Source organism: Heteronotia binoei, chromosome 12 (genome assembly GCF_032191835.1).
Source record: "Heteronotia binoei isolate CCM8104 ecotype False Entrance Well chromosome 12, APGP_CSIRO_Hbin_v1, whole genome shotgun sequence".
NCBI classification, from domain to species: domain Eukaryota; kingdom Metazoa; phylum Chordata; class Lepidosauria; order Squamata; family Gekkonidae; genus Heteronotia; species Heteronotia binoei.
In genome coordinates, this window is record NC_083234.1 from 75,280,445 (window position 1) to 75,334,077 (window position 53,633).

Sequence of the window (53,633 nt, forward strand, 5' to 3'; positions counted from 1 at the left end):
CAAGGGATGAAGGTGGCAGAGATTGCAAGGGCTGTACTGTATGAGACAGCAGCAGACCATCATCTGCATATAGAACAGGAGGGGGATTTTCTAGAACACACACTCTGGTAAGTGGAGGTGAATCTTCCCCACACCTGCCACTTCCCCTGAGCACTTCCTGTATTGTAGCTTGGCTTAGAAGAAAGGCACTAAGAGATGGGAAAAGAGCCGTCCACTACAGAGAGGTAAGTTACGGGATGAGGAGGGGGGACAGATGAAAGGACTGTGGGGTGGGTGAGGCAGAATAAGCAGGAGGAACTGACTGCTTTATATCTAAAAAAAATCCAGGGTGGATCTCTAGTCTGGCAACTCTACCTAATAATGAAATTCTAAAATGGTGGTATGTTCAGGAGCCACAGAAATCTTATGGGGCTTTGGAAAAGGAACTGTGCAGAATTGCTCAATTATCCTTTCTCAGAATCCTAATTGCACCAATTATAAAATGGAATACCATTTAGTACGACCATTATGTTCAAATCAACAGGAGATATGAATAGCAGCACTGACAAAGTGTATAGTATATGAAAGCGCACAATTTATTCTTAGAAAAAGTGACAGATCTGTTGTGTTTTCCAGACTTTCTAAGTGTTCATTTGTTTGTTCTTTACTAGAGTCATTTGACCAATCAAATAATACATTTAGACTTTCTAGGCTGATGTGTTTAAATAGTTGAGATGTACTGCATACACAACACCAAGATGTGTTGTGTAGATGTGCACAACAAAGCTGCTTGTTTGAGAGGATAGAGTCACAAAACTGCATTCTATGGGTGAAGGTCGGCTTCTCTGTATTACAATCTCTGTATTATATTATTACCGGGAACTCAACCTTGGGAAGAGTTTAGTTGAATGTGTGAATATTTTGGATTTGTTTTTAAAATTGTTTGAGAACTACAGCAGCAGTAGGCAATCTATATCTGGTTACAGTTGAAATATTATCATTGGCATTTTTCTTTAATAGACTTCATGGGTTTTTTGCAAAGGTTATATCTCTGAACGTTTCACTTTTGTATTTAAAAATGTTTATGAAAAATACACACAAAGATTGGTTATTATGAATGTGGCAAAAGCAGTTTTGAAATACAGTTACCTTGTTGGTTCACGGTGAATGAGAGGGATAAAGTATGTAAGTTGGTAACTTTTCATTGGACTTAGTTTTGTGGCTGGAATAATGCGTAAGCTTTTTTAGCTTAACACAGCTCTAGAGAATAAAGAACTAGGCTTGGTTTATATGTGCAACAAATTGAGAGAGGGAGGTGTCCATCCTTCTCTCATAACGAAGATGAAAATTATGCTTTTATCATCAGACTTCTAGAGCTTGAGGTGATAGAATCTACTGTACTGTTTTAGGCTGCAGACTTCCTTATCATGCAACTCTGCCTTGCAAACAGCATCTTGCCACATCAGCATCAGAGGTCTTCGCCTTAATAGCTCCTTGCTGTGTTGGCTTTCTACAGGGAAACTTTTATGCAAGGTAGCATTTTTTAAAAAATGCACTCCCTCACCTAGGGATCGAAGTGGTACAGTCTATTCTACCACCTATATACTCCTATCACTTTGTTTCCTCTTTATTTGGCTACATGTATTAGACCTTCTCCAATACTGGGGAAAGCGTTATGCTCGCCTTTACAGAAGCAAGGCCAATAAATACATTTTTTTTTATTTGCCTGTTTCTGTGTGCGTGTCTCTTTTGCCTATTGTCTCCACTTTGTTTTTAATGACTCTGGAGTTTTAAATCTGGCACTCTGCAATGATTTTATAGGCATCTGTTTTCTCCAGAGGAAAATTTGAACAAATAGTTAAATTCAAACTTTAAATTGGCAAAAACCCCCACTAACTTTAAATTTGCAGGACTGAAGACTATATGTGAATGGTAAATTTCTTATGTAGATGTAGGGAAACTAGACTGAAAAAAGCCCACTAGCTGTGAAATCAGAACTGCTCTGAAAATTATGTCTACTTTCTGTGGGTTCAAATAGACATCCTCTTGTAAGAGGACGTTCCTGTGGAATCTTAAGCTAATGAATGAAACTTTGTGCCTCATCTAATTTTCCTTATCATTGTTCATTTATTGCACTACCCTTTTTCATCTAAAATGTTTGTATCCTCCTAGAATGTTGGCATTTGGTTACAATCAAATAAATATTTCCTTCATTATCTCAGTGGTCTTGGATGTGTTTTTCCACTCCCCATATTAAGGATCTGCTGGTAGGTTTTTGAGATGCACAGCCTTGATTTAGCGCATCTAGTTGTTCAGTGTCTCATGTGCATATTTTAACCTTTACGATAGCTCTGTAGAGCAGATCAGTGTTATTATTTACCTATTTACAAAAGTGATAGCAACCAAGGTAGCTAACTAGCAAAAGCAGAACATTATAAAAACAGCAATTAAAATGTGGGACAGGAAGGAGGAATTATGGAGGGAACACTAAACAAACAAGCAAACAAAAGTCTTCACCTGCCTGCAGAAGACAATGCTGGAAGAGGACAGACAAGTATCCTGGTGATGGGAATTCCAGTTTTGGTGCCATGACTGAGAAGGCCCTTTCTCAGGATGCCATCTGCCTAAATTCAGAAGGTGGGAGCACCCAAAGCAAGGCCTCAGAAGTCAAATCAAGTAGTTATTTATTAGCTCAAGGCCATTATAGACTCAGGGAGTGCGTTCACACGTGCCTTAGCTCCGTCTTACCCAAGATTCCTGTTCAGATTTTATTAGGACCTCCAGACAACCACATCTGTCCCTCGAATACAACTTGTCAGCATCCCGACTTGCCCCGGTTTGATGTCGGTGTTATTAGACACCGGAGAAAGTCCGGTCCTTTTCTGCAGAAGCGGCACACATTCGGGTTATTCCTGTTTGGACAGCTCATGCGAGATACTGCCCCTTGGGATGTTTGGCATCTGCCCTCCCACTTTTTTTAAAAAAAAAAGCCCCAGGAGACATGCACACAGCTAATCATCGGGAATCTGAAGTGAGACTTCTGCTTCTCCAATCAACACAGAATCCACGTGAGTGGAGGAACAGAAAAAAAAATATTTCTTCAATGTGGAGGATTTCCAGATATCACTGTCACAGCTCATTTTCAGAAAAGTAGTTCCTGGCAGTCCCCTAGTTTGAATCGGCAACGTTAATTCCCGGAACTCCCCCCCCCCCCCTTTGAAGCAACGTTTGATTCCCCACCTCCCAACGTTTGGGTGCATGTTTAATGAAAACACCATAGCGGGATCACTGTATGAATGCTCAGGAACTGAATGAGAGATGACTTTGAATCTGCTTGATTGGTAGTGCACATGCTCCAAGAAAAGAGTGTGATAGCATCCAATACGTCTGATCGTTCAACAACAGGATGATATTGGGACGAGTCATATTCTTAGATGCTCATCTGATCGGCCCTGCGTCGAATCAATATTCAGCAGTTCAAATTGGAGCGCTGCACGCCCGCTTTTAATGTGACGTGTGACCGCACCCAGGGTGCATTCACACTACACTACATTAAATGTGTTTTGAAACTGGATTTTTGGCATTCTTACAAAGTAAAAATCCAGTTGCAAAACACATTATTTAGAATAGTGCGAGCACACCGTCAATATACATCCAGAACTTAAAGAGGTCAAATAACAACCAACATCAAGAAGATAAAAAAATAGCATTGAACTAAATAGGTTTGCAGGGCCTCAGAAGGTGATTGTAGTGGTTGGGTTGGGAGGCTGGAGCTCACAGAGAAAAAGAGAGAGGGGCTTAATAAGATCTAGTAAAGTTCATGCCAGAAGTAAACTTAGAGACTTCATTCATAGCTCATTCCCTTAGCCATTACAGGATACCAGCCCAGTGACATCTGGTCTAAATGAGGAGCCAACTGCTGCAAGAAACAAGGCTGCCACTGTTTGTTTGCTGGGGCATGGGTTGAGTTGTACTGGCCTGGATATTACCCAGCACACAGGAAAGGATTTGGTTCTTGGCCCCGTGTTCCTTTTGCAGCATTTATTGCCTACAAAAGCCCTGTAAAGTCTAACTGTCTGGGAGTAGCTCTCTCAGGGTCTCAGGCAGTAGTCTGCCAGCCGAAATCTTTCATAGTGGAGATGCTGGGAGAAATAAACCTGGGATATTTTGCATGCACCCTCCTGCTGAGTGGTGGCCTCTCCTGTGTTCTGAGTATGGTAATGGGATATTGCTGCCTGAGTATTGTGAAGGGGATCTTATCACTAGAGGCAGAGTTTGTGACAACAAAATAATGTCAAATGTTCCTTTGCTGTTTATTCATGTATTTCATTTCTCCCTGCCTGCCTTCCAAATGCTCTACTCCTCCAGGTTAGTCTCACAACCACTCATCAACACTTCTCCCCCACAGCAAGCTGGATACTCCTTTGACCAACCTCAGAAGGATGGAAGGCTGAGTCAACCTTGAGCTGGCTACCTGAACCCAGCTTCCGCTGGGATCGAACTCAAGCCATGAGCAGAGAGTTCGGACTGCAGTACTGCAGCTTTACCACTCTGTGCCACAGGGCTCATTTGAAACCACCTAGAAAACATCTATAGCAGGAGTGGCCAACAGTAGCTCTCCATTGGCCATGCTGGCTGGGGCTGATGGGAGTTGTAGGCAAAAAACATCTGGAGAGCTACCGTTGGCCACCCCTGATCTATAGAATGGTGATTAGAACCCAAGTTTCCTGGATCCTAGTCTGATATTCTGACCATTATACCACCCTAGGTTTAAGGCCTGGAATGAATAACTGATCTGATAAGAGGCCATATGAAGAAGCTTCTGCTAAGAGCAGCACCATGCTTTCAGGGTACTATTTCAGCGAAAACTTTAGCTGGGGCCATGCCTTTGCTGCAATACCACTAGGTTCTGACGGACATGAAGCAGGGTGGATGCGTCAGACCTCGGGCACATGCATGGCCCCAGCTACCCCATGGGGATGAGTCTCTGATTCGTGCAAAAGTTTCAAGGCTCAGTCCCTGACGTTCCCACTCTTCAGTGGCAGGCATTAAAAACACAGTAGCCAAACTTGCTTAACATAAGAGCCACCTGAAATAAATGTCAGATGTTTGAGAGCTGCAAGACATGAATGTCAGGGAGGGAAGGATGGAAGATGTGGAAGGGGGAGAGGTGGAAAGAAAGCAACTTTAACTTTAAATGCATTCTCCAAGCCACTGGCTTGTTTGGCTTGGAGAAGTGATTTAAAGAGACAAATGCCTTCTCCAAGCTGTTCCAACGGGGTGATGGGGGCTTCGAGAGCCACAGTATGTGTGAAAGAAGCCACATGTAGCTCCCAAGCTGCAGTTTGGCCATTATGAAAGCAGTAGTCTTTGCCTGAGACTGTACTGCATTGCTGCCAGCGATGGTAAACAATACTCAGTTATTCAGATCAGTGGTCTGACTCATTAGAAGGGATTTCATATTATGTGTGCATTCTGCAGTTTTGAGTTAGGAACAAAGAGCAGCAAATCGAGAACTGCAAGTTAGCTGAAAATGAAGTCTCTTGGGGTAAAAGATCTCTTTAGAGATCTGATGTGAAGCAGTGCATCTGCTGTCCCACAGGAACTCCCTACTTTGTTCTATGCTCTCCACTTGTATATTTGTAAATAAAGCAATAATATGAAGATGCCTCAGGTTTCTAATGTTCTCTTTCATCCAAGGAAAACCAAACCCAGTAGTGCTGACCCTGGAACTATTTGCTTTTTTTAGGAGGGGGGAAGTGTGATGCTGTAATGATTACAGAGGAAATAAATTGCTTTCCCCCCCTCTTGAATTAGTTTTTCTGAAAAGCACGAAGACAGGCCAGTTTGGGAAATGAAACACAAATTACCTTTTTAATTGCCACACCTGTCTTGTTCTTCCAACTGTGTGTCTTCTGAGACTAAAACAATGTACCTGCTCTTCTTTTTGGTCTCTTCTTGCCATCTTGTTTTCTTCTGATCTCTCTGGCTGTGCCTGTAGTAGTACTGGTGTCTCATGGGAACAGACCTCATGTGTGTATGATGCTGTGCTGGAAGCAGATACTCATGGGAATCAACCTAGAGCGGGAAAGAGAAGAAAATTAACACTCTCTCCATCACGAGAATACTATATGATTACATATCTCTGCCTGGTGATTAACTGCAGGGCACAGATTTGCCAAGGGAAAACTCCACTATTTAGCAAGCTTATTGCATTTGTTCTCATTCCTATCAACTGCCTTCAGAGGGAGGTCAGAAAGCCAGATACCCCTCCACTGCATCTGGATCTAGTTCCAGCCGCCAGTACCTCTTCCCTTCAGCTTCCAGCTGCTACTGCTGAGCCCCCAAAGGGAGGGCAAGAAGCAGATTGGCAGGAGGGCTTGCTGTCAGCTTCCAATCACAGAAGGAAAGTAGGAAGAAGGATTTCTAAAAAACTAAACATTGCTATTTCAATTCCTGTGAGTTTCTTTGGCAGCCAATTTTTGGCTCAAAGGTATCAATGAAAAACAAACAATTTTAACGGACTCTAATGAAGAAAACAAAATCCGTGACCCAGCCTTTAGGGTGCTTTCTACCACTGTCCCTCAGAGGGCAGGTTTCTCAAGAATCCTGTGCCTAAAGGATGGATTAGGAAATAGCCTCATGCTTTTCCCCAGGCCTGATTTTCCTTTCGGCCTTCGAGCAACAAAGATCTGCAGGCCAAATAGATAGCTTGAAGTAATTCTCTCATGATGTCCACGACATTGTTTCCCTGTGCAGTATGTAAACAGCCATGAGGGGGGCATATTTAGTACTCCTGTGGCACCACCCGGTGTGGAAGTGAGATAAATACATATATGCTCTTCCAGCAGCAGTATTATCACATATACAACAGTGTAGAATAATGTCACAGGGAAATGGACAAGCATGTAGGGAGACCTGAACTAAAATTATGTGTTAGGTACTACCAGAAATGACATCTCTTGTCAGCTTTCCAGTATCATCTAGGACAAGGGTCCCCAACCCCCGGGGTCGTGGTCCGGTATCAGTCCATGACCTGTTAGCGACTGGGCTGTGGAGTGGGGCAGAGGCACCACACTGCCCCTTTCGCTTGCCTCACTCCGAAGCACTGCCTCTTTCATTCTCCTGGGGTTCCCAGGCAGGTGGCAGGGGCAGCATGGCAGTGACCTTTGCCTACCCCTCATTTAAAGACCCCCACAGGGGCAGGGATGGGGTGTGGGCATGGGGGCAGCCTGAGGCAGCAAAAACCCCAGCACCTCCACCGGTCCATGGAAAAATTTTCCTCCACGAAACCGGTCCCTAGTGCCAAAAAGGTTGGGGGCCACTGATCTAGGATTGCTTATTCCATGCTGGCCTTTTGGTAACGTGCTCCGGATGTGCATCCCACTCACAACATAGGCTTCTGGCAAATTCTTTAGAGCATCCTGCATAAGGATGTGTATCATCTGGCATGAACAGCCATATATGCTGCTGGCCATCAGTACAGCCTATGTACAAAGTTGCCTCAAATTGAGTTAAGCTATTGCTTCAGCTAATCTAGAAAACAGTTGGATAAGCTTCAGTTTCTTTTTCTCTCAAACAGGCCTGCCATCGCTTTTGTAATCCCCCCCCATCTCTGAACCAACCCGCATTTCCCCCCTGCTCACTCCCTTGCTCTGAGGGAAAACGGGTCAGCAACGATTTTTGGGCTCACAATACCCACAATGCCCCTCTCTCAATCAAGCGGCTCTTTAGCCCGCCACCCACTCTTTAACACCTGATTGGTCCAAGGCGGAGGGGGAGATCAATGCAACTTCATGATTGGCTTCCTCTGCCCACCAATTACAAGGTTCGGCACGCCCCTCGCCTTTAGTGCTATTGGCTCCGTCATCTACCTGGACCCTGGCATGGATCGGACTTGTGGAAGTGTTTCTAATTGGCTCTTCGACTTTGAAGGGGCTGGGTCTTGGCCTACTTGCTGATTGGTCTGCGCCTCACCTGCCGAGCTTCCTGACTGGCTCAGTCGATCCCGTCGCCCACGCCCATTGGCCGCCCCGCCCCGTGTGTGTAATCCGATTGGCTGCGGCGGCCCGGCCCGGTATCCGGGTAAGATGGCCGCAGTCGAAGAGTGCTCGCCCTCCGTTCCTTGGAAGTCGGTGTCTCTTACTCACGTCGAGTATCCCGCAGGTAAAGCGTCCGCATCTTGGCGTTGCTCGGGCTGGTCGCCACCTGTCCGTTTTAAGCAGGCTTCCGAGCCGAGATGGACTTCAGGGCGGTCCTGAGGGCTCGGGTGGGAGCTGCCAGAAAGTGAGCCATTGATGAGTGATGGGTTAGGCTGAGTGGTGCGCATGCGTACTTTGAACGGCGGCGCACCTGCCAGATAGTGAGCTACTCGTGGCCGTAGCGCGCATGCGTGGCACCCCTGGGCTTTGCCTAGGCAGGCTGCAGGCTGCTGTAGTGGGGAGTTTTGATGATGGGGGGCGGGGGGAGTGCATGAGGGAGGCAACTTTTGCTCTGGATATGCTTGTAGCCGTTGCATGCGATTGCTCCTTAGCATTGTCCTTTTGGCTTGCATTTTCTCCCATTTGTTGGGGTTGCCTTGTCTCATGACACACCCCTGTCACCATATCACAAAAACAATAGAACCGGCTGGCTCAGACTGAACCTGCACTTTTCTAGCATCCTGTTTCCAGGATGGTCAGATGCCTTTGCAAGGAGGGCGGGCTTGAAGGCAGTACCCCTATTTGGCTGGTTGCTTCCCCCATGTCCATCAGCTGGCATGCTTCCTCTCTGGACGGTGGTGATCTCACCATTGGCACTGGGGAGCAGAGGTAATAATTCTTGATAGGCCTCTTCTATTATCCCCCCCCCCCCAATCTGCTAAGCCACTGGATCCTTCCACATCTTGATGTGGAAAAGGGAGGAGCCGTGGCTTGGTAGAAGGGTGTCAGCCTTGTATACTGACGATCTCCAGTTAAAGGATCTCAGGTAACAGGGAAAGACACTTTTCTGCTTGAGACCCTGGGAGATCTGCTGATGGTTGAAGGAGAAAATACGAAGCTAGATGGACTGATGTTTCGACAGGGCATCTCCCGATGTTCATGTCCCATTGTCCAGCTGTGTGAAGAAATGTTTTGTCTCTCCTGAATCTGTTGAGCCATTCGGCAATGGTTTTTCTACTTTAATAATATTCATACTGTTCTCTGAAACTTTATAACCTTTACAGGTATGAGTAGATCAGGGACGATCATCCTCCAACCCTAGGATTCTATCCAGGCTTTGGGGGACTCCCTGTATGTCCTTGTAGTACTTCTTACATCTTTTACCAGGGATTGTTGTGTACAAAAATAGGCGGCAGAGCTCATTAGCTTAACTCATCATATGCTGCCCCCCCAGCCAAAAGCAACTGAATGCAAGAAAGGAGAGCCCCGGGCGAGCAAGGCCTGCTTCGGCCGGCTAGAGATCCAGCCAGTCCAAGTAGGCTTCGCTTGCCTGGGGCTCTCCTGGGCCACCCTGCCCCCAGTCAAAAGGCCAGCAAGCCACCCTCCGCCCAAAATCACATAAGTTGTGGAGAAAGGGTGGCATGGGCTTCTCCAGGGGTTAATGAGGGCTGCTGGGGGCATGGCAAAGCCCCTGGTGGCTGACTGGCTGCCCGCTCTCCTAATCCAGGGATTGTTATGCAGCTGTACCTACTATTCGATGGACAAGGTAGGTGGGGAGAAAGGGGGGGCATCAGAAAGTTTCAGGAGTTGTGCTCCTGTGAGCTGCTGCTGAATTGAGGCCTGTTTTTACACAATGAAATAGCTTTTTGAGCTTAGAAGCTGCATAGATCATAGAGAAAAACAGTTTGAACTTCCGATGAAAACCAAAAGGTGCGATTCTCCACTGGAGGGGATTGATACAGTTGCACTGAACAGCAGAAGGACATATTTGGGAAACTGATGTTGATCAAACTCAAGTAAATTCCCCTCTCCCAAATCAGTTGTTTTGCAATTTGACATATGGGAGCTTCCCAGACTCATAACACTCACAGACATTTGTTTCATTTGTTGCACATGAGGACTAATGGAACTGACAAGGCTTTCCCAAGAAAATGGATTGGGAGGAGAGATCTGAAAGGTAGAGAAGGTGCCTACCCAAAAAGGCAGATAACCCCAAGCAGCTAAGATAGTAGAACAGAGATGTTAAACTCATTTGTTATGATGGCTGGATCTGACATAAATGTCACTTTGTTGGGCTGGGCGATGTGTGCCATAAAATGTAACACAAGGTACCGGAGATATAAACTTCATAAAGATGATTTCGGCAATAGGCTTGATTGGATTAAGTGTGACATGCAGAGAGGTAGTAGGCATGGAGATATCAGCATTGCTAATGAGACAGGAAACCTAGGGCTCAGTTTAGTCCAGGAGGATTCAGTCTAGGAGGATGCAAAGAATAAATGGAAATAAGCATTGTGCAGGGGGTTGGACTAGATGACCCTGGAGGTCCCTTCTAACTCCATGATTCTATACGTCTGAAGAAGTGAGCAGTGACTAATAAAAGTTCATAAAGGAAAAGGTAGTCCCTTGTGCAAGCACCAGTCGTTTCCGACTCTGGGGTGATGTTGCTTTGACAACGTTTTCACGGCAGACTTTTTACAGGGTGGTTTGCCATTGCCTTCCCCAGTCCTCTACACTTTCCCCCAGCAAGCTGGGGACTCAATACTACTCATTTTACCGACCTCGGAAGGATGCAAGGCTGAGTCAACCTCGAGCTGGCTACCTGAACCCTGCTTTCACCGGGATCGAACTCAGGTCATGAGCAGAGCTTAGGACTGTAGTATTGCAGCTTTACCACTCTGCACCATGGGGCTCTTAACAAAAGTTCATACTCTACTGAACTCTTACACCTTCTACTGCTATTAGAAACAACAGCGTTCAAAAAACAGTGTGGGAACATTTTAACCTTCCAGGACATTCAGTTGCTGACCTAAGAGTAGCAGTTCTCTTACAAAGGCATTTCAAAAGAGATTAGAAAGAAAGACTGTTGAATTGCAACTGATAATGAAGCTCAAGACAATGCATCCTCCTGGACTGAATTAAGACCTAGGTTTCTTCTCTTGTTACCAGCCTGCTGTTGTCATTTGGTGTCTGAAATCACTTCTCTCTGCAAGATATAAGGACAGATGGACCCACATTCTAGCTGTATCTGAAGAAGTGATCAGTGACTCATGAAAGCTCATGCCCTACCACAAATTTTGTTAGTTGTTAAAGTGCTACTGGACTCTTGCTCTCTTCCACTAATAAAGATTGCAAGCTGTGCTGTTAGGTTTCTCTCCCACCCCCCCTACTCCCAGTCTGTTAGAACAGAAAAGGGGATTCCTTTTCTGGCTGTTTCACTCCCCTCCCCCTCTCTCTGAAGAACTGTGTCCACATATAAAAGCTTGTACCTGGAATAAAACTTTGTCTTAAAGGTGCCACGGTACCCTGCTTCCCTACTGGGCTCTTGCTCCCTTCCACTAATACAGTTTGTATGCTGTGCTGTTAGAACTGGAAAAGGGGATCTCTCTCTCTCATGCTTTCACTGGCTCTTTCACTCCCCTTCATTCTGTCCCATGCAAAGCTGGAAGTAGGAGAGGAGAGAGCTGGGCAAAAGTGAGCTGTGATGCCGGAAGCAGACAAAAGCCAGTTGCTTGTGGAATGGATAGGAACCCTGCAGGGGCCAGTTCTGTCCCACTGGCCGTATGTTTGACAACTCTGCTGAGTAGAATACTTTGGGTTAGGTGGAAGCGTTTGGGTTACGACCCAGCTGTTTCTTTTAAACTCGCCGTCATACTCTTGTTAGCACAAGATGGGTAGCTGCATTAGACTATCTGCAGCAGCAGAAAAGAGCAAATGTCCAGGGACTCCTTGAAGACTAACAAAATTGGTGACAGGGCAGGAGTTTTCATTTGTCATTGCTCACTTCTTCAGATGCAGCAAGAATGTGAGACCATCTGTCCTTATGAGCAAATTTGGCCACCCCTGGTATAAACCAACATGTAAGCTGCATATTTGGAGACAGCTTCAAGAGGGGGTTGGATAAGCATATGGAGTAGAGGTCCATCAGTGGCTATTAGCCACAGCTTATTGTTGAAACTCTCTGTCTGGGGCAAGTAATGCTCTGTATTCTTGGTGCTTGGGGGGGCAACAGTGGGAGGGCTTCTAGTGTCCTGGCCCTGCCTATGGACCTCCTGATGGCACCTGGATTTTTTGGCCACTGTGTGACACAGTGTTGGACTGGATGGGCCATTGGCCTGATCCAGCATGGCTTCTCTTATGTTCTTATGAGAACTCATGAAGAGTAGAGTGATTTCAGATGCTAAATGACAATAGCAGTTGTGATTGCATCAGGTGTGATATGTGGAGGGTGTGGAGAAATCAGCATTGGTCATGAGGCAGGAAACCTAGGTCTCGATTCAGTCCAGATGGGCACGTTGCCTTGTTCATAGATCCAGAGGAGTTGCAGTTCAGCCGTCTTCAGCTTGCTGGCACTGTCTGATGCTTTGATCAGAATGTATTACTGTTTGGAGAATTTTAAGGCTGAATTTATGCTGGGGCTGAACCCTGCAATCTTTTTGCAGTGCCCACGTTCAGCCCTGGGACAACAGAAAGTAGCCCCAGAGCAAGTGCAAAGGTTCAGCCTCCATGCATTAGGTCTTAAAGAAGACGGCTTCTAGAGCAGGGTGTGGTAATGCCTAGCATTCTCTCTCTCTCCTTCTCCCCCCCCCCCCCCACTTTCGAAGCACTTTGAGATTAGACGCATTGTGGCAGTAAAGGAAAATCACATTTATTATTTATCTTGCTTTGATATTTAGCTCCCTCGTCTCACATTTCCTGCACGAAGCTGGGATTTCTTTATGCTAACAGGCTGGGCTGCTAAGGCTTGTAGCTGTGTGCACATGCGGAAAGGGTGTGCCTATTGCTGAATAACCCAGCTAGTTTTTCTGCTTTTTCACATTTGAATTTCTGCACATTAACCGATAAGACGCTTTAGAGTCCCTGGGTTAACTTTTTAAAAAGCTGCACGCGAGTAAACAGCATAAGGTTGCTGGACTCAGGTTGGGAAAGTTGTGAAGATTTGGGGATAGAACCTGGGGAGGACTGGGACCTCATTGGGTACAGTGTCATAGAACCCTCCCTCCAGAGAATCCGTTTTCTCCAGGGGAGCTGACCTCTGTAGTCTGGAGATGAGCTGGAATTCCGGGGTTCCACCTAAAACAGCAGATGAAAGTTTGCAAAGGCACACATCACATGGCCTGAAAAGCAAGCAGGATGCTAGGTCAGCAGCTCTGGTGTACAAAAGGTTGTATGGGGCAGCAAATAACCATATCTAGCATCCAACCAAAAAGAGCACCGTGGCACAGAGTGGTAAAGCTGCAGTCTGAACTCTCTGCTCACAACCTGAGTTTGATCCTCGGTGGAAGCTGGGGTTTCAGGTAGCCGGCTCGAGGTTCAGCCTTCCATCCTTCCGAGGTCGGTCAAAGGAGTCCCCAGCTTGCTGGGGGGAAAGTGTAGAGGACTGGGGAAGGCAATGGCAAACCACCCCGTAAAAGTCTGCCGTGAAAACGTTGTGATGCGATGTCACCCCAGAGTCAGAAAGGGCTGGTGCTTGCACAGGGGACTACCTTGACGTTTAGCATCCATCCAATTATTTCTTCCTCTTCTCTGCTGAACATATTGAGGCTGTTAAGCTTGAATTTATTTGTTTATTATTATTTATTAGCTTTATGAATCGCCTCACCCCACCTTTCTCCTCCCTGGGGACCCAGACAGGCATACTTCTTCTCCTCTCTTCCGTTTTACCCTCACAACAATCCTGTGAGGTAGCTTAGTCTGAGAGTGCGTGACTGCCCCAAAGTCACCTGGTGAGCTTCCGTGGCAGAGCAAGGATATGAGCCTGGGTCTCCCAAATCCTAGTCCGACATCCCAGGCACTGTAGCACACTGGCTCTCGATTGGCCATAGTGAGCCGCCAGAGTTTTACACCTCAGTCTAGGTAAGGAGTTCCTCTCTTTTTGGGCCCTGGATCACAGACCACAGGCTTTTGAGCTGTGTGCATAAAGCAGGTAAGCATCCAAATATGCAGCTTACAGGTTGGTTTATACCAGGGGTGGCCAAACTTGCTCTACGCAAGAGCAACACAGAATAAAGATCAGATGCCTGAGAGCCACAAGACATGAACATCAGGAGTTTGAGAGCAGAAGAAAGGGAGGGAGGAAAGAAGGAAGGAAGACAGGCCAAATAGGTGGGGGTAGGCAAGAGGGAGGGAGAGGCTGAAAGAAAACAACTTTATGTGCATTTTGCCAGCTGATTTGGCTTGGCAAAGTGATTTAAAGAGAGAAATGCCTTCTCCGTGCCGGCCGACACAGCGGTGGGGGCTTTGAGAGTCACACAATATGTGTGAAAGAGCCACATGGGGCTCCCGAGCCACAGTTTGGCCAACCCTGGTTTATACCATGTTGCTTTTAGTGGGATGCATGTTTGCAATGCATTCCTTTCACGTTCTGGGCTGGGGGTGGGACACACTCCGCTGAAGATATGTTGGGTCAGCAGCACCTGCTCTTGGATGCGCATTTGCTGTATTCTAAAAATCACTGGTATTTCCGTTTTTTTCAGACACAACACTTTGTTCCTCTGTAGAGTTAGAACAACAACAGCAACGTGCAGATTCCCAAATTTGGTGTACACTGTAGTGGTTAAGTGCGCGGACTCTTATCTGGGAGAACCGGGTTTGATTCCCCACTCCTCCACTTGCACCTGCTGGAATGGCCTTAGGGCAGCCAGAGCTCTCTTATCTGGGAGAACCGGGTTTGATTCCCCACTCCTCCACTTGCACCTGCTGGAATGGCCTTAGGGCAGCCAGAGCTCTCTTATCTGGGAGAACCGGGTTTGATTCCCCACTCCTCCACTTGCACCTGCTGGAATGGCCTTAGGGCAGCCAGAGCTCTCTTATCTGGGAGAACCGGGTTTGATTCCCCACTCCTCCACTTGCAGCTGCTGGAATGGCCTTAGGGCAGCCATAGCTCTCTTATCTGGGAGAACCAGGTTTGATTCCCCACTCCTCCACTTGCAGCTGCTGGAATGGCCTTGGGTCAGCCATAGCTCTCTTATCTGGGAGAACCGGGTTTGATTCCCCACTCCTCCACTTGCACCTGCTGGAATGGCCTTGGGTCAGCCATAGCTCTGGCAGAGGTTGTCCTTGAAAGGGCAGCTGCTGTGAGAGTCCTCTCAGCCCCACCCACCTCACAGGGTGTCTGTTGTGGAGGAGGAAGATAAAGGAGATTGTGAGCCACTCTGAGATGCTGAGATTCAGAGTGGAGGGCAGGATATAAATCCAATATCTTCTGAAGGAGAGTTAGCTAAAGTAGGACATCTAAGTTATAGTGCCAGCGTCCTAATAATCAAGGCAGTTGTTTTAATGTCCCCATAGTAGTCATTCTGATGCGTATTTCTGCAAAACAATTCCCAGGACGCAGTTTGAACTGATTCGTATGTTTTGTAATCTGCCTTGAGTCTCGACAAGAAAGGCAGATTATAAATGAAGCACACAGAAAATAAAAACCAAAATATAATCGGAAGGCACCTTTCTGAAACAGCACAGTGGTCAGTACCAAGGTGGGAGACCCACTTCAGGTTCCCCGATGGAAGGCGGGGGGGGGGGTGTTGGTGGTGGTTGTGTAAGTGCAGAAGGTTCAAGACTGTGCTGTGTTCTGCCTTAGCGAAACCGTCTTGCAGAAAGCACCCTCATTATTGATGGACATTGACAAAGCTAACCTAGGCAGCCCTTAGCAGAAAAAATTGCAGAAGTCTATGGAAATCCTTGGAGTGTGCTGATCCGGATCTTGCGTTGAGGTTATTATCCATCGGTTGGGGTGGATCCTACCGTCGAATTCCTAATTCCCTTCCTCCCTATGGCCCTGGCTCCAGGTGGTTTTTGTTCACAGAGGTCGCACAATTGATTCCCAAGCGCAGCTCATCCAGCAGTCTAAAGGAGAGCCTCTTTCACCAGCTGATAAGCTGTTGGAGTCCAAACTAGCTGTGGAGGTCTCCTCTATCCGGTTCAGCATAGTGGCTAAAAGGGGTCCAGATTAAAGGATTAGCCACCGTGAGAGTTAGGAAGAAACCTCTCCATTCCCACTACCAAAATGAAACTCGAGGGGGATGCTAGCTCAGGAGGCAGATTCTCTTCCATCGTTGAGAGCTTGGCGGTAGTAACTTCAAGAAATGTACTATTTTATTTAGAATTGTCATCTATGCAGGTACCCTGGTCAGTGTTCTCTCTAAGCTGCAGAGTCTTGTGAGCAAAAATTCTACTTCATGAGCTGGCATTAAAGCTGTGAGCTGCAGCATCCATGAGTGTGCTCTGGGGTCCTCCTTCCTGAGCTAAGACAAAAATGTGTGAGCTAGCTCACGCTAACTCAGCTTAGAGGGAACACTGACCCTGGTATGGTGTGCAAAGGGACATAGTGTGGTCTGAATTCTGCAGAGAGGGCTGGTGGTGTCTAAGGGTGTGTTTTAGCTCCAGGTTTGACAAGCCAGATGCCTGCAGGGAATCATAGAAGGAGAGGATGGTTAGGAAGACTTACCAGTCTCCTCAAATCATCTCTTCCAGGATTCTGTGATTCTTCAGAAGGCTCATTTCCCCCTCTTCCCTATGGGTACTTCTAATGGCTCTCGGCGTTTTGTGCTTCCTAAAGAGTATTCAGTCCTCCTTCAGGCTGTGTTTTTTGTTTTTTCATTTTGGTTAATTTACAAAGTCATATTTTTTTTCTGTGCATCCTGGGGAATTCCTCAAGCAGGAATGGCCAAACTTCCTTAATGTAAGGGAAAGGAAAGGTCCCCTGTGCAAGCACCAGTCGTTTCCAACTCTGGGGTGACGTTGCTTTCACAACGTTTTCACGGCAGACTTTTTATGGGGTGGTTTGCCATTGCCTTCCCCAGTCCTCTACGCTTCCCCCCCAGCAAGCTGGGGACTCCTTTGACCGACCTCAGAAGGATGGAAGGCTGAGTCAACCTCAAGCCAACTTCCTGAAAACCCAGCTTCCGCTGGGGATCGAACTCAGGTTGTGAGCAGAACTTAGGACTGCAGGACTGCAGCTTTAACAGTCTGCGCCACAATGCTCTTCTTAATGTAAGAGCCACACAGAATAAATAGGAGATGTTTGAGAGCCACAAGACATGAACGTCAGATGTTTGAGGAAGGGAGGGAGGGAGGAAAATATGGGTGAGGAAGAGTTGAAAAGAAAGCAACTTTAACTTTAAATGCATTCTCCAAGCTGCCAGCTGGATTGTCTTGGAGAAGTGATTTAAAGAGGCAAATGTCTTCTCCAAGCCAGCCAATTGAGTGATGGAGGCGTCAAGAGCCACACAATACATGTGCAAGAACCACATGTGGCTCCTGAGTCTCAGTTTGGCCACCCGTGTCCTCAAGTATACCAAGACCCCTGATTTGTCTGTGCGTTGTGCTGCTTTATGAATTACTTCTTGCAGTTGTCCTCCTGGTCCGATTCCATCAGAACCTGGGGTTCTTTAGAATCAAGGTTATAAAACACAAAACAGCTGGAAGCTCAACAGCAGAGAATACGGAAAGATACCAGGGTTGCAGACCCTGTGAAAATTTCCCTGAAACAATTGGAGGAGCATTAGAAGCCTCTGTACATGAATCTTTCCACATAAATACAAGCTGTGGCATCAGGCCCCGGGTTTGGAAGCGCAAGACCTCTGCTTTCCGCTTGCCTCCAAAGTTTCTAGCTCTCATGATCGCAAAGACAGGCTTCCAAACATGGACTCCAGTTCAGTTGGCTTCCCAGTAGTTGGGAGAGGGATACGCTGCCCCACCTAGTTGGCATGTAAGCTGCCCTGAGTCTGCTTTGGTGGGGAGGGCGAGATATAAGTCAGACAAATAAATAGTTTCTTGGCTTGCCCCATGACAAATGGGCTCAGAATCAGCAAATATATTGTGCGTATAATGCCCGATCTTTCGCTAAGGGGGAAAAAAACAACTGGATTATGGAAGGTTTATTTCTCCCGCAAAACGCATACGGCTGTGGCATTAACTGCAGAATTGGCTGAAGTCGGAAATTGCATATAATTCAAAGGCTGCCAGATGCCTCCTTCCATCAGAACAAAGCTGCAGCTGTGACCTGGAGAGATCAGAGCTAATTGGGAATACAGGCATCCAGGAAAGGATCATTACTAAGAAATGAGGGAGCCAGGAGCGGCGGTGAGGGGGGCAGGAAGGGATCTTTCGCCATGGGGAACCAGCTATTCAGAGATTATGTGTTGCAAGGGGTTGCAGAGTGTCCCTCTTGAAGTTCGATGGGTTTTAGAAAAAGAATACTGTAAGGTGTGTGTGTGTGTGTTTTGCTAGCTGAAAATTATCGAGTGTCTTTTCTGTGCTCTTAGCTTCCCAAAGTACAAGCTATCTTTTCCCTCCTTGAATGCCGTGAAAATGTGAGATGTTCATTGGTCAAGAATGCAGAAAGAGTCTAGTGCAGAGGTCCCCAACCCCATGTCCGTGGACTGGTTCCGGTCCGTGGCCTGTTAGCAACTGGGCTGTGAGTTGTATAATTATTTCATTATATATTACAATGTTGTAGTAGTAGTAGTAAGAAGAAGAAGATGACAACATTGGATATATATCCTGTCCTCCACTCTGAATTTCAGAGTCTCAGAGTGGCTCACAATCTCCTTTACCTTCCCCCCACCCCCACAACAGACACCCTGTGAGGTAGGTGGGGCTGAGAGGGCTCTCATGGAAGCTGCCCTTTCAAGGACAACTCCTGCAGGAGCTCTAGCTGACCCAAGGCCATTCCAGCAGCTGCAAGTGGAGGAGTGGGGAATCAAACCTGGTTCTCCCAGATAAGAATCCGCACACTTAACCACCACACCAAACTAATAGAAATAAAGTGCGCAATTGTATCATCCTGAAACCATCGCCCTTCCCCCCTGTCATGATCCTGGGCCTAAGCAGGGAAGCCTGCTTAAGAGTACTGGGAAGAGCCTGCATTTCCCAGGATCCCCTCTATCCCTCTGATTGGGTGGCAAGAGTTTTTGGAGGGAAACTGGCCCAGAGAGGGGTGGGGCCTGGGAGAACATAAGAACATAAGAGAAGCCATGTTGGATCAGGACAATGGCCCATCCAGTCCATCACTCTGTGTCACACAGGGGCCTACACACACACACACACTGTGGCTAATAGCCACTGATGGACCTCTGCTCCATATTTTTATCTAACCCCCTCTTGAAGCTGGATAAGGAGGCGATAAAAGGGCCAAGCCCAGGAAGGTGTTCTTTTCCTAGGAGGCAGAGCTGTGGAAGGGCTGCTGCCAGGAAGAGACCCTCGCCCTGTGAGCTAGGGTGAGTAGGCCCAGATCTGACGGCTTAGGGACAGAAAGGGCATTTGGTTATTTTTCCCTTCACCCCTTTTACTGTTTTATGCACCTAGTTTGTTATATTGCACTGACCTTTTAAATAAACCTTCTCCCCCCGCCCCCGTTGTTAACTCTGCCTGGTCCTCACGCCCATTATTTGGCCTAAGCTAAGGGAGGCCTAGAAGGGCTTGGGAGGGGACTCTGGGCCTTCTCAAGGAACACCCTTAACCCAGAGTGGTGGCAGCAATTGGTAAGACCCCGCTGAGTCGTGACACCCCCACACCAGTCCCTTGAAAAATTGTCTTCTGCAAAACCGGTCCCTGGTGCCAAAAAGGTTGGGGACCGCTGGACTCTAGTGACAAGGGTGTCTCAGCTTCTGTGATCTCAGGGACACCCCCAACCCTGAGTCCAGGTAAAGATCTGAAGCTGGGAATAGTAAGTTCCGTAATAAAGTTGGCACCAAGCACCAGTTTCCGTGTGTCCCTCTGTGCTTGAGCGGCCACTCATTAATACAGGAAGCTCCGCTCAGCAGCAGTGTGGAGTTGAGAAGGGTCTTGCACTGTCCCTTGCCCATTTTAAGACTGCAGCAGTGCCATTCTGCACAGGATGTGAACTGGTCTGCTCAGTGCAGGGGAAACAGAAGGAATATTGGCCAACATCAGGGGGTTTTTTTGGAGCAAGAACTCCTTTGCATATTAGGCCACGCACCCCTGATGTAGCCAATCCCCCTGGAGTTTACACTAGGCCCTGTGCTAAGTGCCCTGTAAGCTGATGGAGGACAGGCTACATCAGGGGGTGTGGCTAATATGCAAAGGAGTTCCTGCTACCAAAATAAGTCCTGGCCAACATTATTGCAGAACTGACTCTTCCCAAACTCCATATTTTCACCTGGACTCATAGGATATGGGTCTCTGAGATCATAGATTCTGAGACAATTTTGGCACATGTGCTTGGGCACTGACATGCACGCCACATCCAAAAGAGTGAGGTAGTGCTAAAGTGCAGAACATCTGTCTCTTGCCATTTAGAAATGTCCTTTGCTAGGTCTGCCTTGGGGCTTCCATCCATGCTATGTCAGCCCTTCCATCCATGCTATGTCAGGGGGGCACAGTGGAAGGGCTTTTAGCCTCACTGGTGGACCTCTTGATGACACTTGGGTTTTTTGGCCACAGAGTGTTGGACTGGATGGGCCATTGGCCTGATCCAACATGGCTGCTCTTATGTTCTCAGCCTTTTAACATCATACCCTTCAGGATCTCTTCCCCACCAAACAGCCTGAGAAATGTAAGCATATCGGCTATAGCGGGGTCCCCAACCCCCGGGTCACGGACTGGTCCCAGTCCACAGCCTGTTACCAACCAGGCCATGCAGCCTTGCTGCCCTGCCCCCCCCCCCCGTGGCGTCTCCTCCCCCCTCCGTTTTCACAACTGTAAGGCCCCGGAAGGGGCAGTGAAGCGCCTTCTGGGCTCTTTAAAGGCAGACCTCCCCACCCCCAGTCGATCAGCTGATTGTCGGCAGAGGGGAGGAGGTCGGCCTTTAAAGATCCCGGAAGGTGCTTCACCGCCCCTTCCGGGGCCTTACAGTTGTGAAAACTGTAAGAGGAGGGGCGGCGCTGCAGGGGGGCAGGAGGCCGAATTTGGTGCCCCCACCCTGTTGGCCTTGGAGCCATGGTAGGCGGGCTAGCCCTGGGGCCAGTCCCTGGTGCCAAAAAAGTTGGGGGCCACTGGGCTCTAGAACGTTTAGGGAGGGACGGTGGCTCAGTGGTAGAGCATCTGCTTGGGAAGCAGAAGGTCCCAGGTTCAATCCCTGGCATCTCCCAAAAAAAAAAGGGTCCAGGCAAATAGGTGTGAAAAACCTCAACTTGGGACCCTGGAGAGCCTCTGCCAGTCTGAGAAGACAATACTGACTTTGATGGACCAAAGGTCTGATTCAGTGTAAGGCAGCTTCATATGTTCATATATGTTTGCATTTCACGTCAAGGGCTCTGTGGAATGCCCTGGGAGTGTGGACTCCAGGGCTCTTCTTGTAGAGAAATCCCAGCAGGAACTCATTTGCATATCAGGCCACACCCACTGACATCACCATTGTTTCACACCAGGCTTTTTTGTAGAAAAAGCCCTCCAGGAACTCATGTGCATATTAGTTGCCGCCAAGCCAGCTGGAACTGCATTCCTGCTCAAACAATGATGTTACCAGCCGTGAAAACCTGAAATCTTTGATAAAGCTATGGTAGACTCCATATATGTGGCTTTCAGGGCATGCTTGTATCCCTGAGCAAGTGGAGTGTCCACTCAACGTTTTCCTGGCACTGCATGTTACGAAATAAATGGATGACTTTGGAGCTGCTGGCCCCCCATTACTGATCTTCTCCAGTGGCACAGATAGATTTTTGAGGAATCCTAGAAACACAATTTGGAAGCCTCGGGTCTAGTAGCTGTAAAACAGCCTTCCTTTCAATTCAGTGCTAAAGGCTATGTTTAAGGCAGTGTAGGCCCCACTTCCCCTAACCAAATTAGCAGTGCCGGATTAAACTCTGCGGAGGCCCCTAGGCGGTATAAAATCCCCGGGGCTACTTGCAAATTATCTCTGAGTCGGAGCACCCACCCTACCGCCCACGGCCCCCACTGCGGCCTGCAGGCCCCTTCTCGAAAGCTGTGGGGGAGAGGTGAAGAGAGGCAAACTTGGCAACGATGCCAGCAGCAGCCACACCAGGCAAGTCGGGCAAAGAGCGGCTCAGTTGCTGGCTGCGTGTGGAGGCTGGGAGGGAAAGCTGGCCCAGGGCCCCTAAAGGTTTGGAGGCCCAAAGGCCAGTGCCTCGTTGGCCTAATTGTTAATCTGGCCTGCAAATTAGGCTTAGAAATGTGGTGTTCCCCCCTCCATACCTTATTTATAAAGTCTCCAGGTGCCCAGTTCTGCGTGTTTCAGAATTCAGATGCATGCACGCCGTAATACATTTTGCCAAACAAAGTTCTTGACCCACTGACATTTGGTAAGCATCAGTGGGCTATTCAGCAGGTACAGGTGTTAGGAGAGGTTCCCAGGGCCTGTTTTTTGACTGCAAGGCTACCTGCTGTGTCTTGCAGCAGCGGTCTGAATCTCTGTTCTGTCTGGCTGTCGTACTTGGTCCCTCCTGCGGGGCCATTGGCACCAGCTTCCATTTCTCGCTGTGGCTCTTTGCGCCGAGACTCTGTCCTGTCTGTGCTGTTTTACGAACGAGTGGGAATTCTCCGAGTCTCACGCATGTCAGTCCTAGAGCTGCTAATGTTCTTAGGGGGGTCCATCCAGCACCTCGCTCCCCGTGTTGCTTCATTCAGGCTCTTTTGAGAGCATGCATGGGAGCTGGGCACACAAAATGAAAGACGGCAGCCCTGTGGGTAAGCTTTGAGGCTGAGACAGGATGGGCAAAGCTGCTTAGCACCGTCCTTCAAGTGTTGCCTTTCTTCTCTATCTGTTCTGCCCAGCTGGGTACGGGGGGCGGGGGGAAATGGGGGAGAGGGGCTCAATTCAGACCACGCTTTGCAAAAGACTCTCAGGCAAGCGAGTGCTGGGAAAGACCCTCTCCCAGAGAGCCCCTGGTGGTCAGAGCAGACAGTGGCAAGCTTCAGGGTCTGACTCCGTCTCAAAGGCAGCTACGCCGTTCCCCCTCTGAGTCCCCTAGGGACATCCCCCTGTGGACTTGTGCACACAGTCCAGGACTAAGGACCGTTTCGAGCCTGCTTTTAGCATTCCATCGAGAACAGGAGCAGACAATAGGGTAGCCGAAGCGGCGGATATCCTGCACGAGTGGTCTTGCAAGGAAACAGGGCTGCCCTGAGCAGACGCTCAGAAGGAAATGGCGGTGGCGGAGGTGGCTGAGGAGGATGTGGTCTGGGTTCCCATTCATGCTTTGGCTGTCGTTTCTGTTCAGGCTCCGCTGCTGCGGTAAACCTCACGTTTTCTTTTGGTGCTGAGAGGATGCTGTGAGGCATGCTCTCTTTCTTGCTCTCCTTCAGCCCCCCAGCTCACAAAGGAAGTACGGCTCGAGAGCCTCGGATCTCTGTGTCAACTTGCTTCTTTGCACCACCCCTAAGACCTGGAAGAGCTCTTAGTAATCTCCCTTCCGCTCCTCTTTTTGAACCCCTCCTTGACACCTGGTTCTTCAAGTTGGTCAAGGCCAGAATGATCCAATATGGCCGATGCAGGTTGATTATTTAATTATATTTATTCATTTATGTATCACCCAATCCCTGCTATTGCAGGACTCGGGCGATATACAACATGATAAAAACATCAAAAAGCTAAAAACAAGTATATAAATGGCATTGAGGGCTGTCTTCCTTTGCCCCGTGACATTCCTTACCCTGGGTTGGAACCAGTGTTCCCTCTAAGCTGAGTAAGCATGAGCTAGCTCACAGTTTTTTAGCCTCCAGCTCACACGTTTTTGTCTCGGCTCAGGAAAAATGGCCCCAGAGCAAACCAATTCATGCAGGAGTGCCCAACTTTAATGCCAGTAGCTCACAAAGTAGAATTCTTGCTCACAAGATTCCGCAGCTTAGAGGGAACATTGGTTGGAACATCGCCTTATTGTGAGTTCCTTCCCTTTCAATTACAATTCCTGACATACCTATGGCTACTGGGAGACTACTTCCTACTTGTGAGGGGATGCCGTTTTCACTGGCAGCCTCACGTCTCACGTATCTCCTGCCTGAGAGATGTAGGCGCTCGGTTCCTCTTGATTCTTTGCCATGTCTGATTCCCTGTGGGGCCCAGGAGCGGCCAAAGGTCCATCATGTGATGGCCGGAGGAGGGCACTTCCTCTGTTTTGCATATAGAGAAGCCCGGTCCTCCTGGGAGCTCTGATGAAGCCCAAAAATAAGAATTTCCTAGCTGGAGCAGACCGTGGGTCTGTCTAGTCCAGTGCTTTGTTTCAAACATCAGTAAGAGCCCATTTGGTGTAGTGGTTAAGTGTGCAGACTCTTATCTGGGAGAACCGGGTTTGATTCCCCACTTCTCCGGGTTTGATTCCCCATTCCCCACTCCTCCACTTACACCTGCTGGAATGTTAGCCATAGGTATGTCGGGAGTTGTCATTGAAAGGGCAGCTGCTGTGAGAGCCCTCTCAGCCCCACCCACCTCATAGGGTGTCTGTTGTGGGGGGAGAAGATACAGGAGACTGTAAGCCTCTCTGAGTCTCTGATCCAGGGAGAAGGGCGGGGTATAAATCTGCAGTCTTCTTCTTCCTCCTCTTTGCAAGCTGAGCATAAGGGGAGGTAGAAATCCCCTGTGGTTTGTGCTGAGCATCTGGTGATCCGAGGTGTGTTACTGTTGAATTTAGAAGTTCTGTTTCTGGGGAGGAGAGGGTGAAAGAGCCCATTGCAGGCCAGGCACCTGGAGTGTCCGTGGGCTGAGACAATGCGGGTGGCTCTTCAGCCATTGCTTAATCCAACGCACTAATTGCCAGCTGTGCGTCTGGTGGTGGAAAGTGCCCTCAAGTCACAGCTGACTCACGCTGACCCCTTCTACTCGGATCTGAAAGGCAAGGGGTGAGCAGAGGTGGTTTTTGCCATTGTCTTCCTTTGGTGTCCCATCCAAGTATTGACTGGGGAAGACTGTTTAGCTTCCAAGACAATGACATTGAGGTAGTCCAGGTCAGAGGACCCAGGCATCTAATTCTTCTCTTTTTCTAGCCAACTCAGCTTCATGGCCTTGGTACATCTTATGAGTACTGTAAGTAAAGGATGCATGCTCAATAGTTCGATCTTTTTGTCTCCCACTCCAGGTGACCTCACCGGCCATCTTCTTGCCTACGTGAGCCTTGGGCCCATTTTCGTCATTGTTGGCTTCGTCACACTCATCATTTTCAAGAGGGAGCTTCACACGGTGAGTCCCCCCACCCCAGCACTGTGAGAATTTTGGCATTTGGAGAGCCAGTTTGGTGTAGTGGTGTAGTGCGTGGACTCTTATCTGGAAGAACTGGGTTTGATTCCCCACTCCTCCACTTGCAACAGCTGGAATGGCCTTGGGTTAGCCGTTAGCTCTGGCAGAGGTTGTCCTTGAAAGGGCAGATTCTGGGAGAGCCCGCTCAGCCTTACCCACCTCACAGGGTGTCTGTTGTGGGGGAGGAAGATATAGGAGATTGTAAGCCGCTCTGAGTCTCTGATTCAGAGAGAAGGGCAGGGTATAAATCTGCAATTCTTCTTCATCTGTTTCTTCCGCTGGTAGTCCTTATCCTACAGGCGAGAGCCAGTTTGGTGTAGTGGTTAAGTGTGCGGAGACTTATCTGGGAGAACTGGGTTTGATTCCCCACTCCTCCACTTGCACTTGCTGGTGTGGCCTTGGGTCAGCCACAAGTTCTCTCAGGGCTGTTCTGCTCAAGAGCAGTTCTGGAGAACTCTTTCAGCCCCACCTGCCCCACATGGTGTCTGTTGTGGGGAAGGGAGGGAGATTTGTAAGCTGCTCTGGGACTCCTTTGGGTAGTGAAGGGCAGGGTATAAATTCTATCTCCTTCTCTTCTCCTCCTCCTCTTCCTTCTCCTCCACTTCCCCGTTGCCACTGAATTAAAAAATGTTTTAAATGTTTTAATTGTTTAAATGGTTCTATGTTTTAAATGGTTTAATGTTTAAATTTAAATGCTCTATGTTTAACGTCTATTTATGTTCGATTTCTGTGATTGTAAGCCGCCCTGAGCCACTTGTTGGGAAGGGCGGGATAGAAGTCATAAAATAAATAAATAAATAAATAAACATAGCAATATTGCAATAAAAATGGCAAAGCTTCCCATGGCACTCTTATTTTAACTTAAGCTTTTGTGGAATTAGAGATTATTCAAAATAAGATCGTAAGAAGACAGCTACTGGCTCTGGCCAGTGGTCCTTCTAGTCCCCTGCAATGACCAGACACCTGATTTGAAAGCCCCACAAGCAGAGGCAAGCCCCATGTTCTTGCTGCCCAGCAAGTGGTTCTCAAAAGTATATTGCCTTTGAACGTGGAACACGTAGCCTTTATGGCCGCTGATGGTCCTTTCCCCCAGGAATTGGTCTCATTACCTTTTAAACGCTTCTCAGCAAGTAGCCAGCATTTCGGCAATCTCTGCTCTTCCCTTTGATTGATAGCATTTAAAAATTTATAGGCATCCCATTAGCTCAAGGTAGGTAAATGAAAAAAAAATAATCTCCCCCCGAAAAAACCGAACAAATCGATTTTTGTGCTAATGTAACCTTGCCCATCCAAGGCCGGCCCAAACCGGCAGATTTTCTTCAGCGCTCCGCGAAGGATGCTTGGGTTTGGGCTTGGAGATGTTTGCAGGAGTTCCGCCTTGACTCATCTGTCGTTTGTATGCAAGGTTGGAAGTAACTATCTTACGTCTTTTCAAAGGAAAGTCAGTTCTGATTCCTAGGTGTATGTGATTTCCCCTGCCCTGGGATCATTTCCGCTTTTGCTTCAAGCAGATTGCAAGTGATAGGCAGCTGTGCTTGAGCATCCATAGCCAGACTGGAGAGAGTTTCTGAGACTCTGTCAAAAGCAGAATCCTTTATGTGGAGCTGTTAGGAACTGAACCTGAGCCTTCATAAGGCACGCGCTCTGCTGCTTAATTGTTCTTTCCTGTGCACTCTTTCCCCCCTCACTGTCTAACCCAGGTCCAGCTTTGGCCCATTTTGGAGGTGCTTTCATCCCTGTCTGTTTTTCTTGGGAGGGGAGGGGGAGTTCTAGCACTTGGGGAAAGAATGGGACCTTTCTGTGAATTTAATTTAGTATTGGTGTTTTCTTTTGTGCAGTGCTGGTTGTTGATTTGGAGCAGTCTATGAACATTAAATAGAAGCAGCCTCGTGGCGCAGAGTGGTAAAGCTGCAGTACTGCAGTCCGAACTCTCTGCTCACGACCTGAGTTCGATCCCAGCGGAAGCTGGGTTCAGGTCGCCGGCTCGAGGTTGACTCAGCCTTCCATCCTTCCGAGGTCATTAAAATGAGTCCCCAGCTTGCTGGGGGGGAAGTGCAGATGGCTGGGGAAGGCAAGGGCAAACCATCCCGCGAAAAAGTCTGCTGTAAAAACGTCACGATGCGACGTCACCCCAGAGTTGAAAGTGACTGGTGCTTGCACAAGGGGACTACCTTTTTAAAGAAATGAACATTAAATGCATTTCTTCTGCATGACGCTTCTCTGTCTGTCTGCAATTAATTGTCCTCATCCCTTTTGCCTCTTTGCAGATCTCATTCTTAGGGGGGCTGTTTGTCAACGAAGGCGTGAACTGGCTAATAAAGAATATCATTCGGGAGCCGCGGCCTTGTGCAGGTAGAGTATTGCTGGCACGGAAAGGTGTGGCCGGAAGTGAAGGGTGGCACCCTTGCTGACCTGGATTGATTTTAACAGGAGAACGATCTTAGGTTTGCAGGACCTCCTAGAGGCCTGTAGTGTCATTGATCAGATAGCGCCAGCGCTTAAGAGGGTTGTGACTGATTTGGCGGGGTGGGGGGGGGGCACAATGTTCCCTCTAAGCTGTGAGCAAAAATTCTGTTTTGTGAGTGACTGGCATTCAAGTTTTGAGCGAGCAGTTTGCTGCATACATTAGCTTGCTCTGGGACCCTCCTTCCTGAGCTTGGACAAAAATGTGCGCACCAGAGGCTAAGAAACTGTGTTCTAGCTCGCACTAACTCAGCACAGAAAGAACACTGGTGTGGGGACCAGGCCTCAGATTCAGCAGGAGTTTGCAGGAGCACAGCTCCCCCTCTTCTTCCCCACCTACCTTGTTCATTAAATAGCAGGTGCAGCTAAATAACAATTCCTGGATTAGGAGAGCGGGCAGCCAGCCAGCCACCAGGGGCTTTGCCACGCCCCCAGCAGTCCTCATTAACCCCTGGAGAAGCCCATGCCACCCTTTCTTCACTTCTTATATGATTTTGGGTGGTGAGTGGCTTGCTGGAGAGCCCCAGGTGAGCGAGGCCTGCTTGGGCTGACTGCATCCCTAGCCAGCCCAAGCAAGCCTCGCTCGCCCGGGGCTCTACTTTCTTGCATCGGGTTGCTTTTGGGTGGTGGTGGGGGGAATAAGCTAGTGAGTTATGCTTATGAGCTCCGCCACCTTTTTTTCTACAAAATGACCCCTGGTGGGGATCACTTGCCTTCAGGTGATAGAGTTTAGCTGGAAAGTCGGCATCTTCTCTACCTTTTAAGCCAAAATCTCATGGCAAAGGAACCCACAGGAGGTGGCTCAGTTGGACAGTGTAATTCTTCTGGCCACCTTTGTGTCTGCTGGAGTCCCCTGCCTGTGGAGCCTTATTTATGAGGCTGCCTCTCACATTCACTCGGAAGCTGCAGCTGATTCGTAATGCTGCAGGGTGTGCCAGAATCACACCAGACTGATTTTGCAGGAACTTCAATGGCTTCGGGTCGGTTCCCGGTGACTGTTCCCAGTGTGGATTGGAGTCTTGAGCTTGCCTCCCGCATGAATCTGTCCCTTGAATCAGATCCCCATCAAAAGCCCTCCTCCCTGCCCTGCCTTTGAAAGGCACAGGGCCTCTGGGCAATGCCTCCCTCCAGCAACCCATCTGGCCCCTTGCTTGTTGCCGTTCAGATGCCATCCAAGAACTTTTTAGTCGCCTCTGCTTTTGGGTCAGCATTTAATTCAGAGGCTCCCCCAACCTTTTTTGAGCCCGAGGGCACCCTTTGAATTCTGACACAGCATGCTGGGGGCACAGTGCAGCTCATTTACATAACTCATTTGCATATGCCACGCACCCCTGACATCAGTGGAAGGTGTGCTCAATCACATCAGCTCAGCATCTACCTGAAAAGGCTTCTTCAGTTATAACTGTCATAACAAAACCTTACTCTCCCATCCAGTGTTCGCTCTAAAGCTGCAGAATCTGGTGAGCAAAAACTCTACTTTGTGAGCTCCTGCATAAATGATCGTGCTCCGGGATCGTCCGTCCTGAGCTGAGACAAAAATGTGTGAGCTGAAGGCTAAAAATCTGTGAGCTAGCTCACGCTAACGCAGCTTAGAGGGAATACTGTTCCCATCATACTTTTAAAATTCCTTCCTCCTATGCGGCCACAGTGGCATGAGGAAGATTTCCATCTATCTGCTTTATATGTTTAGGTTATTTCCCCATTTTTTTTGTGGGGAAGAATATTAGAAAGGTTGTCAAATCTTAAGAGTTCAGCAAAATTCTCACAGTGGGGTTGAACAATGGAGCCCAGAAGCAAGTATTTGGGGCAGGATTGGGGGGATTAAGAAAGAAAGAGCACAATAAAATTTGGAGGTTCTGGAGCTCGGCTCCTGGGAGCTCCTGACCAAAATAAGGCCTGGTGAAGGTTCTTATGCTGTGGAGGCAGCTGCTGCCAGAGCAGTTTTTTTTTAAAAAAAACCTGCAGAGCCAATCAGAGGCTTTGCCGGGCAAAAGCACCAACTAGCCCCGCCCACTTTCTAAAAATGGTGGCAGAAAAGGTGACAGTTGGCACCCAAGTGCCATTGGGGACCCCTGGTTTAATTTATTACTAGCACAGCTTCAATTGGTTTGCAGTTTCTGCCCTGTTTTGCTGGTTTCTTGCTTCAGTGTATTCGTGTTAGCTTGATTGCCTCATTGGTTCTTCATCTCTGAAGCTGGCTTTGAACGTTTCTGGAAACCTGGGGTATGAATATTTTAATCGGTAACAGATGCATTCCTTCTCCTCCTCCTCAGAAATCCATCCGTCAGTGCATTCGATGTACGCCATGCCTTCCAGCCACTCCCAGTTCATGTGGTTTTTCTCCATGTATTCTTTTCTCTTCCTCTATTTAAGGTAAATCTTTTTTTATCCCTTACAGTATCCACCGGGGCTGCACTCTGGGTTTTTACCATGAAAGGGAGTGTGGTTTTGAAAACTATAGCTCCTCTTCCTGCATTCATCTTACTTCTGCATTTAGCCATGCTCTTGAAGGGAAGACCTGGGAAGGGTGTGTTTTTCTCTCCTTGGGTGTGGCAGGACAGATCTTTTTGTGGTGTGGGCTAGCCTAGGACTTTCTCCTTCCTCTCTGGACCAGGTGTGTTGTTGCAAAGGGAGCCTGGCTTTTGAAGGGTTCTGGTGCCGACTAGGAGAGACTCAGACCAGGGGCCATTTAGTCCAATTATTTCTTGCACTGTCTAGCCAGATACCCTGACCCGGCTAGCCCAGGCTAGCCTGATCTTGCTTGACGTCAGAAGTTAACAGAAAACAAAAAAAGCATCTCATGGGAGCAAAGAGAGTATAGACATAATGGTATGCTTAAAGGTACATGAAGCAGCCCTGCAGCGCAGAGTGGTAAAGCTGCAGTCCTGCAGTCCAAGCTCTGCTCATGACCTGAGTTCAATCCTGGCAGAAGCTGGGTTCGGGTAGTCGGCTCGAGGTTGACTCAGCCTTCCATCCTTCCGAGGTCGGTCAAATGAGTCCCCAGCTTGCTGGGGGGAAAGTGTAGTTGATTGGGGAAGGCAATGGCAAACCACCCCATAAAAAGTCTTCTGTGAAAACATCGTGATGCGATGTCACCCCCAGAGTAGGAAACGACTGGTGCTTGCACAGGGGACTACCTTTAGCTTTTACTGTTAAAAGTACATGATATACATTATACTTTGGTTTCTCTTCAGATCACGCAAATCTTTTGCCTTTTACTAAAAATGTCCATGGAGAGGAACATTTATGGGCAGAGGAGACCTTGGAAAATTTACTCAAGCGCTTTTGGGCAGTGGAGACTTTGGAGAATATCGTACAAGCACTTTTCAGTCTGTCGGGGTCTGGTGAAATGGATGGGTTTTTAAACCTACTTTTGTACACCTGAGAACCCCTTTTGCAAGACTTTACAGCCTCTGTGTATAGGTTTAGAAAGAGTGCCTTGTTACAGATCATATTGCATATGTTTCCTACGGTTCCTACAGTTTTGTGAATGTGTATCACGTACCTTTAAGCATACCATTATATTTATACTCTCTTTGTTCCCAGTTAGATGCTTTTGTTTTGTTTTGTTTTCTGCACCTTGCTAATTCATGGGGCACTTTTTCATCTCTGATCTCAGCAGCTAAGAAGGGTCAGCCCTGGTTAGTATTTGCAGGGGAGCCCACCAAGAAATTCCAGGGTTTCCAATGCAATTGAAAACCCTACAAGGGTCACCATAAGTCAGCTGCAACTTGATGACACTTTACGCCATAGCCAGATACTTCTGGAAAGACCACAAGCAGGGCAAGAAGGCAGTTCCCCTCTGTTGTGTTTTACTCAATAAAGCCTTCATTCCAAGTTTCAGGATCCATTAACTAAAGAAACTCCCAACAAGATAAACCAGCTTAAAACTACACCTCCCCACATCTGCGTGCTATATCCACTTCCTACATCATGGCTTTTATATGCCTCCTTCCTAAGCAACAAGTTTCTTAAAAGCAACATGCCTAAACACCACACTCCGCCTTGTTTGAGAGAGAGCCAGTTTGGCGTAGTGGTTAGGAGCACAGACTCTAATCTGGGAGAACCGGATTTGATTCCCCACTCCTCCACGTGCACCTGCTGGTGTGACCTTGAGTCAATCACAAGTTCTCACAGAGCTGTTCCTCTCAAGAGCAGTTTCTATCAGAGCTCTTATAGCAGCTGCCCTTTCAAGGACAACTCCTACCAGAGCTATGGCTGACCCAAGGCCATTCCAGCAGCTGCAAATGGAGGACTGGGAATCAAACCCGGTCCACTCACTTAACCACGACACCAAACTGGTTCTCAAAAGAGCCCAGGATGAACTCATTTGCATATTAGGCCACACCCCCTGATGCCAAGCCAGCCGGAACTGCATTCCTGCATGTTCCTGCTGGAAAAAAGCCCTGATTCCACACCACGCAGTACCAAAACAGAACAGAACTTTATATTGAAACATAAGCTGGGCCTGGTCTGGGTACTGCTGTGCTATAAACCAGCCACATCCAGCAATCCACAAAGCAAGTGAAAAGTGAAATTAAAGCCATGTTTTTTCCTTTAGGAGGTCATATTCAAATAACTGTACCACACAGTAAGGGAACATCAACAAATTCACAACTGCCCGCAGTACAGTAGGGCTTCATTGGGCCCCTGGCAGTTTATAACATCTTGGCAGAGAGGCTAAGATTGGCTCTAATCCTCCCCACCAACGTGACCAGTCCAGGATACAGTAAGCTTTTTAAGAGACCACTCTGAAGCTAAAAGAGGCCTGGTGGGAGGATTAATTAGGATTGAAAGAAAAGCACTTCCTCTGATCCCCTGTCCTGCCCTTCAGAACTCTTTAAGAAGTAGAGGCTAAAGCTTCTGTGCCTTTCTCAGCCCAAAGTCCTCTGCCCCTCCCCTTTCTGTGCCACACCGAAAGGAGTAGAACCTCAGCCCCCCAGCTGCTCACTCAGCCCCAGGGCTCATCAGTCAACTGTAAAAGGACAGGGGGGTGAGTGGGCAGCTGTTTGCTGACCCCAAGGATTCAGCAGTGCCATGTTACGGTCTGAGCTGGAGAGCTCCCTGTCTTCTCCCCACAGTTCCTTGTGAGCCGCTGCGGCTTCTGATCTCTCCATCTGACACTGCTGTCTGCAGAACAAAGCAGGAGTCAAGTGGCACCTTTAAGACCAACAAAGTTTTATTCAGAACATAAGATCTAAGCACACTTCATCAGATGAGGAATCAGCTACAGTGAGCAGAGCTACATAGAGCTGGTAGGCAGTGGTTTAGAATGCAAAATGGTAGAAACTTAAGATCCAATGGCAGAATAGTAGAATTAACAAATTGATCAAACCTTTGATCTGGGTAACATGAGCGTGAGAAACCAGTAAAACAGTAACATGTCAAAATGTGAGAATGTCTGCTAATCGTCCTATTGTTTATAAGCCTGGGCCAAAAATGAGGGCATTTCTTTCTCAGAAGTTTTTCCCATCCAACTAATTTAGCTTTTAACGTGTAACATATATATAGTTTCCCGTTAGAAGAAAAATACATTAAAATATAGTGAAGATGGGTTTAGTATATGTAATGAAATAAAAAGCCAGTATCTATTTGAGTATGTCAATACAGCTAAAAGAGAAATACATTGGATAGGGATGATCTTGTCTACCTAATTTACTTTTTAACAAGTAAACATCATTCTAGCTTGCCATTAGAAAAAAAGAATTCAATAAAATGTAGTGAAAATGGGTTAAGTATATGTAATGATAAACAGCCAATATCCCTATTTTGAGTATGTCAGTACAAAAAATTATTCTGATACACTATTCTAAAAGAGAAATACATTGGAATACTGTGGATGTATAACTATATTCAGTGAGAGTGGGTTTAGCATATGTAATGAGATAAAAAACCAATATCCCTGTCCACAGAAGCTGATGTGGAGAGAGAAGAAGATGATATTGGATTTAAAGCCCATCCTACACTCTGAATCTCAGAGTGGCTCACAATCTCCTTCCTCCCCTACAACAGACACCCTGTGAGGTGGGTGGGGCTGAGAGAGCTCTGACAGAAGCTGCCGTTTCAAGGACAGCTCTGTGAGAGCTATGGCTGACCCAAGGCCATTCCAGCCGCTGCAAGTGGAGGAGCTGGGAATCAAACCCGATTCTCCCAGATAAGAGTCCGCACACTTAACCACTACACCAAACTGGCTCTCTATTAGAGCTCTGGCTGTCCCAAGGCCATGCCAGCAGGTGCAAGTGGAGGAGCTGGGAATCAAACCCAATTCTCCCAGATAAGAGTCTGCACACTTAACCACGACTACACCAAAGTTGCTAGTCCTTGGAACAGCAACAGTGACCTGAAAATAACGTGTGCTCGCACACCAGAGGAAGGCGAGATGGCTATTGCAGTGCCAGCGAGGTGGCAGGATTTTGCTTGGCCCTGAACCAGTCCCCTTCTTTCCATGCCCCACCCCCAAATTCCCATGGCTTTTGAAATCTCTTTTGCATCTCCTTCCCTTTTCTGCAAGTACCTGGAGAATTTAAGCCGTCTAACTCTATTCAGTCATGGAGGGAATAGCTCCCTTCTGTTTCACAGCCTTTTAACAGGCAATCCTTCCCTGACTTGGATGGGAGACCACCAAGGAAGTCCAGGGTGGATAGTGCAGAGGCGGGCACAGGCAAGCCACCTCTGTTTGCCTCTTCCCTCAGAAACTCAACAGTGTTGCTCTGACCCGACGATAAACCGCCCCCCCCCCGAGAATCCTCCGTTTTCTTCAATAACGGCTCTTTGACAAGGAGCTGTTTTCCAGCTTTTGTTGCTCTGCTGGTCAAAGGGCTAGAACTGTATTCCATTCACATTTAACTTCTATGAATGGTCTGATTTAGAGGTCAGAGCATCGACTTTCTGTTCGTGTATCCTTAGATTCCATGTGCTCCTCGTTGAAGCTAGGTCTCTTGTCCATGTCTTCTATGAACTTCAATTTGACATATTTACAGTCATGCTCTCCTTTGGTGAGCCAGTTTGGTGTAGTGGTGAAGTGCGTGGACTCTAATCTGGGAGAACCGGGTTTGATTCCCCACTCCTCCACGTGCACCAGCTGTGTGACCTTGGGTCAGTCATAGTTCTTGAAAGGGCTTGTTCTGAGAGCCCTCTCAGCCTCACCTACCTCTTAGGGTGTCTATTGTGGGGAAAGGAAGAGAAAGGAGATTGTAAGACGCTCTGAGGCTCCGAATAGGGGCGCATAAATCCAGTCTCTTCTCTTCTTCTTTGTTTAAATAAAAACAACAAATCAGCTTTAAAAACAACAACCAACAAAGCCAATAAAAGTCAGCATAAAGATCCACAAAACTACAGCAGACGATAAAACAGTATCTTGTAATAAAACTAGAACTTTAAAGGCTTATATGGCCGAGGACCAGCCTACCTGAGGGACTGTCTTTCCCCGTATGAACCCCAGAGAGCACTGAGGTCAGCCGGGAAAAATACACTGACTATCCCGGGGCCGAAAGAGATCAAACTTCAGAACACCCGAGCACGGGCCTTTTCAGCCGCGGCCCCTGCCCTATGGAACCAGCTCCCCGATGAGGTGCGGGCCCTGCGGAACCTCGATCAGTTCCTCAGGGCCTGCAAGACCACCCTCTTTGGGCTAGCATATACAGACTGCTGAATAAGGCTAGTTAATTAAGGATCCACTAATGCGGTCCTAATCAAAGACTTATGCCGCTGGGTAAACTGTATACACTGACAGAACTAGCGTCAAATACCATCGTCACTGTCAGACTAAGCTATAAATTTTACTATATTGACTGGTTTTTATTGATGTTAAATTTAAAGTTTATATTTATTATTGTATATTTTATAAAATGTTGTTAGCCGCCCTGAGCCTGCCTAGGCGGGGAGGGCGGGATACAAATAAAATTTATTATTATTATTATTATTACACAGTAAAATGGGTCAAATAATAACATAGCAGCAAAGTGAACAGCAGTAGCATGGGGGAAGCAGAACAAAACGACAGTGAGCGTTTTAAAAGGCTCTATCTAGCAGCTGAAACAGTGAGCTTGGTGTCAAGTGAATCGATGAGGGTGGGGGTAGGAAAGTCTAGTGCTGAATCTGATAGCTGGTGTGGGATCCATTAAGCTGAGAAACATTGCTGGGGGGTGGTGGTTTAATGGCAAGTTTCTAGTCCACATGAAGGAAGAACGAAAACTTTTTCAACCTGTGGGAGAAAATGTTCTTGATCAGCATAATTGTACGATTCGTGCATTCACTGCCTTGTTCCACGTGTTGCACTATATATATAGGCATCGTTTAAGTGCACCCCTTTAAAAGGTATTGCACAAAGAGCTGTACAGCTAGGCAATCATGTCTGTGTTGCATAATATCTAGATACTGGTTGTTGTGGGTTTTTGGGGTCTTGCTTCTCAGCAAACAATTAAATTGGTTCCCCAAAACTGCTCCCGGGAGTCAGAAATCTAATTCAAATGATGCAGAACCCCATGCAGAACGTTCCATGGGGCAGAGAACTCTCAGCTGAATTATGGTCAGCATGGCGGAATGGGATCCAGTGGTCGCCTGTTTTCCACTCTGGCCCCGAGGGTGGGAGTTGGAAGTTAATAGCTGACTGGGGGGGAGGGGAATCTTAAATTGGACAGAACGGGATGCTGATTTTCTTTCTTTGCTGAGTGATTCTGCCATTCCAGTTCAATCTCTGTTCCAGAGAGCCAGTTTGATGTAGTGGTTAAGTGTGCGGACTCTAACCTGAGAGAACCAGGTTTGATCTCCCACTCCTCCACTGGCACCTGCTGAGATGGCCTTGGGTCAGCCATAGCTCTCTTATCTGGGAGAACCGGGTTTGATTCCCCACTCCTCCACTTGCACCTGCTGGAATGGCCTTGGGTCAACCATAGCTCTGGCAGAGGTTGTCCTTGAAAGGGCAGCTGCTGTGAGAGCCATCTCAGCCCCGCCCACTTCACAGGGTGTCTGCTGTGGGGGAAGAAGATAAAGGAGATTGTGAGCTACTCTGAGATTCGGAGTGAAGGGTGGAATATAAATCCAATGTCGTCGTCTTCTTCTTCTTCTTCTCCAGAATGCACCAAACAAACAACGCCAGGTTCCTGGACTTGTTGTGGAGACATGTGTTGTCCCTCTTCCTCCTCACAGTGGCCTTCCTAGTCTCATACAGCAGGTGCGGAGTCTCTGTTTCTCACCGGGGCCTTTGGGATACATTGGGTCCAGTCTGGTTGACCACAGGTCCAGAGCCAGCGGGGGTTGTGTGGATAGCAGATTCTATTAGGTTCTGAGTGTCCTGCATTCGATCCTACCACTACTGTAGAAGTGCTGCCGGTCATGCTTAGCATCCCTCATATTTATTTATACGTTCAAGTGTTTATATTCTGCTTTCCTTCAAAAGGACCCAAAGCAGCTTACAGAAAAAAATAAACCAGTGTACATCAAACAAGCAAAAAAACCCAGGGCTTTTTTTGTAGCAGGAGCTCCTTTGCATATTAGGCCACACCCCCTGCAATGTAGCCCATCCTCCATCTTTTAGGCTCTTAGTGCTAAAAATTCTAGTTGGTGAACTACTGGCATTAAAGCTGCGAGCGACTGTATCAATTGGTTTGCTCTGGGGCCATCCTTCCTGAGCTGTGACAAAAATGTGTGAGCTGGAGGCTAAAAAACCGTGAGCTAGCTCACGCTAACTCAGCTTAGAGGGAACACTGCTCCTAAATGAAGTCTGCTGAACAGAGAGGAGGGGCCAGGACTCATTAGAAGAGCTTGTGCTCGGCATGCAGAAGGCCACGGGGGTCAGTTCCTGGAATCGTCACTGAAAGGATCTTCCTGTAGAACAGGGGTGGCCAATGGTAGCCCTCCAGATGTTTTTTGCCTACAACTCCCATCAGCCCCAGCCATTGGCCATGCTGGCTGGGGCTGATGGGAGTTGTAGGCAAAAAACATCTGGAGAGCTACCGTTGGCCACCCCTGCTGTAGAAGATAGAGGGGCCATTGATTTCCCCCTTGGGAATTGTGACGGAACCGGCCCGATTCTGCCTTCAGACCCAGTCCCGTCAACTCCCTTTTGAGGGGCCAACTTCTGGAGGGAGCTAATTTTCTTCCTGCCACTTGGGCACGCTGCCACCACCTGCTCACTCTAGGAGTTCCTGACTGAGAGGAACAGGACTCTCAATCCCCCTTGCTAGTTCTGTGGCCTCAAGGCCCTCTGCCAACCCAGCACCTGGTTAACACAGAGAGACCACAGTCCTTCTTTGGGAGACCCCTGGAGGATTGGCACCCTTGCCAACTGCATGCTTTCCCTGGACTCCCCTCTTGCAGTCGTGTGGTCTAAGGCGGTTGGGGAACCTTGGTGGCACAGAGGGACTACCTTTTCAACAAACCAAACATTTATTTAAAACATACAACTATTTACAGGCATTTTTTTTAAATGGTGAACAGAAGCAATAAATGAAAGTAGGGATAAATGCTCCTTCTTTCCCTAATATATAACTTGCCCTAACTGGAGAGCCAGTTTGGTGTAGTGGTTAAGTGTGCGGACTCTTATCTGGGAGAACCGGGTTTGATTCCCCACTCGTCCACTTGCAGCTGCTGGAATGGCCTTGGGTCAGCCAGAGCTCTGGCAGAGGTTGTCCTTGAAAGGGCAGCTGCTGTGAGAGCCCTCTCAGCCCCACCCGCCTCACAGGGTGACTGTTGTGGGGGAGGAAGGTAAAGGAGATTGTGAGCCGCTCTGAGACTCTCCGGAGTGGAGGGCGGGATATAAATCTTCTTCATTTTTTTAGATGCAAGGGCTAAAAGAGCTGATATGAATTTTGCTATTGCCAGAGTGATTTTAGGATCCTTATTACTAAGCAAAGGAGACCGAGTTTCCAGGATGTAAAAGGGATAGTTGATCAATTAGTGTCTTAATCTAATGATACTTTATATTCTCAAAAAACCTGCATTCAATTAAAACATGAAAAGATGTATTAATCCTATTAGGAGAGCCAGTTTGGTGTAGTGGTTAAGTGTGCGGACTCTTATCTGGGAGAACCGGTTTGATTCCCCACTTCTCCACTTGCACCTGCTAGCATGGCCTTGGGTCAGCCATAGCTCTGGCAGAGGTTGTCCTTGAAAGGGCAGCTGCTGTGAGAGCCCTCTCCAGCCCCACCCACCTCACAGGGTTCTGTTGTGGGGAAGGAAGGGAAAGGAGATTGTGAGCCGCTCTGAGACTCTTCGGAGTGGAGGGTGGGATATAAATCCAATATCTTCATCTACCTCACAGGGTGTCTGTTGTTGGGGAGGAAGGTAAAGGAGATTTTGAGCCGCTCTGAGACTCTTCGGAGTGGGGGGCGGGATATAAATCCAATATCTTCTTCTTCTTCCAAGACTGTATTCCAACTCAAACTCCAAGACTGTTGCCAGAATCACTCACAATGGAACTGCCAGTTTCCTGCTCAAAATCTCCCATATCAAACCCAGTTCCCGCCCAGGAACAGGTTAAACACTCTTGCAGCATTCTGGGAGGCAGGCCTCAAGGACTTCCTGTCTCTCTAGGACCCCCCCCCCCCAGAATTGCTGCTTCCAGACAGGAAGGAGGGGTCAGGAGAGCAGGCCGAAGCCTGCCTCAAGTTTGACAGCCTCCTCCTGCCAACTCCCAGATAAACATAGCCCCAAATGGCATTTCTCCACAGGAATCATTAAAAAAATACTTTGACAGACAAGGCACAGGCCCTTAAAGCTGAGTAGGCTCTGTAGGTACGCCACCTTGTTATGCTCTTGAGAAATGCTCACACAGAAGCCTTCCCTCTTTCACTAAGGGAGGGAGGGATGTCTCCAGTTAAAGGATCTGGCAGTAGGTGATGTGAAAGGCCTTTCTGTACCTGAAACCCCGGAGAGCCACTGCCGGTCGGAGTAGATGTTCCCTCTAAGCTGTGCAGTCTTGTGAGCAAAAATTCTACTTTGTGAGTTACTGACGTTAAAGCTCTGAGCGAGTGATTTGGCTACTGCATAAATTAGTTTTTATAGCAGCCCCGTGGCGCAGAGTGGTAAAGCTGCAGTACCGCAGTCCAAGCTCTCGGCTCACGACCTGAGTTCGATCCTGGCCGAAGCTGGGTTCAGGTAGCCGGCTCAAGGTTGACTTAGCCTTCCATCCTTCCGAGGTCGGTAAAGCAAGTACCCGGCTTGCTGGGGGGTGCGGGGGAGTGTGGGTGACTGGGGAAGGCAAGGGCAAACCACCCCGGAAAAAAAAGTCTGCCATGAAAATGTCGTGATGCGACATCACCCCAGAGTCAGAAACGACTGGTGCTTGCACAGGGGACTTGTACCTTTACCTGTAAATTAGTTTGCTCTGGGGTCCTCCTTCCTGAGCTAAGACAAAAAGGTGTGAGCTGGAGGCTAAAAAAATCTGTGAGCCAGCTCACACAAACTCAGCTTAGAGGAAACACTGGACATGACGGAGCCTGATGGACCAAGGGGCTGATGCTGCATACGGCAGTTTCATGTGACTGATGTAGTCTCTTCTTCATCCCTCTTCTCCTGCCCTGGCCACACAGAGTCTACCTGATGTACCACACCTGGAGCCAGGTCGCGTACGGAGGCGTTGTGGGAAGCATCATGGCCGTAGTGTGGTTTGTCTTCACGCAGGAGATCTTAACGCCGTTGTTCCCACGGTTAGCTGCATGGTAAGTCCTCCTTCCCTCCTTGGGGTTTCCCTTTATTAGGCAAACTGAGGAATGGCACTTTCCTTGTGACCAGGTTGCCAAGGGTGCATGTAGGCTGCAGGTGTGAGTAGAAAAAAGAAACTGGTACACATGGGGAAAGTAGTATGCTGGGGAGAGGGACATGACACATGGGAAGTCAGAATGCTGGATGCAGAGTGTATACTCTTGTTTCTAGAAACTGAAAAGATTATATTTCTGTTATCTGGTAATGATGCTCAAGTATCCTATAGAGCAGGGGTGGGCAAACTTGCAAACATAAGAGCCGCACAGAATAAACGTCAGATGTTTGAGAGCCGCAAGACATGAACATCAGATGTTTAAGAACATAAGAGAAGCCATGTTAGATCAGGCCAATGGCCCATCCAGTCCAACACTCTGTGTCACACAGTGGCAAAAAAAAATTATATATATATACACACACTGTGGCTAATAGCCACTGATGGACCTCTGCTCCATAGTTTTATCTAACCCCCTCTTGAAGGTGGCTATGCTTGTGGCTGCTACCTCCTCCTGTGGCAGTGAATTCCACATGTTAATCACCCTTTGGGTGAAGAAGTACTTCCTTTTATCCATTTTAACCTTTGAGAGCCACAAGGGAGGAAGGAAGGAAGGCAAATAGATGGAAGGAGATGGAGGGGAGGGGGAGAGAGAGAGGTGGAAAGAAAGCAACTTTAACTTAAAATGTATTCTCCATGCTGCTAGCTGGCTTGACTTGGAGAAGTGATTTAAAGAGAGAAATGCCTTTACCAAGCCAGCTGCTGGGGCAGTGGGGGCTTCAAGAGCCACACAATATGTGTGAAAGAGACACGTGTGACTCCTGAGCCACAGTTTGACCACCCTTGCTATAGAGTCTTCGTTTGCCATTGCAGCTAAGAAGATAAGAGCATGAGTGATATCGAACGTTGTAACTTCTTGAGGATGGCCCTTCTGGGGAACTTTTAAGATGTTACTTGGGAATTTTGGTGTTTGTGTTCTGTTTTGTAACAGCCAATGGCTATACACAATACAATTTTGACTGACTACTCTGGTGTCGGTCCCTGGCGCCCCTCCATAAAAGATCTTTGGTAGCAAGGTTTGGTATCTTGAATCCCTGGAAATGGCCCCCAGTTCGTATAGACTTCTTCGGATACAGCTAGGATGTGAGTCCATCTGTCCTATGTATTGGAAAGTGAAGTGATTTCAGACGCCGAATGACATTATGAAGAAAGGTTGAAGGAGCTGGGCATGTTTTGCCTGGAAAGGAGGCAGCTGAGAGGTGATATGATCACCATCTTCAAGTATTTGAAGGGCTGTCCTATAGAGGATGGGGTGGAATTGTTTTCTGTGGCCCCAGAAGGTAGGACCAGAACCAGTAGGTTGAAATTAAATCAAAAGAGTTTCCGGCTCAACGTTAGGAAGAACTTCTTGACTGTTAGAGCTGTTCCTCAGTGGAACAGGCTTTCTCAGGAGGTGGTGGGCTCTCCTTCCTTGGAGTTTTTTAAACAGAGGCTAGATGGCCATTGGACAGCAATGAGGATCCTGTGAATTTAGAGGGAGGAATTTGTGAGTTTCTTGCATTTTGCAGGGGGTTGGACCAGATGACCCTGGAGGTCCCTTCCAACTCTATGATTCTATGATTAGCAGGTAATGAGAATAGCCAGTGAATGACAATACCAGGTGTGATTAGATTAGTTTTGCTATGCAGAGTAGTAAGTGTGGAGAAATCCGCACTGGTAATGAAACAGGAAACCTAGGTCTTGATTCAGTCCAGGCAAATTCATTCTATTGAGCTTCGCTATCGGTTGCTATTGTCATTTGGCAAATGAAATCACTCCACTCTCCAAGATATAAGGAGCGATGGGGTCTCATTTGAGCTGTATCTGAAGAAGTGAGCAGTGACTCACGAAAGCTCCTGCCCTGCCACAAATTTTGCTAGTCTTTGAGGTGCTCCTGGATTCTTGCTCTTTTCTGCTGTTACAGACAAACACGGCTGCCCATCCTGGTCCATCAGTGTAGACAATATTCATTCCAAAACCTACAATTGTGATGGTTTTCTTCTCCAGTGAGTCCAGTGGTCTGGCACACTGTGTGCAGGCGTGAGCCATAACTCAGTGGAAGAAGCTCTGCCTTGTATGTGGAAAGCCCCAGGTCCAGGACCCAGCATCTGCAGTTAGAAAGATCTCAAGTCACCAACTCTGAGGAAGGATTTCCTCTGTCGAAGGCCCTGAAGAGGCAGTACTGAACTATGTGGCCCAAAGACCCAGTTAGGGTTGCCAGGTCCAATTGAAGAAATAACTGAGGGTGGAGCCAGGGTGTGACAGGCATCCTTGAACTCCAAAGGGAGTTCTGGCCATCATGTTTAAAGGGACCGCACACCTTTTAAATGCCTTCCCTCCGCTGGAAATAATGAAGGACAGGGGCACCTTCTTTGGGGGGCTCATAGAATTGGACCCCCTCGTCCAATCTTTTCGAAATTTGGGAGTATTTTGGGAAGAGGCACCAGATGCTATGTTGAACATTTGATGCTTCTTCCTCAAAAAACAACCCCCTGAGAGCCCCAGATAACCATGGATCAGCTCTCCATTATATGGGAATTGGTCTCCATAGGGAATAATGGAGTGCCCAGCAGGCATTCCTCCCCCCCTCCCCTTTCTGATGACCCTGAAGCAGGGGGGAGGGCCTCCAAACTGGGGGATCCCCTGTCCCCACCTGGGGATTGGCGCCCTAGGTCCAAATCTGAATTAAGGCAGCTTCCTTGATAGAAGAAGGTACTTGGCTAAAACAACGGGACTCAAGTAATGTTCCCTCTAAGCTGCAGAGTCTTGTGAGCAAAAATTCTACTCCGTGAGCTGCTGGCATGAAAGTGGGGAGCTCCTGCATCAATGAGTGTGCTCAGGGGTCATCCTTCCTGAGCTAAGCCAAAAAGGTGTGAGCCAGAGGCTAAAAATCTGTGAGTTAACTTAGCTTGGAGGGAACACTGGATTCGAATGCCAGTAGCACCTTGGAGATCAACAAAATTTTCAGGGTATGTTTCGAGACGGCTCCCTTCATCAGATAAAGCAAGTGTGGTTAGACCCACCTCCCCTTCAACTCTTTATAGCCAGTTTGAGAGCCAGTTTGGTGCAGTGGTTAAGTGTGTGGACTCTTATCTGGGAGAACCGGGTTTGATTCCCCACTCCTCCACTTGCAGCTGCTGGAATGGCCTTGGGTCAGCCATAGCTCTGGCAGAGGTTGTCCTTGAAAGGGCAGCTGCTGTGAGAGTCCTCTCAGCCCCACCCACCTCACAGGGGTCTGTTGTGGGGGAGGAAGGTAAAAGAGATTGTGAGCCGCTCTGAGACTCTTCGGAGTGGAGGGCGGGATATAAATCCAATATCATCATCATCTTCTTTAAACATCGTAAACGTCGCTGGACTCTGCGTTTGATTAAAGCGGTGTTTTGTCATGGTGTTGTATCAGTTCCTTAAGCGGATTATGGGTTACCGATGTAGATATTTATATAGTGCTAAGACAAGTAAAAAAAAAAAAAGGTCAATGCATAGCAATGAGTTTTCGGTTCTAGTGACCATACACGTAACTTTGTCTTTTCTGTCTGTCTCTTCCACCCTCTTTTCCCTGCCAAATCCATGACTCTTCCAGGCCAATATCAGAGTTCTTCTTAATCCGAGATACCAGTCTCATCCCAAATAGCCTATGGTTCGAGTACACGGTCACCAGAGCAGAAGCAAGGTGAGGGTCGAGAGCTCTGCTGCAAACTGTAAAAGCACCTGATGTGCCAGAAACACACCAACCCCTTCCCGCACCATGCACAGCAAGGCTCAGTGACGGGGACTTGGTTGGAGTCTGTGAACTCGTTGTGCTGCTCAGACACGGCTCTGCTGAAGAAGGCAGGTCTTCCTTTGTCGTGGCCAGTGGCTGAAGGAGAGGCGGCTTGTTTTGCCCGTTGCAGGGGGCGCCGTCCAAAATGGCATCCGTGGGACAAGCCATCAGTGTTTTGAACTTGGTAGTTGGGAAAATTTTGCACTGGGCCTGTAGCATTTTAGACCACCATCGCTTGCATGACAGCATGCTGATCCATATTAAAAAACAAAAATTGTAGGAAAGTAGCCAATCAAGGATGGGACTAGACTTAGAGCCCTTCCCAACCCTACTGAACAAGAACACAAGAGAGACCATGTTGGATCAGGCCAGTGGCCCATCCAGTTTGTCACACAGTGGCCAAAAACCAGGTGTCGTCAGGAGGTCCACCAGGTGGGCCAGAACTCCAGAAGCCCTCCCATTCTTGCTCCCCAAGCACCAAGAATACAGAGCATCCCTGCCCCCAGAAAGTAGTTTTTCGTGTTCGGGGAGGTATTTTTGAGTTAAGAGTGTCAAACCAGGGTTTGAATTCAGTCTTTGCCATGAAATTCATGGCTTAACCACAGTATATATGTGTGTGTGTGTGTGTGTGTGTGTGTGTATACACACACACATGCCACTGTGTGACACAGAGTGTTGGACTGGATGGGCCATTGGCCTGATCCAACATGGCTTCTCTTATGTTCTTATGACCTTGGATTCAAGTTGATCTGACCTACGGTGTTGCTGTGATCTTGTTAGAGGAAGGACCAGGGGAAAAATGAAACATAGAGAAACATTTGGAACCTGTCTGCCAGGATCCAGTTCGAAATGTGCACCCCACTGCTTCCCATCTGGAACCTTTCCTTTGACTGCGGCAGGGCCCATTTTGAGGAGCTGGGGGCTGAATCCGGGAAAGAGGCCGGGAGCAACTGAGCAGAACTCCGGCTCTGTGGGGATCAGGCTCCTGTGCAGAGTCCAGTTTCAGCAATACCCGAGTGCTGTGAAGGGATTCAAGCCGTTTCTCTGCTACCCAAACTGAGCTTTGCACCCGCCCCCCAGGATTATGAACCAGCACGGAGAGAAGCTGCATGAAAATAAGCTCAGCCCAGTCTAGTTTGTGCATTAACATTTGTACCAGGCTGAGGTTTTGCCCCATGAGGTGTCAAGAGAGCTGGTATGTAGTGTGGTGATCGGGGAGATCCTCTTTTTGAAATGTGGAGGGCATCTTGGTGTGGGTGGGGAGAGGACTTCGCAGTCTTCTGTCTTCACACCAGGGCTGTAGAGCCACAGCTGTTGGCTTTCAACCAGCAGTTCCCTCTTAAGCTTGCAGAGTCTTGTGAGCAAAAATTCGACTTTGTGAGCTACCTACTGGCATTCCGGTTGTGTGCTCACTTAGTGTGCTCTGGGGCCAATTTTCCAGAGCTAAGACAAAAATGTGTGAGTTGGAGGCTAAAAATCTGTGAGCTAGCTCACGCTAACTCAGCTTAGAGGGAACGCTGCTTTCAACCGAAGTGAGTAATTCTGTTCAAGTGTGCCTCCCTAAACAAGAAGTTGGAAGGAGACTGCATATCAGCATCACGCACTAGGCCCTGGAAGCACCCTCCACCTTACAAGGTTTCCTAAGGCTCAGCTGAATCAAGCCTATTGTAATCCATCTTGAACCCTGAGCTCTGGCAAGGGAGAGCTGGGCATGGGCGACAGAAATCCCCAAAGATATTTATGCCATCTTTTCTCCTTTTCCCACCCCATCCTGGGTCTTGCAGGAACCGACAGCGTAAGCTGGGCACGAAGCTCCAGTGAACTCGGGAGGCTGTGGAAGCGGACTGCACGACTCTCTCGACCAGAGTGGGGCCAGACTAGAGACCTGTACAGAGAAGCTGGAGGAGGCTTTTAGGAGACGGACCAAAAGGAACAAGCAGGGACCAGGTTCTGAAGATCCAGAGGCCTTGACAACTAGCTGGCTGCTCCTCGCTGCATGCTGGGGAACCGAACTGGAGCAGAATCCATTTATACTGCAGTTGCACAGCGCTGGTTGGGATCTGACCCTCCTTTGGGGCCCAATCCACCAAGGGATGTCTCTTGCACAAGCCCCGCTCTCCCCAAGTGAACGGGAGAGGGCCACAACCCTCTTTCTTGTGCGGCTCCCGTTCCTTTTGAAACAAGGGCTTCTGTAAGACCAAACTCTGGTAGGTTGTGCTTGTGAATTTGGGAAGTCAAGGGGAAGGGGAAACGGGGGGGGGAGGTCCGTGGTGGATACGCCTAGCGTCTTGTCGATAGGAGGGAATAAGCATATATAGCTCTGTGACTTTTTATTAATTTCCCCGCCCTCTTTTTTGCAGCATGAGATATACACACTATTTATTATTATTTTTTTAAGAAACGGAACTGTTGGTTGCAAAGGCAAGGAAGGGAGTAACAGTTTGATCATGCATTTTGGAAGGCGACGCATTTAATCCGGGGCTCAGCAGCGGCAGACGTAGCTCCAAGAGGCCTTTTTGTTTAGTTTTTCACTTTTCCATGACTGTTTGGGACATCTGGGTCCACCCTCGCTGCACTTTGTAACTAAAGGACTAAAGGTTTGCTTTTAACACTAGTGACACTTCTGCACGCAAAACGACACAGGATGGGGTGCAACCTAGGGGGGGATGTGTGTGTGTGTGTGTGTGTCAACACAGTGGCAAAACCTGCACTACACTTATCTTTTTTAATTTTTTCCTCTTTCAGATTTTTATCTGTTTACTGGGAGACACCCCTCCCCCTTTTTTGGTGTAAACTGAGTGCCAAGAATTTGGTCTACAGTCCCAAACAAGATCCCTCCCTTTCCCCAATAATGTTTACTCACATCTGAGTATCAAATTTACCATCTCTTTACCCCCCACCCCACCCTCTCCCCCTGAGCTCTTACTGCAAATTTTGTTACCGATTGTTTTAAAATGCAAAAAAAAAATGAAATAAAAACCTTGAAGAAAGCCACTGTTAAGGCATACCGATGTTCTTAATAGTTTAGAATTAGCCCTAAGCTACCCCCTCCCAACTTTTAAATACTCAATAAAATGTTTTTATGGTCAGTCTTTGCCCTGTATTGATTTTGTTTCCAAATGAAAGACGGTTGTACGTTTTTGTCCACCCAACAGATGCTGCAGCTCAGTGGGCACCACTCCCGCATTACCAGGCGTAACAACTTGTGGCACCAAACCAGGATTCACGTTCTGATTCAAATTCACAGCATAGGGCAGGGTCCCCAACCTCTTCTGTGCCTTTGGCAGGTGTGATGGGCACAGCCACAAAATGGTTGTCACCAGGGCTTTTGGGGTAGGAAAAGCCAAGCAGGAACTCATTTGCATATTAGGCCACCCCCCCTGACATCACCATTGTTTCACCGGGGGGGGGCTTTTTGTAAGAAAAACCCAGCAGGAATTCATTTGCATATTAGGCTACACCCCCTGACATCACCATTGTTTCACAGGTGGCCTTTTTGTAGAAAAGGTCCGGCAGGAACTCATTTGCATATTAGGCCACACCCCCTGACATCACCATTGTTTCACAGGTGGCCTTTTTGTAGAGAAGGCCCGGCAGGAACTCATTTGCATATTAGGCCACACACCCCGGCATCAACATGTTTTGCGAGTGGCCTTTTTGTGGAAAAGGCCTAGCAGGAACTCATTTGCATATTAAGCCACACCCCCTGACATCACCATTGTTTCACGAGGGGTCTTTTTGTAGAAAAAGCCCAGCAGGAATTCATTTGCATATTAGGCCGCACACCCTGGCATCACCATTGTTTCACAGGTGGCCTTTTTGTAGAAAAGCCCCAGCAGGAACTCATTTGCATATTAGGCCACACCCCCTGACATCACCATTGTTTTGCAGGACTTTTTTGTAGAAAAAGCCCAGCAGGAACATATTTGTATATTAGGCCACACCCCTTGACACCAAGCCAGCTGGAACTGTGTTCCTGGTTTTTTAAAAAAGTCACAAAATGGCTGCTGCAGGAGGCCGAGCCAACCACAAAATGGCTGTTATAGCTTACCTTCAGTCATCCAGCAAAGATGCTTGTTCTGTGGGGGCAGCTGCTGCTTAAACAGCATTTTTGTAAATCTGCAGAACCAATCAAATCTCCCTTGGCTAGTCAGAAGCCTTGCTGGGCAAAAGTCTTACCTGAACTCGACCACTTTCCGCAAGCTCTTTGGCGAGCACAAGGGAAGGGGTCAAGTGGGCACCCTCGCACCAATGGGCAGCAGGTTGGCTTCACGTGGCTTCAGGCTTGGCTTCCTGTGGTGTTGTTTTTACTGCAAAGCACTGCTAATATGATTGAGGATGGCTTTCCCTGTCCCTCCTGTGGTTGAACCAGCACGTGGCTGCTTTGGAATTGCAGATCTCTCAAGTTGCATCTAGTTGAGCACGCATGCACTCACCCTCACTTTGGCATAAGCCACCCTGAACCCAGTAGGGCACCTAAATATACAGAGGCTAACAATGTGGGCTCATTCATTTGCGTTCACAATTAATTTGGTGGATTGTGCTCAGGCGTGGTTTCTTCTATAGGTCTGTGAGTTCTTTGGTTCTGTAGCTTTCTACCCTGGGAATCTGCCCAAGTGCTGTTTTCCGTTGTGTTGGCAGACTTTGGCTAGGACGGCTGTATTTTGGGAGGGGGGGGGGGAGGCTGCAAGAACTTCAGGATCCATCAGTGGCAAGCTGTCTTGCCTGCAGGGGCAGAGTTGGCTCCGGTACCGTCTCGCTGCATCCCTTGAGCCTGCTGCTTCTGCAAGTCCAGTTCCAATTGGCAACTCCAAAGACCAGCTCCCAGCTAGCCCCTATAAAAAAGAGTAGTGTTTCACTGAAGAATACAGAGACTGAATGATCCTGTGCAATCTCAACACAAAAGCGTGTGTCTAATTCTTACTGAGTCCTTAGAGAAGCGGGCTCACAGGGCATAGAAATGGAAGCCAGCTATGCATCAACAGGAACTTCCTTGAAGGTGGGAGATGGGGGATGGGCCAGGCTTCCCCCTACAAATGAGGTAAGGAATGCTGGGAACTTCTGGAGATCTGCCATGACGCAGGTCAGGATCTGCTAGCCATTTAGGATCTACCTTTGACCTGCACGTCGCATAGTGTAACCAGGGGTGTCAAACATGCAGCCCGGGGGCCAAATCAAGGCCTCGGAAGGCTCCTATCAAGCCCCCGAGCAACTGGTTGTCGTCTGCTTCCTTCTCCCGATATCTTGCTTCCGTCTGCGTTACAGCTTGCTTTGTAAGGCTTGCTCCATTGCACAGGAGCTACAGAGCAAAACCTCTATTTTTCTCCATTGGCTGAGGCTCCTCTTGGGGAGGAAGCAGAGCTTGCTTTGCCAGGCTCTCAATCGCACAGCAGAGCTACTGAGCCAAGCCTCTCTTCTATTGGCTGAGGCTCCTGTCCATCCTGGTCCCCTGGGGAAGGAAGTAAAGAGCCAGAGCTTCTTTTGCCCAGTTCTCTGCTTCCCGTGGGAGAAATACAAAGAAAGCACCTTTAAGACCAACAAGTGCTAATGTTTTAAGTTTTTTTTTTTAATGTTTAATTGTGTTTGTCTGCGTCCTTTATAAAGTTTATCACTCTGCAACCTAATCTTAAATAGGTACACACATGGCCTGGCCTGACATGGCCCAGCCCAACAAGGTCTCATTTATGTCAGATCTGGCCCTCATAACAAATGAGTTTGACACCCCTGATCTAAACATGAATAACACTCTGGGCTGAGTTTTCAGATTTTGTTTTTGCAAACAGAGGAGTTCCCCAAGTTTGGAGAAGAATTGCAGATTTATACCTCGCCCATCTCTCTGAATCAGAGACTCAAAGCGGCTTACAATCTCCTTTCCCTTCCTCCCCCACAGCAGACACCCTGTGAGGTTAGTGAAGATATTGGATTTATATCCCGCCCTCCACTCCAAAGAGTCTCAGAGCGGCTCACAATCTCCTTTACCTTCCTCCCCCACAACAGACACCCTGTGAGGTAGATGAAGATATTGGATTTATATCCCACCCTCTACTCCGAAGAGTCTCAGAGGGGCTCACAGTCTCCTTTACCTTCCTCCCCCACAACAGACACCCTGTGAGGTAGATGAAGACATTGGATTTATACCCTGCCCTCCACTCCGAAGAGTCTCAGAGCGGCTCACAATCTCCTTTATCTTCCTCCCCCACAACAGACACCCTGTGAGGTGGGTGGGGCTGGAGAGGGCTCTCACAGCAGCTGCCCTTGCAAGGACAACCTCTGCCAGAGCTATGGCTGACCCAAGGCCATTCCAGCAGGTGCAAGTGGAGGAGTGGGGAATCAAACCCGGTTCTCCCACATAAGAGAGCTCTGGCTGACCCAAGGCCATTCCAGCAGCTGCAAGTGGAGGAGTGGGGAATCAAACCCGGTTCTCCCACATAAGAGAGCTCTGGCTGACCCAAGGCCATTCCAGCAGCTGCAAGTGGAGGAGTGGGGAATCAAATCCGGTTCTCCCACATAAGAGAGCTATGGCTGACCCAAGGCCATTCCAGCAGCTGCAAGTGGAGGAGTGGGGAATCAAACCCGGTTCTCCCAGATAAGAGTCCGCACACTTCACCACTACACCAAACTGGCTCACCAAAGAGCATCCCACATACCCAAGAAATGAACAGCCAGTGCAGTGTAGCGGTTAAGAGTGTCAGGCTAGTATTGGGAAGACTTGGGTTTGAATCCCTACTAATGCCATGGAACCTTGCTGGGTCCCTTTAGGCCAGTTGCACCCTCTTGGCTTAACCTCCCTCACAGGGTTGTTGTGAAGATGAAATGGAGGAGAGAATGGTGTAAGCCCGTCTGGGTCCCCCGTGGGGAGATTATGGTGGGGTATAAGTGAATTAAGCAGATATATAAACAGCACATGTGAAAGCAGTTTTTAATTCTTCAGTAAGCTAGAGCCCCGTGGCGCAGAGTGGGAAAGTTGTAGTACTGCAATCTGAACTCTGCTCACGACCTGAGTTCGATCCCAGCGGAAGTTGGTTTCAGGTAGCCGGCTCAGGTTGACTCAGCCTTCCATCCTTCCGAGGTCGGTAAAATGAGTACTCAGCTTGCTAGGGGGAAAGTGTAGATGACTGGGGAAGGCAATGGCAAACCACCCTGTAAAAAGTCTGCCGTGAAAACGTCATGATGCGACGTCACCCCAGAGTTGGAAACGACTGGTGCTTGCACAGGGGACTACCTTTTTTTTCTTAAGCTAGAGGCTTTTACAAAATAGATCCAATATACAAAAGTTTGTAGCCTTTTAAAAGACCACAGGCTGGAACCAACCAAGATGTTAAGTATTAAAGTTTTTTGAAATATGAAGATGTCAGTTTCTAAATTCCTGACTGCACAAATCCCTTTGCGTTTTCAGTCCTTACAACAACCCTGTAGGGTAGGCTGGTCTCCCCAAACTGCTGATGGGGACAGGCTGTGAGGGTGGTTTAAAGTCACCATGTAACTTTACAAAGGAAGGAGGACAAATTGGGGACCTTCCACTTCATGGGTTTAAGCATTTTCCTGTCCCACTTCTGTATATTACTTTTTAAAAAGAAAACACTGACATATAAGCAAAATGCAGGTACTTTTTTATTTGATATATACATTCCTTTATACTTCAATGAATGGCCGCTGCAAACTTCAGACAAGTGTTGGCCGGGGGGGGGGGGTGAATCAAAAGAATTCCAACCTATCAAACACCATTTAAATGGGAAAACCCTGTAAACAGTTCTACACAAAGAATTTGATAAAATGAAATCTCTCTTCATCCCTGGCAATTGGCAATGTAAGGCACTTAAGCAGGAAAAGGGTTCTTTGTTTAAAAGAGTGTAATTGAGTTGGTTTCCACAAAGACAAGTTACTAGCCCTCAAGACTGCTACAAAACGCTTGAATCTGGCAGAAAACATTAACATTCATTGGCACAACAGTGTTGTGGGCTTGCCATGCCTTCAGCACAACTGTCAGAAGTATTTGTTACACAGTAGCTGTATTCCCTAAGAAAAGTTGCCCAAAGCAGCTTTCAATGGGATAAAAAGACATAAAAACCGATAGCATCAAATCAGATTATTTAAAAGCAGCAAAACAGCAAACATTTTTAATTTTAAAGACAACATCAGCCAAAGCAGTCAGTAAAACAAATTCAATGTCCCAACTGAGGTGACTACACGATTAACAACACTCTTAGGCTTTTTGGCCAGAACCTAAGACTTAAGGTGCCACCACTGAGAAGGCCCTGTCTGTGAGATGCCACCACTGGAAAGGCCTTGTCTGTGGTTGTGAAGGTACAGGGAACAGGTCCTCAGATGCCATTCTTAACCAGCCGGTAAGTTGATATACGGAAATACTCTGGGCCCAGGCTGTTTAGAGCTTGTAGCCATGTTTTAAAACTGCTCAGGCCCCCACAGCGATCCCCCTCAGTACAATTAAGTGCAGCACGCTGCAAAGTATGGCCACTATATGCACTTGCAGGTAAGCAGACTAACTGCTGCAGTCTTCCACTTACAAATCTTGTTGCTACGTGGCTCTCACCAAAGCTCCCCAGCCCTACTTTGTTACTCTTCCCACTCATCCCCACAGTGTGTGGTTTGGGGTTAATACCTGTGTTCTTTCCCCAGTGCCACAACACACACAATTCCTTGGATCTGAGAAGCTTTCAAGATGGTGGCAGAGTTGACCACTCCCACACCTGAGCCAGCAAAAGTCATTGTGGAGGCATGCCTAGAGTTATAGTCAGGGCTTTTTTTTGTAGCAGGAACTCATCTGCATATTAGGCCACACCCCTGCCATGTAGCCAATCCTCCAAGAGCTTACAAGGCTCTTAGTACAGGGTCTACTGTAAGCTCTTGGCAAATTGGCTTCATCAGGGTGTGTGGCCTAATATGCAAAGGAGTTCCTGCTACAAAAAAAAATCCCTGGTAGTGACTTGATTTGTCCCCTTTCTCCATGTTGGTACCCACTGTGGAATCTGCCCCTACCCTTGAGTTAAAACTCTTGGTTTTAACTGCTTTTGTTTTTCTCAACAATCTACACCGGAAGCAGGTTTCACACCCATCTTTGCCGCCTCACGTTGCAGGCCTCTCAAGCGGGGCATCCATCAGCAGGCCTTCCAAGGGCATCCTGGGAAAAATTAACTCAACGGCACTGAATAGCCTTGGGGGACATTGTTGCTTTGCTGGCAGAACACAGAAAAGGCACTTGCGGTGGGTAATGCTGGGGCATGCGGCACACCCCGTGAGATTTAAAAACAAAACAGAAAAACATCTATCATTGTCAGAAAATGACTAGTTTCGAACCTTTTTTGCCCTTAAGCACAGTCTGAGAGACACGTGCTATTTCCACAGATGCAAAGGCCAAGCTCAAGAGCCCACTGACACCCCTCTAAAATA

General features: G+C 47.9%; 1 protein-coding gene, 1 long non-coding RNA gene and 1 pseudogene across 2 annotated transcripts; all 3 read left to right on the top strand.

Annotated features, from left to right (window-relative positions):
• The first annotated feature begins 947 nt into the window (after window positions 1-947).
• LOC132579954 (uncharacterized) lies at window positions 948-2,195 on the top strand. Its single transcript, XR_009556020.1, has 2 exons — window positions 948-1,294; window positions 1,354-2,195. It is a non-coding gene; the product is annotated as an uncharacterized LOC132579954 (long non-coding RNA).
• A 5,675-nt stretch (window positions 2,196-7,870) lies between these two features.
• Window positions 7,871-47,314, top strand: DOLPP1 (dolichyldiphosphatase 1). Its single transcript, XM_060251055.1, has 8 exons — window positions 7,871-8,145; window positions 25,112-25,212; window positions 27,537-27,621; window positions 30,006-30,105; window positions 36,806-36,904; window positions 40,263-40,391; window positions 44,046-44,135; window positions 46,010-47,314. The coding sequence occupies exons 1-8, from the start codon at window positions 8,070-8,072 to the stop codon at window positions 46,044-46,046; spliced, it is 717 nt and encodes a 238-aa protein (XP_060107038.1). The 5' UTR covers window positions 7,871-8,069; the 3' UTR covers window positions 46,047-47,314.
• Window positions 30,907-31,030, top strand: LOC132580813 (U5 spliceosomal RNA; annotated as a pseudogene).
• Window positions 47,315-53,633: the final 6,319 nt, after the last annotated feature.

Coding starts and splice junctions, on each gene's coding strand:
- DOLPP1 (XM_060251055.1), top strand. CDS start 8,070: ATGGCCGCAGTCGAAGAGTGCTCGCCCTCCGTTCCTTGGAAGTCGGTG. Junction 25,213..27,536: donor TCAAGAGGGAGCTTCACACG/GTGAGTCCCCCC, acceptor GCCTCTTTGCAG/ATCTCATTCTTAGGGGGGCT. Junction 40,392..44,045: donor TTCCCACGGTTAGCTGCATG/GTAAGTCCTCCT, acceptor TGACTCTTCCAG/GCCAATATCAGAGTTCTTCT.